Consider the following 72,089-nt stretch of genomic DNA (forward strand, 5'->3'; position numbering starts at 1 on the left):
TAACATCTTCAACAGGCTCCACTGTGGTTATAGATCTCCGGTTAGTAATATTTGTAGTAGCAGACCAGAAGCGTAGCTCAACTAATAACCTTTTGTTCTACTCTATGCTGGTGGCCCGACGAGAAATCCGCAAGCGATGGAAAGAGGCTTCTCCTCCGACGTTACATGACTGGTGTTCCTCCATGTTACAAATATCAAAGATAGATCTTTCCAGGGCTGGAAAACCAGATAAAAGGGCTTTTTGGTAGATACTCGATTGGTCTCAAACCTTTCCCCCCCCCCACCCCCCCCAGTTCCAATGATTACGAACCCATGATACACTTTTTCTGCTATAACATCTTCGTCCCTTTCCTAGGCGAATTGGTGATAAAAGCAATGGTGGTAACTGGCTAATGGTAAATATCTGTCTAAAACGATACAGGGTGCAAAGGTTGAATAGGAGAACGACATAGCTGAAGGGTTTTGGTGGATTCGTATATCGAATATACCCCTATCAGTCTTTGACTGAGACAGCATGGCAGACTCACAATAAGCCACTTTTCCCTGCCCATTGGTTTGACAGATTAGTACCATGGTGGAGATGAGGGACAAAAACAAACAAACAAACAAACAAAAACATGTTTTCATTTTAGAATACTCTTTATGTATATATTTTGTAGTTGATATTGGGGTAATCAATAGTTATGAAATGTATATGTTAATTTATAGGTAACAATATTTGTGTTTCCAATATTCTTGTTATAGATATATGTAAAAATCAATAGGCCCGGTTCACAGAACTAACTTAAGACAAAATCCTAAACTTACTACTTTTGGTATTCACAGAATGTACTTTCTACTTTTGGTATTCACTAAATAACTTTACGACTACCAATTTTACATCCGCACTCAGGACGGAGATTCTGGCCCGGAGACAAAGCTTCCGGCTTGAAGGCGGAGTTTCCAGCCCAGAGGTGGAGATTTCGGCCATAGCTAAATCTCCACCACCGGCCGGAGTCCCCACCTCCAAGCCAGAAGCACCGCCTCCGGTCTGGAATCTCCGACCCGTGTGCGGACGTAAAGTTAGTAGTCGTAAATCCATTCTGTGAATACAAAAAGTAGTAAGTGCATTCTGTGAATATCAAAAGTAGTAAGTGCATTCTGTGAATACCAAAAGTAGTAAATGCATTCTGTGAATACCAAAAGTAGTAAGTTTTGGATTTTGTCTTAAGTTAATTCTGTAAATCAGGCCCTATATATAGGTTAATGATATTTGTGTGCTCAATATTAGTGATTTTTATACTTATTTGCCTCTCGGAAATCAGATGTTAGGGAAATGGCCCAGCCTCCTCCAGGCTCCGACGGGTGTGGATGGGCCCGCCCTTGGCCCGGGCTTGGCACGCACTGCTATAAATGCAGGATGACTTCGCCTCTCCCCAAACAGCTGTAGCTTGTTTGGGGCCTTTGGTGCACCCTGGGACCGGGAGTCTCACCACAGTTTAGTGCGCAAAGCAGCAGGATGAACAGCCCCAACGATGTCAGCGTACCTACTCACAATCCTTTTTCCCCAATCACTTCACAGGGCCCCGGGTCCAAGAGCAGCAGGCCCAGCCGTGTGGCAAAGTTCCCTCCTCTACTGCACCCGGTAGTTACTGCTGTCGGGAGAAGGGGGGGCCAACCTTACCGACCAGGATCACTCCATTGTCTTCCCCTCAATGTTGGCAGGTGTTCACAAGGGCACATACCTTCTTTCGCCCACAAGTACTCCAGTGCTCCACCTCCGCAGATCACCGCTGACTCAAGGCCCAGACTTTCCAGGCCCCAGTGCGTTAATCCTCGGGCCTCAGGGGATGCCAAGGCCAACTTGAGCTCAGCCCCAATCCCCCGCAGAGGCTACAGCACTCCCGGTGGACGGGTGTAGCCTCTGCCCACACGCTTCACAAGGTCGGGTCCAAAGCAGCGTGGAAGTCGCCCGTGGCCCAAGTTCGGCAGCAAAGCAAATGGAAAGTGAACCTCCTTTGTGGCACTTTATTTAATTACAGCTAATCACTTGGTGTAAAGTGGAATTGTCTTTGATCCGCATGTAGAGAGGTAATCCGTGTGGCAGATCATTTATAATTCTAACTACAGTCCTGGAATATTTAGCAGAAAGTAAAAAAAACAATATTTTAAAATATGATTATTTCATAATTCCTGCCAGAGCTGTCCTCGGGGCACCAGTGAGGACATAAAGCTAGATATAGGTGGCCTAGGAGGCCCCCATATCCAGTGAATGAAGGGGTGACATTGAGGCCACCCCTTTTCCACACTGTACCATGTAGTTATGTATACAGAGTCAATATTGTTCTTTTCAATATTTCGTTTCCGATATTTGTAGTTCTCAGTATTTGTTGAATCAATATTATGGACCTGATTTAGATCTTGGCGGGCGGGTTTCTCAGTACGCAACAGTGACAGATATCCTGTTCGCCAAAAAATATATCCTATGGCATTTATATTACGGCCAACAGGATATATGTCAACGCGTGATGGAGTAACCCAGCCACCAAGATCTAAATAAGGCTGCATATCACTGATCTATAGTCAAACGGTTAGGATGTCCTCTTTTTGTAAAAAAAAATTGCCTTGTGGAGTACACTAGGGCCAAATGTGGTGCCCTACTTTATTCAACATGTATATTTCACCCCTAGCAAGATTATTCAGTATTCCAGATTGTCCCCTATGTCATATTCAGATGATACCCAAATTTTTGTTTCAGTGGTTGATGAGGCTGAGGCAGCTGCTAACTTCCATGATTGTATGGTGGTAGTAACTCAGTGGATGTGCACTGATGCACTGAAACTAAATGAGGCAAGACAGAACTTTTGTGTTTCATCCTCAAACATCACCTAATTGGTGGCCAGCAGATTTAGGAACCCACCCTCCAGTTACAACACTTATAGGGTAGCAGCTGTGCTTCATAAATACACCTCATCGTCATTATTTCCTATAGTTAATGTTAAAATCAGTGCTCAAATTATAAAAAAAAAGAGTGCTGCTGCCCAAAGCTCTGCTCATAAGTCAGTATCCGGTGTATTAAACATTGGCGTGCCAAATACTAAGGGCCTTATTATGAGTTTCGGTGTCCGACTGCCCGAAGACATTGGCCTGCCAGCAGACTGCGGTGCCAGCAGTCTTCCAACCGCCTTAATACAGGTTGACCACTGTATCTGCGATGTGGATGTGGTGAGCCGTCGTGGTGGTGATTACTTTTCCATATGTATCGATGCAGGTGTGGTATTTCAACTGTATATGTGTTGAATGGTACAGAGCAGGAATATCGTCGTAAAAATATCGACTAACCTAAATATCGCTGCAAAAATATCTACAGGAAGAAATATCGATGACAAAAATATCGTCTGACCAGAATATCGACAGACAGGTAAGTAATATCGTTAACATTAATATAGTTGTAATAAATATCGTTTACAAAAACATAGTTTACAATAATATCGTTTTTTAAATAATTATAAGTAATGTAGTGTTTTTAATGAATATTTGTAGTCAAAGTAGTATTTTTAGTAGTATATTAATATTTAATAATGTATTTTCAGTTGAATTTAGTATTAATAGTTCCGTAGCGGGTTGTGGGTTTATAGGGGAGTAGGGTGGGAAGTAATTTAAATATAATGAAATAATACATTAATTAATGTTTTAAATGAATATAAATAGTGTAATAAATAATAGTTGATTAATTTCAATTAGTTAATTGAATAATAATTATATAATTAATTATGTTAATTTTTAAATTAATTTTAGGTGTGTGTACAGGATTTTTTTAGTGAAAAAGATTTTGGGTAAAGGGGTATTTTTAGGGTTCAGGGTCAGTTTTCAGTTTTTGGGTAAAGTGGTATTTTTAGGGTTCCGGTCAGTTTTCAGTTTTTGGGTATAGGGGTATTTTTAGGGTTCAGGGTCAGTTTTCAGTTTTTGGGTAAAGGGGTATTTTTAGGGTTCAGGGTCAGTTTTCAGTTTTTGGGTAAAGGGGTATTTTTAGGGTTCAGGGTCAGTTTTCAGTTTTTGGGTAAAGGGGTATTTAAATATAATGAAATAATAGATTAATTAATGTTTTAAATGAATATAAATAGTGTAATAAATAATAGTTAATTAATTTCAATTATTTAATTGAATAATAATTATGTAATTAATTATGTTAATTTTTTAATTAATTTTAGGTGTGTGTACAGGATTTCTTTAGTGAAAATGTTTTTGGGTAAAGGGGTATTTTTAGGGTTCAGGGTCAGTTTTGGGTTTTTGGGTAAAGGGGTATTTTAATTATATGTATGTATTATTGTTGTTATATAAAGTAATGTGTAAAATTAATTTATATGTCCACATTTATTAAGTTTATAATTAAAAAGTGTAGTAAATTTTTTTGAAATAGTTAAAAAATAAAAGTAATGTAATGTATTTTGTTAATAGTACTTATATTTATTTATTATTTAATGTAATTTTAATTATTTTAAAAAGTCGATATTTTTTACATCTATATTAATTACAACGATATTTTGGAGTCGATATTTATGTACTTACCTGTTTAAGTATAGGGTGTCGATATTTTTGTAAACGATATTTTTACAACGATATTTATGTCAGCTATATTTTTGTAATCGATATTTTAACACCCTACCGTGTTGAATACACACATATGCATGATACATGTGAAAAAATACCACCTATCCATTGCCAGTCCTGGCAATGGGTATATGGTACACAAAATAATTACCTGTAGATCGCAGCAGACAGGGTCCTATTCCTTAGGGTAAAGTTGCTGCTGTGAAGGGGGACCTATAGAAAGTTATCCATGTCGACTGCTGATATAAAGAACAGGAAAAGGGTGTGTATGCCCCCAAATCCTTTGTTTCTGCTGACCTTTAGACAGCGGTACAAAAGGGGGTGGTGATGGACGGAGCATCTGACCCAATCAAACACTCACACCCAGTCAACAGATCTGGGTTTAATCCATTACCGTTCTTTAGCCTACTCTGCCACTCCAGTTCAGACACGACCATATGCAAATCAGTCTGACCCTGTGCCTCATGGGAACAGTCCAGCCCGAACTGCCAAGCCATGCCTTCCCTGGACCGGATACACGCTTCCGAGGACCGGTTTCTGGCATTGCAGCCGTCTTCAGCCCGGCTTGCACTGTAAAGTTCATGTTGTGTAGGAACTGTTGTGCATGCACACAGTGGGGCACTGAGGTTTCATGGCAGCTGCGGCGGCCTGCGGTGTGCTGTGTCGGTCTGACCACTCGACTCTTGATAGGGCAATCAGGAGACCACCACTGATGCACCCCTGTGAGTCTGACGGTCCGCATCTGGGCCGAAGACATTTTTCTGGAGCTTCCCTCAATGCTGAGCAAGACACTTCGTCAGGCCAGATTCAGTGCTGGTTCATCGGCTTGACTTTCTGCAAAGCCCCGGTCGAATCCTGGAAGTCTGGAGCTCCGGAGCTTTCAGCTGGACAAACTTGAAATCCAGTCACGTTGAAGGTAATCAGTTTGAATATTATATCAGGATGGTTACCTCATGGAGCTGTTTCCAAAAGTTGCTCTAAACATCTCCAAACTTCTGGAACTTCTTCTTGATGTTCCTCTTGAGGGTTCAAAGTGTACAAAACACACATCCAAGGGAATTGAAACCCCTAGATGGTCCATGGGATGTCTGGACTACAATTCCCACAGTGCATCTAGACAAATCCTTATACATCCACTGGACACACTCGATGGTGACTCTTGGTTGAGATGATGATGCAGGTGGGCTCTGTTAACCTGTAGCTAGCAGGTAGCCCCCATCTTAGAATTTCAGAATGAGGCAAAGTCCTTCGGTGCTGAGTACCACAGTGTGCAGCTTTTGTAATCATGGTGAGTGCAGTCCTCTTGATGCAGGCCAGGGAGTCAGCAGGGCAGTCCTTCTTTTTGTCTCTTCATACTGCGGATCTAAGGAGCTATGCAGCTCTCCCATATTTATTCACAGTTTTTGGGCATCAAGCAGGTTGGCACCCCTGACCAATGAAATGCAGGATGCCACCCAGGTGTGGCATATTCTTGGTCCAGAAATACCCTCTCTCAAAATCACACATGGAGGAGATCTGTCCAGAGGAGCTGCATCTGTCTAACCTAACATACTGGTGAGGCTAATGTTCCTAAACACTCCCTTTCCAACCCTGTCCTAAATCTTACTACAGAGGCTCCTGTGTGGCTGGAAAAGCAGGCTGTGGGGGTGGGTCTGTGCTGCTCTAAAGTGACATTCTCCCCTTGAAGACCAGTTTGGCTACACCTCACACTATTCCTGACATCTGCTCTGTAACTTGTACTTCCCTGCCCAGAGGAAACCTATTGTGACCTCTGATAGGACACTTCACCCCTCATCATGTAGAACTGGCACAGCCTGGGAGCAGGCTAGCCAATCAGGGGAGAGGGGGCCTAACTTAGGTTTGGCCATGGGATCTGCCTCCCATGCCGAACTTCTTCCTTCAACCACAATTCTACCCCTGTGGAATATAACCATCCCGGATTGTGCTTTGATTTCAGGTTTCATCCCTATCATGCTCAAAATTGGAGATAAACCGGACGCTTTGTTGCATGTCACTCTATACGCCCAAAGAGTTTTCCCAATCTGGATGATTCAATCCTCATTGTTCCTCATAACTATCTAAAAGGTGCCTTTCAGTACACGGTTGAATCTCTCAATCTCTCAATCATACTGTTACTAATTGGATTATATAACGATGTGGTTCTATGCTTAGTTTCAGGTGTTTCAAATGACATTTTGGCCTTATGAGATAGAAACTAAACACCATTGTCACTCGCAATTGATCCCGGAATACCATCAAATGTGACCATGTTGTCCAAAACCTCTAAAAAGCTAATCTGTATTGGATTTCTCAACCACTTTGAAACCTGCCAATCTTGAAATCAAATCCATCAAAACAATTAGATACTTTTGTGGAACACCTACTGGCCCCCTCTTATCAATCGCAACTGCCTCACACAGATTCTTCAGAAAGAAACGTTCATTCTGGGAGGACGTGCAGTATGTAAAGATTTACCTGCGGTGGAGCAACCGGGGAAATCTCTTACAATCCTTTCCTCAGCTGAATGCACCCAAGGTCACCAAAACAATTTTGATTAAAACAGACTTTGTCTAACCATACCTGAATGCCCTTCATGGCATAACTCCACAATAATGTTGCATAATCAACTATCACAAAACGTGTTTAATCAGCTAGCTAACTTCTTCCGTAGAAAAATTGTGGACATCTATGATGGATTTGTAGTATCTAAAACCAATAAAACCCACCTATGTCAAACTTTAGGTAGAGAGCCGGAGCTAACTTCTTTAAAGATTATGGGGCTTGAGGACCTAGAGTCAAATTTACTCTCAGTATTTTCACCCCTTTCCCCTGAGAGGGGGGAATAACATTGTCTTAACACTAAATCTGGCTTACCCATGGAATCTTGTTCGCCAGCAATCCTACATTTGGTAGCTGGCACTGTGGCTCATCCTCTCACCAATTTGATGAACAAAGCTATGCTCTGGGTGCTATCCCCCCCCCGATGGAAGGAGGCAGTTATCAGGCCCTTCTAAAAAAACAATCTGGATAGCAAGGAGCTAAAAAAACTACTGGCCAATTTTGCCACTCCCATGTCCAACTAAGATCTTCTAGAAACATCTGAATGACCATTTTATGGAATTTGCAGTACAGCAGGGATGACTGGATAACTCCCAGTTCAGTTTTAGAAAACATCATGGAACCGAAAATGCGTTAATCTCCGCCATGAAGTGTATTAGGCGGTTAGTGGATGAAGGACAAGCTGTGACATTGGTGCTCTTAGACTATATGCAGCCAGTGATACCATATCCCCCTCACTGCTGATTGTTTGCCTTCGATATTTGGGTATCATACAACAAGCCCTAGCTCTTCGGTTCTTTTTTCTCAAGGGGTGCTGCTACAGCAGTTCTATTCAGGGCACTTCATTAAATTAAATGATTCTCCCTAACGGACACAAAAGATGTGTTCTTAGGTAGCTTCAATATCCACTGGAACAACCCAGAAGACAACACAACTCAGAACCTCTCCAACCTTCTTGAAATAAACAACCTTTAACAGGTCTGCAATGAACCAACACACATTAAAGGAGCCATTCTGGATGCGATCATCACCAATAATGAGCTGGTCTCTCTGAGATTGATTTCTCCCATTGACTGGTCGGACCATCACCTTGTTTAATATTGATTCACACGTCAGATACCAACAAGCACAAACTGAAAAACCTAAGCACTGGACCAGAATCATCAAAGAAGTCCCGATCACTGAACTTGAATCCAGGATTCATGACCAACTACAGCCTCATCCTCCCACTCACATGGCCGAAGACCTCACAGTACACTTTAATACAACAATGAAGGAGGTGTTAGATTAAGTGGCACCACTCAAACTAAAACAATCGAGAGCTATCAAATCAAAATCTTGGTTCAAAGCTAATCTTAATAACGAAAGACGACAACGCAGACATGCGGAAAGGACATATAGACAAAACCCCTCAACAATGCACCTCGCTCTACTTAGAACCGCACGGATGTCATATAAAAAACAAATTTTAGGGGAAAAGGCCTCTTGCTTGCAACCAACTAGATCATGTTAAAAATAGCCCCAGGGAGCTCTTCAACATTGTTAAAAGGCAAAGCAACTGCACATCCCTACATGAAATAATGGCCACCAGCTTCTTCACAGATAAAGTCAGAAACATGTATCAATCCTTCATCCAAGTCTCAAATCCACCTACCTTCTTAGCCTGCCCCACTATGCTCACCTATGACCACATAGAACTAAATTATAACAAGAATAACCAGGTCTGCACCCAACTGAAAAACTATGCCAATTGGTGAGAATTCAAAATCTTGTCTGATATTGCGAAATTAAAGCCTGCTTCCCACTCTACTGACCCCCTCCTATCCACATTAGTAGAAAATCCTAACCACATAATTGCCCTTTCTGGACAAAAATCATCAACTCCTCTCTTGCCTCAGGATGTGTACCAGATTCCCTCCAATTAGGACAAATCACACCCATACTCAAAAAAACTGGGGCAGACCCTAACGATCTAAGCAACCTCAGACCTATCTCCAATCTCCCGTTCCTAGATAAAACCTTGTGCGCTATCCAACAACATTCACAAACATTTGATGATTTCAACCTACTCAATACCTTTCAATCTGGATTCAGAAAAAAATGAAGCACTGAAACTGCCATGCTCAATATTTCAGATGATATCAATAGAGCCTTAGATGAAGGTGAAGCATGTCTTCTCATCCTTATTGACCTATCATCGGCTTTCTACACAATAAATCATGCAGCTTTACTTGAGACTCTGAAGATACGTTCTGGCATTAATGGAATAGTACTAAAATGGTATTTGCTTCTTACCTTCAACACCAATCACCGCAACTTAAAATCAACTCCTGTCTCTCTAAGCCCAAGGCTCGATTATAACCCTGTTCCTCTTCAATCTCTTCATGGAATCCTTACAATCATTCTGAAGCAAGCAGGAGTCAAATATCAGTATCACCTATATGCAAATGACACACAACTCTACTACAAAATCACATCACCAGTGACATCCGACACCTCAAGGCCACACTAACCAAGATACAAACTTGGGTTAATTCGAACCACTTAAAGTTGAAACTGAACAAAACCGAATTAATACTGTTCTCTCTGAAATGTAACCACCTATCAATCCCAGATTGGCTCAAGAACTTGGATGCCCTAAATTGCTCCCTAGTCCTGTCTCACTCAGTAAATCCCTAGGCATTACCCGGGACAAGAACTTGTCAATGAAGGATCACAACAAAAACTCTGCTAAAAGTGTGCTTTACTTGCTAAAACACCTCAAGGAAATTTAACCTTTCATCCCCCATGATGATATCAGTACAATAGTTCAATCCCTAGTCCTCTCTAAACTGGACTATGGGAATGCCATCCTTGCGAGGACGCCAGAAAATCACCTAGCCCCACTTAGGTCAGTCCTAAACATGGCAGCCTGGCTCATAACAGGTGTTAAACGGTTTGAGCACATCACACCAGCCATCAAATCTCTTAATTGGCTTACCATTAACGGTAGATGTATTTACAAGTCTGCCTCAATCACACCCAAAATCCTTCACACACATTCCCCCAACTACCTAAACAGCAAACTTGTGAAAGCAGGAAGATTCAGAACTCTGAGAAGCTCCAACTCACTTCTTCTCTTTCCTCTGAAATTGAAAGGAAAACCACTCAATCTCAATCTTTTTCTGGAAATGTACCCAGGGTGTGGAACACACTCCCTAGAGACCTCAGATGGAACCTCTCCTTCTCCTGCTTTAAAAGGGACCTGAAACTCCTTTTCCTCAACCAATACTTTACCGCCCAAGCCAACTGATCTAGGCTGCAATAGCTAACTCTCCTCATATCTAGACCACCAATGATAGGTGGTTATTTGGTTTCAGCTACCTAAGTTATCAATACCCCTCTAATTTATGACATCTTAAAATGTTATACTTCTCACTTTATGCATCCTTATTTCATGCTAAACAATACTATTTTCTTTCTTGTATGTAAAGCGCTCTGATACCCACGGGTCTAGCTAGCGCTATATAAAACCTATAAAAGAAAATTATATAACCTTTATGTGTCTCCACTTGCTGCCATAACATGGGTCTCTGAAATGTATGCAATATCCTGTGCTGATGACACACAGATCATTGTGTTGATTCCAAAGAATTCAACCACCACTGCAGACAACTTCTCTCAATGCATGTCAGCAGCAGCTGACTGGATGGGACGGAACTTTCTGAAATTAAATGGTGATAAAACTGAGGTGCTTCTCTTCAGGTTGCATTGCTCATGCTGGAATAGCTACTGGTGGCCAAACACCTCAGGCACCTGTACTGTCCTAGTTGAGAAAGCAAACAATCTTTGGGTAATCTTAGATACTGAACTCACACTCAATGACCAGGCTAATCGCACTTTAGCGACCAACTTTTGGATTCTAAGGAAGTTTAGGAAAATCTTTCCCTTTATCTCTTTATCAGTGCAAAAGCAGGTTGCACTAGCTCTGGTCATGTACAGACTAGACTATTATAACTCCCTCTATCTCAGCAGAAACTGCAGGTAGCACAGAATGTGCTCACCAGAGTGATCTTTGATATTCCCAGGTGCCAATCTGCCACTGCGCTGAGGGTGCCTTGCAGTGGCTCCCCATTAGAAAGCTCATCATTTTTAAAGCCATTTGTATGGTGCAGAAGACCCTTTTCCTCCCCAGCCCAGCAAGGATTAAAGATATGTTTCACGGGCACACTCCAGGAAGAAACCACCGCACTATGCTCACTGTGGCTAAGACTCGAAAGTAAAGATGGGGAGATGGGGCCTTTTCATGTGCTGCAGGAAAAATTTGGAGCTCTCTCCTGCAACCCCTGATAGCAATCAAAGAGATGTTGCCTTTCTGAAAGGCACTTAATACCTGGGTCTACACATTATAAGCAGCCTGCTCCTATTTTATGATGGGTCTATAGACATGATCTAGTTTTGGACCGTATAAAATTAAAATCAAACCAAAATCACCTCTATTTAGTGTTCCATCATCCAACCTCAACTTTGACCTTTCCTCCCAAAAAGGTCTAACAAGGGTATTTGAAGCTTCTTTGTTAGGCCAGCCATTTGTACAACATTACCTCTTTTAGTACCTTGTCATTCATGTGTTATGTCTTTCACTCATTCTTGTTTATAGCAGAAGAACCATTACTATATATCAATGCCACTTGAAATCCATCCCATGTTTCATTCTCACACCTTTCTAACATAACAGGCCTTAATGAAAGAAAATCGGCAAGTTTTTCTCAGAAGTGTAGACAATTTTGTATACAAAATGTGGCATGAGCATTATGGGGCATATTACCAACAACTAGCGATAATTATCACTATGTTGGTTTAGCGGCAATACTTTTAGCGCCGAGCTGCAGCGATTTTTATCGCTTAGGAGCCTTGCTATTATCAAGGTTTATCTCCTAAGCGATAAAAATCGGTTGAAATGCATGAATATCGCCGTAAAGTCAGCGATATTCATGCATTACCGAGCTAATGCTCTTAGCCATGTTATCCACCTACCATTGGATAACATGGCTAAGAACTGCTCAGGGGCAGGTGTTAGCTTTTGGAGATATTCGCGCTAGGCACGAATATCTCCAAAAGTTGGTAATAGGAGATAGCGATGTTACCGACTGTTTCCAGTCCCTAACATCTTGACACGCCCACTTTGCATGTCATTAGTGATAAATATCACTGACATGCAAAGTGGGGCCCAAGATGGTCGCTATCTCCTACTAGCTGTCGCTAACTGGTGTTAGCGACAGCTAGGTAATAGGGAGATAATTTTATCTCTGCTTTCTTGGCTTTTAAAGAGATAAACGCCCTTGATAATATGCCCCCAAATTCCTGGTTAGTTTTGTTAATTCGTTGATGGACCCTTCTGTAGTTAAGATTTTGACTAAAGGTTTATGATCACAACAATTTGTACATGACTTTCCCCATATAAAGGATTTGAAATATTCTAAAACCCATGTGCAAGATAATGCCTCCCTCTCAATAGTTCAGTACTCTCCCTTTATTGTCCCTCTCTAATAAGACGGCCCCCAACCATGTGTTACTCGCATCTGTAGTAATAATACTGCAGAAGGTTAAAAACTCCTTAGGGCACTGGCATTGGCAATCTCTGAGGTAATAACTCTAAAATCTTCATCACAATTAGGGGACCAATGAAAAGTATTGTTTTTTTCAGTAATTGGTAAATATTATATGGGGCATATTACCAACAACTAGCGATAATTATCGCTATGTTGGCTTAGCAGCAATATTTTTATCGCCGAGCTGCAGCGATTTTTATCGCTTAGGAACCAGGGGGCATATTATTAAGGGGGTTTATCTCCGCTTTTTTGGCTTTAAAAGCCAAGAAAGCGGAGATAAAATGATCTCCCTATTACCTAGCTGTCGCTAACACCAGTTAGCGACAGCTAGTAGGAGATAGCGACCATCTTGGGCCCCACTTTGCATGTCAGTGATATTTATCACTAATGACATGCAAAGTGGGCGTGCAAAGATGTTAGCGACTGGAAACAGTCGCTAACATCGCTATCTCCTATTACCAACTTTTGGAGATATTCGCGCTAAGCGCGAATATCTCCAAAAGCTAACACCTGCCCTGAGCAGTTCTTAGCCATGTTATCCAATGGGAGGTGGATAACATGGCTAAGAGCATTAGCTTGGTAATGCATGAATATTGCTGACTTTTCAGCGATATTCATGCATTGCGGCCGATTTTTATCGCATTTGCGATAAACCTTGGTAATACCAAGGTTTATCTGCGATAAAAATCGCCGCAGCTCTGCGGTAAATTTTTGTCTCTAACCAAGCAATAGCGATAATTATCGCTATTGCTTGGTAATATGACCCCTTGCTATTATCAAGGTTTATCTCCCAAGCGATAAAAATCGGCCGAAATGCATGAATATCGCTGAAAAGTCAGCGATATTCATGCATTACCGAGCTAATGCTCTTAGCCATGTTATCCACCTACCATTGGATAACATGGCTAAGAACTGCTCAGGGGCAGGTGTTAGCTTTTGGAGATATTCGCGCTTAGCGCGAATATCTCCAAAAGTTGGTAATAAGAGATAGCGATGTTAGCGACTGTTTCCAGTCGCTAACATCTTGGCACGCCCACTTTGCATGTCATTAGTGATAAATTTCACTGACATGCAAAGTGGGGCCCAAGATGGTCGCTATCTCCTACTAGCTGTCGCTAACTGGTGTTAGCGACAGCTAGGTAATAGGGAGATAATTTTATCTCCGCTTTCTTGGCTTTTAAAGCCAAAAAAGCGGAGATAAACCCCCTTGATAATATGCCCCTATGTTCTTTCTGAAAAGTTGGGGCTATACGTAGCACAAAACTCGGCCATACCTAGAAATGAACAAACATCGGGGCATATTATCAAGAGGGTTTATCTCTGCTTTTTTGGCTTTAAAAGCCAAGAAAGCGGAGATAAAATGATCTCCCTATTACCTAGCTGCCGCTAACACCAGTTAGCGATAGCTAGTAGGAGATAGCGACCATCTTGGGCCCCACTTTGCATGTCAGTGATATTTATCACTAATGAGATGCAAAGTGGGCGTGCCAAGATGTTAGCGACTGAAAACAGTCGCTAACATCGCTATCTCCTATTACCAACTTTTGGAGATATTCGCGCTAAGTGGGAATATCTCCAAAAGCTAACACCTGCCCTGAGCAGTTCTTAGCAAAGTTATCCAATGGGAGGTGGATAACATGGCTAAGAGCATTAGCTCGCTAATGCATGAATATCGCTGACTTTTCAGCAATATTCATGCTTTGCGACGATTTTTACCGCATTTGCGTTAAACCTTGGTAATACCAAGGTTTATTTGCGGTAAAAAGCGCCGCAGCGCTGCGGTAAATTTTTGTCTCTAACCAAGCAATAGCGATAATTATTGCTATTGCTTGGTAATATGCCCCTACATCCTTTTACAAAGATGTCATCCTGGAAAAACGTAGCTCCAGATTCCATGCTGAATAATTGGAATATAGGACACTGAATAACAGCAGCTGCTGATGCCAGACAAAATGGAATACACTTAAACTGGAAGCAGTCAAAAGGAGTGATGCATGGCGTTAAGTTCAGTGATTTAGGTGATAAAGTAATCTGGTGGTATGCAGAGGAAATATCTACTTTGGAAAAACATTTAGGGGCAGATTTACAATAAGTGGCGCATCCCTGCATATCAGCAGGGATGCATCACTTATTGTGCGCCATGCCTCCGCCACCATTGATGCTCCGCATTTACAATGCGGCGCACCAATGGGCAAAAACGGCACAGATGCGTCACGCATCTGTGCCGTAAAAGCGGAGCATTGCTGGAGTTGCATCGCAGCGTGACGCAGCTCCAGCAAGGCTTTGGAGGGCCCTATCTTGTTAATGCTGCGTCAATCCTTACGCCTGCTTCAAGCAGGCGTAGGGTTTTGACGCAGCATGGGCCCCAAAGTGACTGAGTGAAATCTTGTAGATTTCACTTAGCCACTTTTAGGAGGCGTTCCTGTGCCGGACCTCCCCCCCTGCCCAGGAACGCGTCCTTCTGGCGCAGGGCTTTACAACGTGACGCATCTCCCAGATGCGTCATGTTGTAAGTACCCCGCACTATGGCGCTTCTTTTGCGCCGCCGCTGCATCCTAAAAGTGATGCAACAGCGGCGTAAAAGGGGCGCAAGGGGCTTGTAAATCTGCCCCTTAGCATCTTTCAGACAAGTGACCATTTCATTTATCTTGGTAAAGGAACCCTGTCTATACAAATATTGTTATTTCAATGGTGTAAATCCACACATAATCTTATTTTTTCTATTTCTTCGTCTGGCCATCACCAAGGGTAAAAAATCCAATTTTGCTCAATGATTTGCAAAGCTACCAACTTGTCAAGCTTCTTTGACACCTCCCTCCTACTAACAAAGGTATGATGCCAACTTTGTGCACCTTGGGTCCTGCATCCTACCTAAGGATTCTTTTGTGTTGAAATCCCATGAGGGTACCCAAATTCTTACCAAAAACCGTAGGCATTGTTTCAGCATCCTGTTACCTACTGTAGTGCCGTGGCCCACCACTAAAAGTTGCTACTTATTATTGGGATCTATAATATGTAACAGTTCGTGGTTGAACCATCCCAATACTGGCTAGATCGTCTTACTTTGAACCTGGGGAACCAGGTTCAAGTCTGGTGGGAGGCTCAACATCCTGTGATTCTGGGAAACTCACATAATTTCCCTGTGCCTAAAAATGAATGTGCAATGCAACTGATGCTCGTGTAAAGCACTCTGATACCTGAAGGTTCTAGCTCACGCTACAGAATACCTGCAAAAAAGAGAAAAAGAAACGTAACCAAACGTGTCAATGTTTTCCCCACTGTACCCTTCCGGATTTATGTCCGGTTTTAACAATTATTCGCCCACTTTCTGTTCCAATAATGATTTCCACAATTCTTTATTAATGATGGTGTATGGCAAACCAGAGTCCGCAAATATGTTCACATCAACCTCACCAATATTCATCCAGCATCAGGTTTGTTCCTACGCATGGTATTAATAATGTTTAACACATGGTTGTTCTGAACATTCATTACTACAGTGTAGTCTGAAGTATTACCATCCACTTCATAATCGACCTCAAACCTTCCACCATCCACACCACCTTCCCTTCTACTTTACACCTTTGTATTTTTTCTTACATACTTTTAAGAAGTGCCCTAAGATCGCACATATGCAGCATTTTTGCTTGGCCACAGGGAAATGTTTGCTTTAAGCCAACTGATCCTTGCTATCAGAACTGTAACATCTAGCTTGTCCCTTCCCTTTTGTTTTATCTTTGCCGATTTTAGGAGATCCTCTTCTATTCATGCTGATATTTACCTCTACTAAGATTATATAACACATTTGCAATAACTAAAATGGTCACCCCATCAATGAATGAGGTTACCATTTCCCTCCCACACAAACAGGCCAAAGATCTGGAGAAATGTGCATCATATAGGCCCATAGCACTTCTCAATATAGACTTCAAAATCTTTACTAAAATCTTGGCACGCGTCTGAAGGCAGTTATGCCCTTCCTCATAGAATTCTAATCTGCCAGGCTCCATTTGACACTGATAATGCATACTAGTTTTAGAAGGGTAATCTACATGGTCAAAAAAGGCAAGAAGAAATCAACTCCAGCGTTTTCATCTTTTAGATGCAGAAAATACTGTAGACCGTTTGGATTGGGGCTTTTTAACAGGAGTACTAGAAAAAAACATAGCTTTGGCTCACAATTCCGATCTATGACCCAGGTGAGATATCAAAATCCAACTTCACATATCTGGCTGAATAGACTGAGCACACGCCAATGCTAGCACCTATCCCCCTTCTCTTTGCTCTCAGTATAGAACGCTTTGCGACTCCTATTTGGGGAGATACAGAGGTAACAGGCCTCCACTTTGTAATGAACAAACATAAGCTCATACTATTTGCAGATGACATTCTACTGACTCTTACAGAGCTTTAGAAGTCCCTCCTGAAGTTAAGAACTCATTAAGAGACTTTTAAAAGGGTGTCAGGATTTTAAATAAATATCACTTAAGCTGAAATTCTTAAAGTTACACAGTAATCACTAGTGAGCGACTGTGAGACTGCCAGGTTCAGGTGGGCTGATAAACATATCACTCATTTGGAAGTCTAAATGACTTTTCCTATCCCTACTTACTCAACCTATTCTCTCTGCTAACAGAGATTCAAAGAGACCATGGGCGGTGGGCAACTCTTCCGGTCTCTTGGTTAGGCTGGATGAATGCAATAAAAATGAATATTCTACCAAGACTCCTGTATATGTTCTAAGCCCTAATAAAATCTAGACTCTTTTTGTCCACACTAAATAATCCTTCTTAAAATATACTTGGGGAAGGAGGAGGGCTTGAGTTGCCTACAGGAGTCTATGTGTACGGTCAGAAAGTGCTGGTGTAGCCTTATCAGATATCCACACCTAAGAAGCTTCTCAGTTGTGTTTAATTTTTAAATGAAGTGAACATGAATCAAACTCTGGCTATATATCGACAGAGCAATAGCGGGTGTTTCTCTATGGGATTATATTTGGACACCCAACAGAGACAGACTTCCAGACGTATATGTAAGCACTCCTAACAGCACAACGCTTCAAACCTGTGATGAGATTGATAATAATCACGAATTGACTACATGTGCACCCCCACATACTAATTAATTTCAACCTATCCTTCACACCAGCACTGACCCCAGGGCCCTTTGATGCTTGGCATGAAGGCAATTATCTCAGGGTAAGACACATACTCTATAGGATGCATCAAAACCTGTCCTCAGTGTGAAACAATAATCTTAATTGAGTTAACAAGAGAGATTGCACTATTCCCAACTATGCCATGGGGTATCGCACCCATACATTAAAGACACTATAACGCGAGCACCCGCACCAATGGAAACACCTTAATAAAAATGTCACAGGTTCAAGAAGAGTAATTGCATCCTTTAATCAGCTGATTCTTGCTGCAACATTGGCACTCATACACCGTTACAAGACTAATTGCTACAAGCTCATAGGTCACTCGAAGGGCAGTGGCCTATGCAAAGAAGCTCATTAAATTGCTCTATTGACACCTACACTTGGCCAAATTTCATATATACCCAGTACAAAGCTGTCATGTTGGCAAGAATGTGGTAATGTGGGAGACTTGCCCCACACATAGTGGATATGCCCAAGTATACAACCCACCTGAAGGGAAGTACTGAACTGCCTTAACACTGTGTGGGGCTGCCCAATTCCGAAGGGCATGCCATTCATAATATTTGAAGTTGCCCCACAAGAGCTACAATATCAATCCAATGGGGATATAATTTTCCTTATGAGCTGTTTATGTACAGTGAAAACCACTGTAGCGGTCTCATTGAAAAAGAAAGATCACCTGAATGTTAACCAAATGAATGTCCACCTCTGGCACCTTTTCGCCATGGAGAACATTTTCTGAATTCATCTGATGATGGCAAAGAATGTGAGTCCACATGGGAACCCCTGTGGAACTTCCTTTTGTAAGAAGCTCCTTCAAAGGCTTATCCATCTACAATGAAATCACTTAGGGGCTGCTTACGACTTTGGCGGTATGGGAGTGGGGCGGCATGCCAATGCCCTGCTCCCACACCGCCAACGTTGACCGCCAACAGTCGCTAGATTAGGAGCGTACTCCTGGTCTGTTGGGCAGTTCTTTGGCATTACCACGGCGGTGCCTTTAACAAAGGTAGCGAAATGCGAATGCCAAGGCAAGTTGATGCATGACATGGACTATTTAGTGTATTCCCTTCAGGAACAGGGCATACATGCATATGGAGACTTACCATGTCCCCCTGCATGCATCCAGGGTACAGGGGCAACAGAGGGCTTTGTTTTCCCACCACCAGTCTTTTCATGGTGGACTCACTGCCATGAAAAAGCTGGCAGTGGGGTAGCTCTGAATGTAATGTAATGTAAGGGGGTTTTTATATAGCGTAAACTATCCCTCCAGGGAGCATCTTGGCGCTTCGAGATGACTATGCAGGGATGGGGTAGCACTAGATCAGCTGTACATCAGGTCGAGCAATTTACTTCATACTAAACTTTTGCATAGTGTATCAGGTAGGCTATATATCCAGGTTTTTAGGGCTTTCTGAAAACTACTTCGGATGTGATTTGCCGAAGAGGCAGGGGCAATTTGTTCCAGGCCTTTGAGCCCAGGACCGCCAATGCCTCTCCTCCCTTTGTCTTTAATCTAAAGGTGGGGATGGTAAGGAGGTTAGCTTCTGAGGATCTCAGATGTCGTGAGGGTTTGTATCGCTCAAACATGGCCTGGATGTAACTGGGCCCTCTCCCGTGATAGGCCCTGAATATGTTTGGCAGCGCCACAGCGGCATCACCATGCTTATTGCTGCCCCAAACTGAAGGTGTACCACCAGGGAACGCGGGTCCTTGGTGTTTGTGGTGGTCTAAAATGCTCCGACCACCGTACTTGTAATACTGTGCCTGGACCACTGGTGCAGCGATCCTCGACCGCCACCGAACCTCCACCACAGTAAGCATGAGCGAATTTTGCGGATCTCGCGTTCGCGAATTTTGCGGATTTGCGGATTCGCAATCCGCAAAATCCGCGAATTCCCGCGAATTTGCGGATTTTTTTTTTTTTTGTGTTCGCCCGTGTTTCTGCCAGTTCGCGAGGGTTTTTACAATTTCGCAATTTGCGAACTTACCTGTCGGGTCGCAAGTTTTGCGAACTTGTTGTTTCTACGTGTCCAACCTGTTTGGGACACTCTTCTTCATCACTGCCACTCTCTGTCACCACTGCCACTCTCTGACTACTCATGCCACCCTCTGGCCCACCCATGCCACCCTCTGTTTCATCACCACACCCTCTGGTTGTCCAGTGTACATTATTTTCGGCAAAGCAAAGCACACCTTCCCTGCCTCAAGTGACCTGAATTAATTTGGGGCTGATTAATGTGTCACAGAATATTTTTTTAGCTGGCACCTGCTTCCTTAGTGCGCCCTGATTAGTGATCTTTTGCACTTGCTAAGTGCTTTCATTGTTGCAAAATTAGTTACAACACCTGCCCTGCCCCAACTGACAATAATGAATTAGGGGCTGATTAATGGATTTTAACTTCCAGCCTGGCTCCTGCTGTTAAAGATTAGACTGCAAAACGTCAACATTATCGGCGCCATCTTGCCCCTTTCCAAGCCCATTCGTGCGCATAAGCGGCAGCCATTTTGAGCACCATGGCCTCCCTGCCCCTCGCTGATAGCCAGCGCGTCTCTCTCTCTCTCTTAACCTCGCAAGCATTCCCCCGCACGCTGACAACCCCCGCTCTCTCATGCCTTGGGTCATAAACCCCTCTTCAGCGCAGCTTCACCACGGAATCCCATCCTGTTCCCAGCGCGACACCTCCCCTCATTCCTTTCATGGCCTCAAACCCTTTTGATACAAACCCCCTTTTCCTGTGTCCCCGTTTGTCTTCCTTGTTCCCAGGCCGCCACCTGGCTCTGCGGATACTGTTTATTACCCCGTACAGTAGGAAGCTTCCCCTCCCCATCAAAAGACCCCCGAACCGATCAAAGCCCCCACCCCATGAGATCCGATCAACCCCATGCATTCCGTGAATCGGCGGAATGCCCTGCTGTGCGACAACCATCACCTGTTGTGACCGGGGTGGGGAATCCAACTGTAAATGTATGTGGGAACGGGTCTGAAGGGGAGATTCCGAGGATGTTCTTTCAAGTACTAAAGTATTGCGAGAATGTGTTATGTGCAATAAAGATCATAAACCCTAGTATAAGAGGCCAGGCCTCAGAGATGTGGTTAGAGCACCTCGTGACGATACTTGCTGTCTGAATTGATGTGTTCTCCTCCGGAGAGAATAAAATCCTCGTTTCCTGCCTTCCAGTCTCCAGCGCCTGCTTCTTCATTGATTAATATTGGTGGGTCATAGAGGCGATACCGCCGGGCAACATAAAAGGGTCTTTGGTTACCGGTTGTCTTTGGAACCCTTTTTAACAATTGGCGTCCCAAACGTGGGGCCCATCAGCGACTCGTGGATCCAGTGGGAGAGGTCCCGACGACAGAGTGAACGACTGCAACGATCGGAAGGTACCCTGTCCGATAGACCCTCGTCTGACAGCCGATCATCCGAACTTCACTGGTTCCGAACAGACCTCTCTCGAGTGATCTGCGGTCCTGACTGGGAACCATCAGGAGTGCCACGAGAAGTACGAAGAGAAGAGGACGATCGGGCGCTGGATTCGGAAGACGAGAAACTGTCCATGCGGTCCGGGTAAGGTCGTGTAAACACGACGAATTGCGAAAGTGATAGATAATTGAAAGTAATTGATAATTGTTGAGAAAATACTAGTATTACTCTTTGTTAATTTATTGGAGATTCACTGTCTACAAACGGAGAAACAACAGGCTCTCCCTTTATAAACAGCGAAGGATAGGTACGCACCCGTCGGATCTATCTTTCTCCCCCACTGAACAATTGCCCCTTCCCCCCATTGATTAACTGTTATAGATTGTTTTCTGGAGATTCTCTGTCTGCAAACAGGGAAAAATAGGTCCCCTCTTTACAGATAGTGAAAGGGTAGGTGACGCGAACCTTTGCGAGCCTACTTATTCTCCCCACTGACCATATTGATTTTTTATTTTTGACCTAACATTGATCGCTCAGAATTGGTTCATGAGGTATTCACTACGTGCAAACAACGTAGAATAGAAATATTCTGTCTAGTCTTTGCGCGCAGTGATAAGATAGGTAGTGCTGACTATTATCCCATTGTGATCCGTCATGCCTGTCTTCTCCCCACTGGTCAGTAGCCTGTTTAACCCGGACCGCTTATTAGAGATGAACCATCCGGCTCCGCTGGAAGGCACCCCTAATAAGGACATGTTCACAAAGCATGGATTAGTCGCTATAGCCTATAGCCAGCTGTGGCATAAATATACGAAAAAGGATCGAGAAAGTCAGTGGCCACTGATAGGATCCTTCGAAAATGATAGAATAATCGCACTAGAAACAGCCCTTGGTAAAAACAAGACGACGTCCACTATGCTTGACAGCTTCGGCATGTGGCGAAAAGAAGCCGAACAACGCAAAAGGAGAACTGAGAGTGCTGCCTGACACTTCCAGGGGTCCCGGACACACCATTCAGCCTGGGGATTTCGTCCTGATCCGGAATTTCCAGCGTGCCAAGAGTCTGGAACCCCGGTGGACGGGCCCCTGGCAAGTCCTCATCACCACCCGAACAGCACTACGGGTGGAGGGAAAACGCAACTGGCTGCATGCACACCACTGTAAGAAGATCTCCTCGACCCTGACCTCGACCGAAAACATCGACAACCAAGAAGAGCTCCTGAACAAGGACCGACCATCACTAACCTGCTATCCTGATACCGACACACTTGAACTTTCAAAATTCTCTGATCCCACAGTGCCATCGAAAGAAGGGTATTTCCTGCGTCGAAAGGAGGGAGTCTCGGCTAAGTAGACCACGGACTGAGTTAAATCTCAGAACGGTGACCTAAACACTACCAAGGGTTACCCGGAGAGAAGCGAAACAAAGTCTGTGGTTCTGCCCGCTACCGAGCCCCTTGAAGATGATGGAAGCGCCAGATAAGAAGATGATGGAAGCGCCAAATAAGAAGATGATGAAGGAAACAGGAAATACCCACCGCAGAAACCCAAAAGCAGACAGACTCCATAGCCCAAAGACTATTGCGCTCTTCATCACAATCCTCTTCTGCTTTCTCCTCATGACCACACTCTGGATTGTGGAAGAAAATGCACCTGCTCACGAAACATTCCTGACCACTGTCCAGCCTACCACCATGAAGGAACATTATCTGATCTCGCTCTCTCCCCAACTCAGAGAGAGGCGAAAGGAATTTTGGAATAACTCCTTCGTACAACTACTTCACCAGCACAACCTTGCCACCAATGCCACCAACTGTTGGATCTGTGGGTTGCTACCCCACGCCACTGGACACTCGATACCATTCATCCCTTCACCTTTCTCAGTTCACGGTTCCTGTCTTGCCTGGCTGATGCTTCTGCAAGAAAGCTTTAAAGACAATGCCACCTCCAGCAAAACCGTAACGCATTTCTACCACGGGGTCTGGCGGAACAGAACAAAGACACACTTCTGCCCGCAGACCAACAACAACACAGTCCACTTGGACATCCCTGCTAAAGAACAAGTTGAAATGCAAGTGTTCAATAATCCAACCAGAACCACCTTCTCCTACCTGCGAAAACGAACGGCTGCCACTCTGACTGTGGCCCTGTCAGTCATCAACGTCACCGGCCACATGTGCATGGAAGGGCTTGGGACTCAGCTGGTAGGCCACAGTGCCTGCCGGTTTTCCAGAACTCTGGACTCCATCGACCCACCTTCCTTTGTGGCATCTCCAAACACGTATTTCGTCTGCGGCACGAAGGCTTACACCTGGCTCCCCAAAGGCTGGGGGGGCACTTGTTTCATTTCTTTCATCCTTCCTCCGACTTACGTGGCACCAGCAAATCATCACAGACAAAAACGAGCCAAGGACATCGAACAAGCCGATTCAACAGGAGCGCAATTCATCGATGCTATGAAAGGACTAGTCCCCCTCTGGGGCCCGATGGCAAACAGCCGTGCCATCCGACATCTGACTCAAGCAGTTGAGACAACAATGAACATCACGGCTGGTATCCTTGCTAACAACACCGCTGAACTTCAAGCGGTCCGCTTGGTGGCCCTCCAGAACCGCCTTGTCCTGGATGTGGTTCTTGCGGATCGTGGTGGAGCATGCCGCATCATTGGGTCCAGCTGCTGTACGTACATACCGGACAATTCACCCTCAGTGTACAAGGCCATCGAACATCTTCATAGACTCTCTTCAGAAGTCCACCAAGAACAAGAAGAATGGTCGCTGGGTGGGTGGTTCTGGAGCACCGTTAAAAACTGGGGCTGGAGACTATTCACCATTATCCTGATTCCTGTGGTTGTACTATGCGGTTTATGTTTAGGAATTCAATGTCTACCACCCCTGTGTACATTATGTATAAATTGTATTTGCCCTAAGACTGTGGACTTTGAAAACGAACGTATGAGAGCAATATATGATGCCGAGGTTAGGAATTTGATGAAGATTGACATTGAGTAAGCAAGTTGGCTAAGATATGTTGAAAAGGGAGGACTGTTAAAGATTAGACTGCAAAACGTCAACATTATCGGCGCCATCTTGCCCCTTTCCAAGCCCATTCGTGCGCATAAGCGGCAGCCATTTTGAGCACCATGGCCTCCCTGCCCCTCGCTGATAGCCAGCGCGTCTCTCTCTCTCTCTTAACCTCGCAAGCATTCCCCCGCACGCTGACAACCCCCGCTCTCTCATGCCTTGGGTCATAAACCCCTCTTCAGCGCAGCTTCACCACGGAATCCCATCCTGTTCCCAGCGCGACACCTCCCCTCATTCCTTTCATGGCCTCAAACCCTTTTGATACAAACCCCCTTTTCCTGTGTCCCCGTTTGTCTTCCTTGTTCCCAGGCCGCCACCTGGCTCTGCGGATACTGTTTATTACCCCGTACAGTAGGAAGCTTCCCCTCCCCATCAAAAGACCCCCGAACCGATCAAAGCCCCCACCCCATGAGATCCGATCAACCCCATGCATTCCGTGAATCGGCGGAATGCCCTGCTGTGCGACAACCATCACCTGTTGTGACCGGGGTGGGGAATCCAACTGTAAATGTATGTGGGAACGGGTCTGAAGGGGAGATTCCGAGGATGTTCTTTCAAGTACTAAAGTATTGCGAGAATGTGTTATGTGCAATAAAGATCATAAACCCTAGTATAAGAGGCCAGGCCTCAGAGATGTGGTTAGAGCACCTCGTGACGATACTTGCTGTCTGAATTGATGTGTTCTCCTCCGGAGAGAATAAAATCCTCGTTTCCTGCCTTCCAGTCTCCAGCGCCTGCTTCTTCATTGATTAATATTGGTGGGTCATAGAGGCGATACCGCCGGGCAACATAAAAGGGTCTTTGGTTACCGGTTGTCTTTGGAACCCTTTTTAACACTGCTTGTCTCCCTTAGCTGTAATTCATGACCTTTGTGGCATATGTGTAACTATTCTGAGGTTCAGAGCAGGGTCACATAATAGTTTCAACTGGCAACTGAACTCTGGAGGGGCCCCTCAGGAAGCACTACAGGAAATGGCTACTAATGATGTGCCTGAACTTTTGAACCTGGTAAGTAGTTACTTTCAGTTTTGCTTAGATCGTATTTCTGCAATTTCGCACTTATTCGCGGGGCGCGAACTCACGCGAACAGTGCGAGCAGTGCGAGCAAAATCCGCTGCTCGCGGATTTGCGGATTTTGCAGGAAATTCGCAAATCTCGCGGATTGCGGATTTCCCGAAAATCCGCAAAATCCGCGAGCGGAACGGATTTTCCGCCCATGCCTACACCACAGGTCCATGGTCCATCGGCCCTTAATCTCTTCTGACTATAGAAAAGTGATACATAAGGAATGTACTATATTTTCATGTCATATATATATATATATATATAAAGTGTAATGAGCAATGCTGATACATCCTAGAACATTGACATAATACATACCTGTAGTCCAATGTACATGTGATACAACTCAATTCATACCTTGTAAGACTGCATCTTCACAATATATGGGTGGTTTTTCCGGGGCGGGAGGGAAAAGTTAGAGGTTCTCCTTTCTGTGTTTATTTTAATTTAAATTGTAGTACAGCTATTGTGAATCATTATGATAATGGAATTTTTGCCCCTTGCGCTGTACAATTACTAACTGTTGCAAAAAATTATAATATTTTGTTAAAAAAAATATGGGGCATATTATCAAGACTCAGCAATAATTATCGCTGAACGCGCTTAGTGCGTTTTTTACTATCGCCGGCTATCGCTGGATTATATCACCATGACTGTGCTGTATTAACAATGCTTAGCGCATTGGCTATGTAAAATCCAGTGATAGCAGGGAAATGGGCCGACATCGCTGACAAAACAAGCGAAACTCAATGTGAAACGGCAATAAGCTTGCTAATATGAGCATGTGGCCTTTTTAACCCTATGATCCATCTACCATTTTAGGTATGCCTTAGTCAGGTTTCAATCAGGCGTACAATTCCTGCGATGATTGGGGTTTAGCGCGACTTTTGGTATGCTTTATGTAAGGAACGCCTACCTTGCATGCCATTCGCTATAAATATCGCTGACCTGCAAGGCGATAGAAAGAGTGACAGCTAACTCCTGAAAGCTTGTGCTAACCCATGTTAGAGCAGGCTCGATATTAGGGCAATAAAAATATCGCCGCTTTTTTGGGAAAAGTGGCGATATGGCCCTTGATAATATGCCCCATGTTTTGTGTCAATGCCATTAAACACATTAATCTTTATTTGACGTTGGTTATGTTTTTTGATTCTTCCTGTGAAGTAAGATAAAAATAAGTATCACTTAATATTTTATCTGCCCTGTCATTTATGTATCTGGTAATACGTATACTCACCTTAAAAATCGTAAAAGTGAAAAAAACAGCGGGGCACTGTGAAGGCTGCACCTCAAACTCCAGTCACAACAAGGAACTAAGGAAAATCGACAACCTGCTGTCTTTTAGAAAAGAGCTCAAAACATGGCTGTTTTGTCAATAAAGTCCATCTGGTTCCTCGTTCTGTGTTGGGTCTGATAGCGCTGGGACACTCTGCCTGAGTAGCTGAGCGCTCTACAAGACCCAGGATAACATAACATAACATAACAAGTTAAGTGTCCTGTGCACAATTCTTCTGGCACCTTCCGCTGTTTTGTGCCACTGTTCAACAGATCAGTATCTTATCGAATATAGGAAGGTGCACGAGGAAAGAGTCCAATTCCAGTATGGATTTTAAAATATCTCCTTTATTGTAATTCCTCAGTATAAAGGTTAAAATCTAGCCATTGCATTTCGTTCCATACACTCCTGGAACTTCAACAGGGCTGATATCAATCACATAAAAACCACATAAAACATTTAACACAACATTTAACGTACTTACAAAATACAAACATGCTAATAATAATTAGTACACCTAATGGAATATGAGTAATCAATGGCATCCCAACCCAAATTCCATAAACAGAGTTTTTATTATGGAACTAGAACTCATTCCATAGGCAGGCACAAAAACATCTCAAATTCAACATAACAAAATATAAACCACACAAGGCAAAACATATTCAAACCCTACATTTCAAAAATCTCCCCACTCTTATCCCTTATAAGCATAATACCCCACTGCTATAAACCATTGTAAATCAATTATTGCTATACATATACACCTAAAAAAACACATTTAAACCATTTCATAATTAATACATTATCAGCCTGATTCATCAACGACCCGTTTTACGAGTCTATAATAGCGATTCATAAGGAATCGCTATTACAGGCTCGCAAAACGGGATTCATGTAGGAATCGCAAAAAAAATGCGATTCCTACATATTCCTTATTTGCGATTAGCAAATTGCTAATCGCAAATAAGGAATAACTCCCCATTCATTCCTATGGGCCAAAAGGCCCATAGGAATGAATGGGGAGTATTCCTTATTTGCGATTAGCAATTTGCTAATCGCAAATAAGATAGCGATCTAAAGGGTGCCAGGGGTGTCCAAAGGACACCCTGCAGCACCGCTTAAATGCAAATTGAAACAGGTGTTGCGCACACACATGTCCAAAGGACATGTGTGTGTGCAACATGCAACTTAGAAAAATGCTTTTAAAAGCATTTTTCTAAGTTTTCGCTATTTACCACGAGGTTTGACCTCGCGGTATATAGCTGGCCGAAATTGCGAATTCGCTATTTAAAAATGGATGATGAATTGCATTTAAGGAATCTCAAATAGAGATTCCTTAAATGTAATTCCTCGCTAAATAGCGAAATCGCTATTACCAATTTTTGCATTTGGGATGATGAATCCCAAATGCAAAAATCGCACTCGCAAAGGACCAGATTCTCAGAATCTGGCCCTTTGCGAGCGCTATTCAGCTTGATGAATCAGGCTGTATGTTACTAAAAACACAAATATTTTTTTTATAAACATATAGGATCAAACATAATACAATAATTTCATAGAAAATAACACTTGCAAACAGTATTACATACAACAATATTTTTATTAACGATATTAAAAACAACAAAAATGATATTTTTACCGTTGATATTCCTGTTGACGATATGTTTGACATCCAGATAGTCTCTACACGATCTTTGTGTATCACAATATTTTTTATATGATATTTTGTCCAAACACCCTCCCTCTCTACGTCTGTGTGAACCTCACCTTTCTTTCTCCAGCTCACCTTGGACTTTATACTTCACCCCTTTTCTCTTCACATCTACAGATTGCTCTATAAATTTCTCATTGCCTAACCACTGTTCCTAGACTCTACCTATCTCTCTATACCATAACAGCTCACTCATCTCTTTCTAACTTACCTCTTTCTCTACCTCACCCAGTGGTTTACCCCACCCATCTCTGTCTTTCTACATTTCCCCCATGTTTGTAGCTCATTTTTACTTACTTGGTAGGAAGGCACATCTATTGCTCTAATCCCTTTTTCTAAACCTGCTTTTCTACCTTACTTTCTACTTACATCACCTTTCTCTCTTTACCTTACGTCTCTTCCATTCTTAACCTGTCTTTCTACCTAACCCCTATCTCTCCTGTCCTTTCACTGCAATCTGTCACTATCAAATTCAGTTCACCTATCTGTTCTACTCCTCCTTTCCACCCGTCACATTCTCTTGATGAGCAGAATCAGAGGGCACTGTTGACCCTTAGAAATATACTTACAGAAAGACAATAGGAGGGACAAGGCAAAGAAACAGATTTTGTGGGGAAATGATCATAGTTTGTCAGACTTGAGGCATGGGTGAAGGGCAAGCATATTCTAATGGAGTTCCAATATGGTTTTCAAGAGGGAAAGGGCACAATAGACCAGTGCCTGAACCTCTCACTGATTATGGAAAATATGCCAGAGCCAAGGGTGGGAAAATCTATCTCACATGTAAGGATTTATCCACAGCTTTTGACTGCGTGTCCCCCCCCTAGACTCTGGCATATAATGAAGGAGATTAGAATTGATCAGGCTATAGTTTACTTTATTCGACAACTGTACTCTGATGCCTCCTCGTCTGTACGTTATGGGAGGAATGGGGAGTGCACCCGACCATTTAAGATCTCAAGAGTGGTAAGGCAAGGCTGCATCCTCGCACCGTTTCTTTCTTCCATCTACACTAATAGTGTAGGAAAACATCTTAACGGCACAGCCTTGGATGTCCATGTGTCCTCTAATTATCAGCGGTTATCAATCCTGGCATATGCCGATAGCGCCGTCTTGATGTCCCGAACTGGGTTGGGGCTTCAGCGCCTCATATCAGCCTTCGCGGCCTTTATGAGTTCATTGGATCTAAAGGTCAACCAGTCGAAATCCTTTGTAATTATTGCAGGAGCAGGGAAACGCAATAAAACACCATCTTTGATCATGGATTCTGGAAAAATTGAAGTGATGGAGTCGTTTCCCTACTTAGGTATACTTTTTTATAAAAATCGAACATGGTCTAAACTGGTTGAGGAAAGAGCAATGGCCATGGAGAGGAGCTTAGTGGCACTAAAATTATTCTCTAAATGGTTGGGAGAAAAACCCTTAATCCCCATGAAAAAGATTTACCACTCTAAAACAAAGGCTACAGCTTCTTATGGGGCAGGCGTATGGGGGATGGCACCTAGTGACCGCTTCAATCTATAGAGAACACATTTCTAAATCTTTCAACTCTCTTCCTGAGTCCTATTCACATAGAATTTGCCCTACATTACATTGTGGATACTATTAAATTGGCCCCACCCCTGGCGTGGCTTTCTATTTGGCTTAGGGACACAGTCCCCGTTACCCAAAATATAATAAGTAAGATTCTAAAATCAGAAAACTACAGCAGGATTAAGTAGCTAAAGTACGTAGAGATGGAACTGACGGCTATTGGTTTAAATCTTCTTTTTAAGGACCTATCCACCTGCGAGACCATATCAAAGCGGAAAATGGCAAACACATTTATGTTGAGGGACAAAATATCAGAGAAGGGAAAGGAATTTTCAAAGTCAGTCGGCCCTCATGTATGAATTAACTCCACCTTTAGAAGAGGTAGGATACTTTTACCTGGCTGAAGTCACAATACCGCATCATAAAATATTTTACTAAGATTCTGCCTAAATTTGATCCTGCTGATGATAGGATACCCATGGGAGAAATGTAACCATTCGGAACTCTCCTTGTGTCCGTGCGATATGCAATCACCACAAAATGATCTTCACCTTCTATTCTTTTGTGGTTTTTATCGACAGGAAAGACACAATTTCATTGTCCCGATCTGTAAACGTTATAATCTTAAATTTTGTCGCGTAGCACTGCATTGCTTTAAATCCCTTCCGAATCCTTTTGTATGCTTCTCAGTCGCATCATTTCTATGGGCATGTATGAAAAGAAGGAAACAAGCGGGCCCATAAACAGTAGTGGGATTGTCTTTTAAATTTTTAACCTCTTTAATATTTGGGGGCAGATTTATGTTAACTGGCGCATCCCCAGGGATGCGCCAGTTAACATGCGCCACAGTGCGCCACAGCTCCGCCAGCCATGGTGCGCCGCATTTATAATGCGGCGCACCATGGTGCAAAAACGGCACAGATGCGTGACGCATCTGTGCCGGAAATGTGGCGCATTGCTGGAGTTGCGTCGCAAGCGCGACGCAGCTCCAGCAAGGCTCGGGGGTGCCCCATTTTAACAATGCTGCGTCAAGACCTACGCCTGCTTCAAGCAGGCGCAGGCTTTTGACGCAGCATTGGCTTAAAAGTGACTGAGTGAGATTCCATTTCATCTGTATGTACATTGTCTACTTAACAAAAATGTAAAACATCTAGGGGCAGATTTATGAGGCCCTTGCGCCACGTTTATGCCGCTGTTGCGTCACGCAAGGCGGCGTAAACGTGGCGCATCCCTACGAACGATTTACAACGTGACGCATCTGCCTAGATGCGTCACGTTGTAAAGCCCTGCGCCGCTTGTGGGCGTTCCGGCGCAGGGTGGGCGTTCTGGGGCAGGTGCGCCTCGCAAAAGTGGCTGAGTGAAATCTATGAGATTTCACTCAGTCACTTTTAAGCCAATGCTGCGTCAAAAGCCTGCGCCTGCTTGAAGCAGGCGTAGGTCTTGACGCAGCATTGTGTAGATGGGTCACCCCCGAGCCTTGCTGGAGCTGCGTCGCGCTTGCGACGCAACTCCAGCAATGCGCCACATTTCCGGCACAGATGCGTCACGCATCTGTGCCGTTTTTGCACCATGGTGCGCCGCATTATAAATGCGGCGCACCATGGCTGGCGGAGCTGTGGCGCACTGTGGCGCATGTTAACTGGCGCATCCCTGGGGATGCGCCAGTTAACATAAATCTGCCCCCAAGTTTTATATATTTGAGGCAAGACAAAAAGAAATCCAAGAACAAAAAGAAATTGCTTCATCAATGCACGTTCAAGCTATCTCTTGATACCATCTGCTGGCAGACAAAGGACAGCTTGAGTTTCAGCTGTGTGCCACCTAAAAGATTAACGTGCAATTCAATACTGTTTGTCGTCAGGAGTGCTTGAATTAGATGAAATGTGTAATAAATTAAGTTTCCCAACATGGGTCCTAAAATATTTCTTACCTGAGGCACCAAAATATTTGTTGCTCGAGGCCCTAAAAGATGTAATGATGGGGCTTCAAAAGTCCTTAAGGTCGCACACGAAGGTTCATGTTTAGAGCATATCCAAACAGTACACACCTCACCGAATACAGGGGCATATTAACAACTGCCAGCCAGCGAACGTTATCGCTGGCCGTGCTTAGCAATAGATTTGTTATCGCAGGATATCGCAGGAAATTATTGCCATGCTAGCGCTGTATCAACAACGCATAGCGCAATGGCGATAATTATTCCGGCGATAGCGGTGTTTTCCATGGAACATTGCTGGTTTTCCAGCGATTTTGCATGGAAAATGGCGGTAACCTTGCTGATAGGACCCTGTGGTCGTATCAGCATAATCCACCCCCTATGTTGTGAATAGGTAAGTCAGGATTTTAGCAGACGTTAGTTTTTGGCAAAAACCACAGTTTTCGCCAAAAACGAACGTCTGCTAAAATCCTCAACCCTTGTTAATATGCCCCACAATTTATTAAGCTTAACTTAAACACCCTTTCAACCATTCACCTCAAAATAGCGCCGTAAGACCTCGTAAGGGTATAAAACGCTATAGAAAAACAATACAAAAAAACTATTATTTTACCTTCATGCCAATGAGTCTTTTCTACCTATGCAGCCACTGTACATAAACCATTCACTGCTTAATACAATTAGTAAAGACAGTTTTTTTTTTATTAGGCCCATCGAACTATGGAGCATATTACCAAGCAATAGCAATAATTATCGCTATTGCTTGGTTAGCGTGAAAAAATTATTGCCGCGCTGCAGCGATTTTTATCGCAGATAAACCTTGGTATTACCAAGGTTTATCGCAAATGCGATAAAAATCGGCCGCAATGCATGAATATCGCTGAAAAGTCAGCGATATTCAAACATTAGCGAGCTAATGCTCTTAGCCATGTAATGCACCTCCCATTGTATAACATGGCTAAGAACTGGTCAGGGCAGGCGTTAGCTTTTGGAGATATTCGTGCTTAGCGCGAATATCTCAAAGTTGGTAATAGGAGATAGTGATGTTAGCGACTGTTTCCAGTCGCTAACATCTTGGCACGCCCACTTTGCATGTCATTAGTGATAAATATCACTGACATGCAAAGTGGGGCCCAAGATGGTCGCTATCTCCTACTAGCTGTCGCTAACTGGTGTTAGCGACAGCTAGGTAATAGGGAGATAATTTTATCTCCGCTTTCTTGGCTTTTAAAGCCAAAAAAGCGGAGATAAACCCCCTTGATAATATGCCCCTATATTAATTACGCAAAAAAATACTTCCTGCAATTAGTTCATTCAATAAATGAACAATAACATGTTGTCCTTCTTTACCTAATGTAGCACCTTAAAAGGCTAGTGCATGTACCGAGGCACTAAAATCTTCGGGCATATTACCAACGAGTAGCGATATTTATCGCTAACTAGGCTTTGCAACGATTTTTTTATCGCTAAGCATCGACGGAAATTATCGCTGAGAATACTTGCTATTAGCAACGTTTATCTCAGAAGTGATAAAAATCCTCACGCTAACTGCCAAATGAGAGATTATCACTGGAAAACCAACGATAATCTCTCGAAGTTTGGCGTTAGCTTGATGATAGGGGCTCACAAACTTAGCCATGATATCCACCTTCCATAGGATATCATGGCTAAGTCAGGAAAATACCAGGTGTAAAAAAAGCAGCGCGGTTAGCGCTGTTTTTTTATCACTAACAGGGTTAGCGATATCCTTGATAATAAGAGAAATGTCGCTTAACAACTTTTCTCCTATTATTTTTTTTTGGAACGCCCCCTTTGCATCTCATTAGAGATGCAAGGAGAAGTGTAGAGAAAAAGGGACCTAACATGCAAATTTGCGTGTTAGCACCCTGTTGCTGATAGGGAGATAATTTTATCTCCGCTTTCTTGGCTTTTAAAGCCAATAAAGCAGAGATAAATCCCTTGATAATATGCCCCTTGCTTTTCGGAAGCCCCCTTGGAAGGAGGTTTAATTCTGAAGCTCGGTGTAGGAGAGTAGGGTCTGCAATCCTATGATCACCCAGATTTTTTGCTTTTGTTTCACTGGTTTACGACTTTCTCTGGCTGTGGGCCTGCCAATCAGACCCACAGCCTGGCTGTTCTCTTTCTAAATTCCGAGATGTACCCTAGGTGCATTTACCAATTGGTACTGGGCCGCCTTATCAGACCCTGTAACTCAGGGCATAGGTGTACCCAGGGCCGCCAGGGGCTGCAGCATGTATTATGCCACCCCTGGCTGGCCTCCTAAATTTGACACAACTGGCTGCATGACAGCTGGGGCGAAGTCGTGTAATCACCCTTTGCTTTAGGTATAGTAGTTCTATATCTAACCATACAATGGACACCCGAGTTCCTATCAGTCACTCCTATGGCAGGCCTTGACAATCCTGAAGGCAGAGTGCGTGGGCTCGTGTGAGCTAGGTTCAGGCCCGAGCCGAGCCCGGTTGCAGCTTGCGGAATCAAGACCCAATGGCTGTTCCATGATAACGCGTACCACATCGGTAACTTCGGTGTCGCGTTATCAAGACATGTCGAGTAAGGTGTCATACAAATCGGGGTGCTGCCCCCTCACCAACTCTGGCGATGAGGTTAGCATTCCGCCCTTCTAGAGGGACACGACATGTACGTAACTGTGAACCCCGGTTAAAGTTAACGAAAGCCTCAGCTCCACAAAATGGATGCTGCCACCACAGACACGAGTCTGACCTCCTGCTGCTGGGAGTCCTTCCAGCGAGGAGCACTTGGACAAAGGGTTTCCTGTCGAGGGCGGTGTTCGCACCGTCCCAGACAGGGTTTGTGTATTCTGGGTAGGTAGGGCTTTTGCGAGAAGGTGACTGCGGAGTGGCACCCCGGTGCTCACTACGCATCTGCCGGTTAGAACCAGTTCCAGGGGCGACAGCCCTGGCCTGGGGAAAGTCCGGCAGGGGAGAGGGGTGTAACTACCCCCCTTCCTGGTCCCACCTTTAGGGCAGGACCTAGTCATGTACCCACCCCTTCCTTTAGGATAAAGGCCGGAGCGGGGACCCTTCCAAATTAGATCATCTTTGATTCAAGAACTACTTTCTACGAAAGGACATTCAAGACTCTTCTCAAGATTTCTCCCTTGTGACTAAGGAGTAGTCACCCTGCATCAGCGGGCACCACCTAAGAACTCTGCGGTTTGCTGTAAGTCCTTCCTCAAGGAATCCGACGGCCCAGCTCGACGAGAACTGGCTTCCCTGGCACCTCTGACCTCTACCCACGTCATCAGCTCAGCTGTGATCTGTGGGTGCGACGAGACCTCGAGGGACCGGCCATCATCAGAACCTGCACGCTCTTAAAACCAGCACGACCATCGAGGTAACTCTCTGGTGAGTGCTCTGGGGTCCGAGAAGCCCCGACCCTGAGCCGCTCCAGCACCGAAGTGCAGTCTCCCAGCATCTCCACGATCTGCGTGGGGCCCTTCTGCTCGCTGCTCAGCACGTTGTCTGGTCACTAGCCGCTGGCTTGTGCCCTTCTGTGACGACATCCGAGAATCATCACTGCTGGTCTGGTTGCTCCAGACTGGCCCTTGCTTCCATCTTTGCGAGAAGCACCCCGGACCCTCCTGGTCCACTCAAGACGCCATCTTAGGCCCACCACGTGGCCCTGAGATCTGCCAAGGCTTGTTGCCCCATCCTGGGCCCAGCGACGCCGACAGCATCATCCTTCGTGGGACAGCTCGCACCTCCACCGTGGTCGCCGACAACGCCTCCTGGTCCGTGAGACTGCAGAGCCTAGCGCCGCCCACTCACCTGGTCGAGGTGACGGCCAACCGGTGCCCTCCTGGTACCCTCTGACTACTGGCTAGTAGTACGAACTTGGTCCCCTCTGCTTTCAGGTTTTCATCAATCTCCGATCCAGGCTTGGATCTCTACGAACTATTCAGCACTGGTCGCCGGCCAGCAACTCCTTTCTTCCGGCTCCTGGCTCGTCAGCGAAGACCCCGACGCCTGTAAGACTTGTGCAGCCGCAGCCCTCGTGGCTAGGTAACTCGGCATTTCGGTGCCTGCATAGCCTCCTTACTCTAGGGTCCCGAGTCCCTCGCTTCCGACTTGCCTTATCGGGTCCGCCCGAGACCTTAACCTTTCCGTGTCCTCGGACACTTGTTTTAATTGTGCACTTGAAGTATTTGCTAAAGAGATTTGGTTTGTGCTTAGTACCCTGTCCTCATAAAGAGTACAGGGCTGTTGTGATTCTTAATAAATATACTGTTTATTTTCATAACACTTGTGTGGTGTCCTTTCACTGGGTGTTCAAGGGGTACATGTGTGGTAAACAGCTGGCTTAACGCGCCCTCTCGAGTCTTTAGCCTTAGACTGCTCGTATCCACGCTACTAGGATAGCTGGTCTATAGGTTGACTTACAACCAAACACCATAAGGGTCGTTGGAACGATACATAGCGGTCGCTAGAATAGCGAACGTTGCATATCGGGCCAACCTCTCACATTGGTGAGCAGCGGTTGGGATTTGAGCTTGCTGTTGTTTTACCACACGTATCCTAAGAATATCTTGTTGAAAGATCGCACAAGTACTGTTAGTACATATAACTAAAAGCTTAGAATACTCTGAGTTCTACTGAACCAGCTGTTGTAGCTCCGCAAGGCTTAGCACACCTTGGCTACAACTCTTAGCAAGGGAACAGTAGGGAAACACATAGTGTAGGTAGGTGCATCACTTACACCACACTAGAAACAGTATGTCGGACAAAGGAGGAAACTCTGGGTCTCCCCTTGTGTCAGTTGACCCTCCACAGGTCATCCCTTCAGGATATACTGTGCTGAGCTTCAAGGAGTTAAGACAGCTGTGTCACTCCAGGAAGATCAAGCAGGGGTCTAACCCCACAACGTCCTTTCTGATTGGTCTCTTGGAGACTTATGATGCCAGAAGGGCTGAGAAACTTCTTAGCTCTTCTAATCCAGAAGGAGACATGCCTCCCCTCGAGGGAACCAGAGACGATCCTGACCTCATCCACCTCGCAACTGAGAACGAAGATGGGGAGGAGGATGAGGATGAGGATCTCTCTGGGGATGAGGCAGATAAGGGACAGGTAGAAGTCGTCAGACTAACACGGTCCAACTTAAGCAAACATGATAGTGGTACTGGGGGACCCCCGGCGCTACTGTCAGGTCCGCTTAACATTGGGAATGGACGAGCCAGATCTCTGTCAAGAGGCTCTGGCAGATCCCTTCAAACCAATGGCTCTCACAACTCTTCTCAAAGAGGGATGACGTCCCCTCAGAGGAGAGTGTACGAAGCTAAGGAAAGGGCAGCTAATCTGAGGATCGAAAGGGAAGAACTTGCCCTGGCCAAAGAAAGGCTTGCCTTTGCTAGAGAGCAACAGTTAAGTGGGGCAGTCCCCACTGGTGGCAGCAATGTACCTAGTAATAGGGAAAAGAGTTTCGATACGAAACACCTTGGGAAGATAGTGCCCCCCTTTAAACAAGGGGACGACATCCACAAATGGATTACTGCTTTGGAGAGGGCCTGCACTGTGCAGGGTGTTCCCCAGAGTCAGTGGGCAGCTATCTTGTGGCTCTCCTTGGAAGGAAAAGGAAGAGACAAGCTCCTCACCACAAGGGTGGAGGATGCTAACAATTACCAAATCTTGAAAAATACACTCGTTGAAGGGTTCGGCCTAACCACTGAGCAGTACAGGGTGCTGTTCAGGGATACCCAGAAAACGCAGGCTCAAGATTGGTCTGACTTTGTCGATTGTGCCACTAAGGCTTTTGAGGGCTGGTTGCTGGGCAGTAAGGTTACTGATTACAAAGGATTGTATAATTTGATGATGAGAGAACAAATTTTAAACAATTGTCAGAACCAGTTGTTGCATCAGCATCTTGTCGACTCGGATCTGACCTCTCCCCAAGAATTGGGAAAGAAGGCAGACAGATGGGTTTGTACGAGAGTTAAGCAGAACCAGGGCCAGAATCAAGGTGGTCAGAAGAAAGCAGACCAGAAGGGTAAAGATTCTAAGGGGGAACAAAATGACCAGAAGTCTTAGACAGGTCCCCAACAACCCAAAGAGGGTGGGGGTCAGGCTCCCCAAAAGAAGAAAGAAGGCCAATCCAAAAGATGGTGCCAGTACTGTAAAAGTAAATCTCACTGGTTTAGTGAGTGCACCAAGAAAGGAGGAGGGCAGACTCCTGCCACTGCAGCCCCTAAGGCACCTGTGCCCCCTAGTACAGTCAGCAGTGGTAGTGCGCCTCCCAAGGGTTTAGTAGGGTTAACCCTGGGTTCTGAGGGGCGTGACAACTTAGTTGGCACACTCACTCAGGCTGTCCTTGTCAGTACAGGGGACGTGGACGTGTCCCCTGACGTAAGCCCCAATTCTTTGGGCAAATACCGACAGACGCCTTTCATAAATGGAAAGATGGCTCAGGCCTATAGGGACACTTGTGCCAGCGTCACCATGGTGACGCCTAACTTTGTGGACCCTGGACAGATCATGCCAGGTACAGAGTTCCTGGTGACCAATGCAAGCAATGTCACTACCAATCACAGTATGGCAATTGTAGCTTTCTCCTGGGGAGGGGTAACTGGCCAAAAGAAGGTTGTAGTTAGTCCAGACCTCCCAGTGGATTGTTTGTTGGGCAATGATTTGGAGTCATCACAATGGTCAGAAGTGGAGCACCGGACTCACATGGAAATGTTAGGTTTGCCAGCACATGTGTTCGCTGTGACTAGGTCACAGGTCAGGAAATGCCCCACTGAACAGGTGCTGGATCCTGGAACAACGGACCAGACACCTCCCAAGAAAAAGAGCGGTAGGGTTAAGGCTGCGCCTTCCCCCTTGCCCCAGGTCGTGGATCAAGTCTCAGAGGAGGCTGACCTACAGGAATTGAGGGAAACTGAGCCTAGGGAGTTCGAACTTGATCAAGTTGAATTCTTGGGTTCAGGGGGACCCTCAAGGGAGGACCTGGGGAAGGACCAGTTAGACTGCCCTTCTCTTGAACCCCTCAGACAGCAGGCTGCTGCTGAGGCTGCTGGGAACGCCACAGGTACCCACAAGGTATACTGGGAAGATGGACTCCTGTACACTGAGTCAAGAGACCCCAAGCCTGGCATGACCAGGAGGCTGGTCGTACCCTTGTCTCAGCGTGGTTTCCTACTTACCTTGGCCCACGAGATTCCCTTAGCAGGTCACTTAGGCCAGACGAAAACGTGGGACAGGCTTGTCTCACACTTTCACTGGCCTCACATGAACGAGGATACCAAGGAGTTTTGCCGCTCCTGTGTCACTTGCCAAGCCAGTGGTAAGTCAGGTGGCACGACAAAGGCCCCCCTTATACCAATGCCTGTGGTGGGGGTGCCCTTTGAACGGGTGGGGATCGACATCGTCGGTCCCATGGAACCACCTACAGCATCAGGGCACAAGTTTATACTGGTGGTAGTGGATCATGCCACCAGGTATCCTGAAGCTATTCCCCTTAGGACCACTACAGCACCTGTTGTGGCAAGAGCCCTAGTTGGAGTATTCTCCAGAGTGGGCTTCCCTAAGGAGGTCGTCTCCGACAGAGGTGCAAACTTTATGTCGAGCTACTTAACTGCTATGTGGAAGGAATGTGGTGTCAACTACAAGTTCACTACACCCTATCACCCACAATGCAATGGGCTTGTTGAGAGATTCAACAGGACCCTAAAAGGGATGATTCATGGACTACCGGAAAAGCTTCGGCGTAGATGGGACGTCCTGATCCCCTGCCTCTTGTTCGCCTACAGAGAAGTCCCACAGAAGGGGGTTGGCTACAGCCCTTTTGAACTTCTGTACGGGCATCCTGTAAGAGGACCCCTGTGTTTGGTGAAGGAAGGATGGGAGAGACCTCTCAAAAAGCCTGCAGCCAACATAGTGGACTATGTGCTTGGCCTCCGCTCGCGGATGGCTGAATACATGGAAAAGGCATCTGAAAACCTTAAGGCCAGCCAAGAACTCCAAAAAGCTTGGCATGACCAAAAGGCTGTCTTGACTGTTTACCAGCCCGGACAGAAGGTGTGGGTGTTGGAGCCAGTGGCCCCAGCAGCACTCAAGGACAAATGGTCCGGGCCCTACACCATCCTGGAGAAAAAGGGAGAGGTCACCTACCTGGTCGACCTGGGAACTCCCCGGAGCCCCCACAGGGTGCTTCATGTCAACAGGCTAAAAGCATATGTCGACAGGAAGGACATGAGCTTGCTCATGGCCCTAGATGAGGGACAGGAAGAGGAGAGTGACCCTCTCCCCGACCTGCTCACTCAGAATCCTGACGATGGCTCGGTAGATGGTGTTGTCTTTTGTGGCAGCCTCTCCGAACATCAACAGAGCGACTGTAAACAGGTTCTTCAGTCGTTCAGACGTATGTTTTCTCTAACACCCAGTCAGACCGATTGGTGCACCCATGAGGTTGACACTGGTGACAGCTTGCCCGTCAAGAGTAAAATCTACAGGCAGCCTGATCACGTTAGAGACTGCATCAAGAGTGAAGTGCAGAAAATGTTGGAGCTGGGAGTCATTGAACCCTCGGATAGCCCTTGGGCTAGTCCCGTAGTTCTAGTGCCGAAACCTCACACCCAGGGTGGTAAGAGAGAGATGAGGTTTTGCGTAGACTACAGGGGTCTCAATGCAGTCACTAAGACTGACGCCCACCCAATACCAAGGGCAGACGAACTTATCGATAGATTGGCTTCAGCCAACTACTTAAGTACGTTTGACCTGACAGCTGGGTATTGGCAAATCAGGTTAGCTGAGGACGCCAAGCCTAAAACCGCATTTTCAACCCCTGGTGGGCATTATCAGTTCGTGGTGATGCCCTTTGGTCTGAAAAATGCACCTGCCACCTTCCAAAGGTTGGTGAATCAAGTCCTTACTGGGCTGGATGACTTCTGTGCGGCGTATCTTGACGATATTGCTGTCTTTAGCTCCACCTGGGAGGATCACCTGGTCCACCTGCGGAAGACGTTAGAGGCGCTGCAAGCAGCAGGTCTCACTATCAAGGCCACCAAGTGCCAGATAGGGCAGACACAGGTTGTATACCTGGGCCACCTTGTAGGTGGAGGCCAGGTTCAGCCACTGGAGAGCAAGATACAGTCAATCAGGGACTGGGCTCCTCCAACCACCCAGACTCAGGTTCGAGCTTTCTTGGGCCTGACTGGTTACTATAGGAAGTTTGTCAGGAACTATGGTTCAATTGTGACACCATTAAACGAACTGACAAGTAAGAAAATGCCAAAGAAGGTTCAGTGGACAGCGAGCTGTCAAAAAGCATTCGATGACCTAAAGCAGGCCATGTGCACGGCGCCTATCCTCAAGAGTCCGGACTACTCCAAACCATTCATTGTCCAAACGGATGCTTCTGAGTTGGGTGTGGGAGCTGTTCTTTCTCAACTGAATTTCGATGGTCAAGACCAGCCCATTGCTTTTATAAGCAGAAGGCTGACCCCTAGAGAGAAGAATTGGTCAGCTATCGAGAGGGAGGCCTTTGCTGTGGTTTGGGCCCTGAAGAAGCTGAGGCCATACTTGTTTGGCACTCACTTCAAGATTCAGACCGACCATAAGCCCCTCTTGTGGCTAAATCAGATGAAGGGTGAAAACCCCAAACTGCTTAGGTGGTCCATTTCCCTACAGGGGATGGACTTTACAGTGGAACATAGACCTGGTACTGATCATGGCAATGCCGATGGGCTCTCCAGATATTTCCACTTAGAACAAGAAGACTCACCTGGTCAAGGTTAGCTTATTGTTCCGACGTTTGGGGGGGGGTCATGTAGGAGAGTAGGGTCTGCAATCCTATGATCACCCAGATTTTTTGCTTTTGTTTCACTGGTTTACGACTTTCTCTGGCTGTGGGCCTGCCAATCAGACCCACACCCTGGCTGTTCTCTTTCTAAATTCCGAGATGTACCCTAGGTGCATTTACCAATTGGTACTGGGCCGCCTTATCAGACCCTGTAACTCAGGGCATAGGTGTACCCAGGGCCGCCAGGGGCTGCAGCATGTATTATGCCACCCCTGGCTGGCCTCCTAAATTTGACACAACTGGCTGCATGACAGCTGGGGCGAAGTCGTGTAATCACCCTTTGCTTTAGGTATAGTAGTTCTATATCTAACCATACAATGGACACCCGAGTTCCTATCAGTCACTCCTATGGCAGGCCTTGACAATCCTGAAGGCAGAGTGCGTGGGCTCGTGTGAGCTAGGTTCAGGCCCGAGCCGAGCCCGGTTGCAGCTTGCGGAATCAAGACCCAATGGCTGTTCCATGATAACGCGTACCACATCGGTAACTTCGGTGTCGCGTTATCAAGACATGTCGAGTAAGGTGTCATACGAATCGGGGTGCTGCCCCCTCACCAACTCTGGCGATGAGGTTAGCATTCCACCCTTCTAGAGGGACACGACATGTACGTAACTGTGAACCCCGGTTAAAGTTAACGAAAGCCTCAGCTCCACAAAATGGATGCTGCCACCACAGACACGAGTCTGACCTCCTGCTGCTGGGAGTCCTTCCAGCGAGGAGCACTTGGACAAAGGGTTTCCTGTCGAGGGCGGTGTTCGCACCGTCCCAGACAGGGTTTGTGTATTCTGGGTAGGTAGGGCTTTTGCGAGAAGGTGACTGCGGAGTGGCACCTCGGTGCTCACTACGCATCTGCCGGTTAGAACCAGTTCCAGGGGCGACAGCCCTGGCCTGGTGAAAGTCCGGCAGGGGAGAGGGGTGTAACTACCCCCCTTCCTGGTCCCACCTTTAGGGCAGGACCTAGTCATGTACCCACCCCTTCCTTTAGGATAAAGGCCGGAGCGGGGACCCTTCCAAATTAGATCATCTTTGATTCAAGAACTACTTTCTACGAAAGGACATTCAAGACTCTTCTCAAGATTTCTCCCTTGTGACTAAGGAGTAGTCACCCTGCATCAGCGGGCACCACCTAAGAACTCTGCGGTTTGCTGTAAGTCCTTCCTCAAGGAATCCGACGGCCCAGCTCGACGAGAACCGGCTTCCCTGGCACCTCTGACCTCTACCCACGTCATCAGCTCAGCTGTGATCTGTGGGTGCGACGAGACCTCGAGGGACCGGCCATCATCAGAACCTGCACGCTCTTAAAACCAGCACGACCATCGAGGTAACTCTCTGGTGAGTGCTCTGGGGTCCGAGAAGCCCCGACCCTGAGCCGCTCCAGCACCGAAGTGCAGTCTCCCAGCATCTCCACGATCTGCGTGGGGCCCTTCTGCTCGCTGCTCAGCACGTTGTCTGGTCACTAGCCGCTGGCTTGTGCCCTTCTGTGACGACATCCGAGAATCATCACTGCTGGTCTGGTTGCTCCAGACTGGCCCTTGCTTCCATCTTTGCAAGAAGCACCCCGGACCCTCCTGGTCCACTCAAGACGCCATCTTAGGCCCACCACGTGGCCCTGAGATCTGCCAAGGCTTGTTGCCCCATCCTGGGCCCAGCGACGCCGACAGCATCATCCTTCGTGGGACAGCTCGCACCTCCACCGTGGTCGCCGACAACGCCTCCTGGTCCGTGAGACTGCAGAGCCTAGCGTCGCCCACTCACCTGGTCGAGGTGACGGCCAACCGGTGCCCTCCTGGTACCCTCTGACTACTGGCTAGTAGTACGAACTTGGTCCCCTCTGCTTTCAGGTTTTCATCAATCTCCGATCCAGGCTTGGATCTCTACGAACTATTCAGCACTGGTCGCCGGCCAGCAACTCCTTTCTTCCGGCTCCTGGCTCGTCAGCGAAGACCCCGACGCCTGTAAGACTTGTGCAGCCGCAGCCCTCGTGGCTAGGTAACTCGGCATTTCGGTGCCTGCATAGCCTCCTTACTCTAGGGTCCCGAGTCCCTCGCTTCCGACTTGCCTTATCGGGTCCGCCCGAGACCTTAACCTTTCCGTGTCCTCGGACACTTGTTTTAATTGTGCACTTGAAGTATTTGCTAAAGAGATTTGGTTTGTGCTTAGTACCCTGTCCTCATAAAGAGTACAGGGCTCTTGTGATTCTTAATAAATATACTGTTTATTTTCATAACACTTGTGTGGTGTCCTTTCACTGGGTGTTCAAGGGGTACATGTGTGGTAAACAGCTGGCTTAACGCGCCCTCTCGAGTCTTTAGCCTTAGACTGCTCGTATCCACGCTACTAGGATAGCTGGTCTATAGGTTGACTTACAACCAAACACCATAAGGGTCGTTGGAACGATACATAGCGGTCGCTAGAATAGCGAACGTTGCATATCGGGCCAACCTCTCACACTCGGCTCGGTGCCTCAGTGCCCAGACAGTGCCAGGCATGTAAAGTGTTTCCGATCTGAGGTCAGTGCGATAATCAGCCGACTTGGGTGCTGCTGCCTACAGCATGCGAAATGATCGCGATGAAAGACGTAAAAAGAAACCCCAATGTCAGTTGTTTTCACTACCTCCCTGGAATTTGTTGCTCATGTTCCTGTTTTTAACAAGTGAAGGGGCATATTACCAAGCAATAGCGATAATTATCGCTATTGCTTGGTTAGGGACAAAATTTTACCGCTGAGCTGCGGCGATTTTTACCGCAAATAAACCTTGGTATTACCAAGGTTTATCGCAAATGCGATAAAAATCGCCGCAAATGAATGAATATCGCTGAAAAGTCAGCGATATTCATGCATTACCGAGCTAATGCTCTTAGCCATGTTATCCACCTCCCATTGGATAACATGGCTAAGAACTGCTCAGGGCAGGTGTTAGCTTTTGGAGATATTCGCGCTTAGCGCGAATATCTCCAAAAGTTGGTAATAGGAGATAGCGATCTTAGCGACTGTTTTCAGTTGCTAACATCTTGGCACGCCGACTTTGCATATCATTATTGATAAATATCACTGACATGCAAAGTGGGGCCCAAGATGGTCGCTATCTCCTACTAGCTGTAGCTAACTGGTGTTAGCGACAGCTAGGTAATAGGGAGATAATTTTATCTCCGCTTTCTTGGCTTTTAAAGCCAAAAAAGCGGAGATAAACCTCCTTGATAATATGCCCCCAAGTCCTCCGACCGGGATCTACCCGCATGCATTCAAGGCCTTCAAAGGGCTTTTGTTGTAAATTGCGTGGGGGCTGCATTGTGCTCCTTTTTGCATGAAGGATGTAAAATACATCAAAACGATTTTTATGATTTAATGCACTTGTGTCCCCAGGCTGTGGTTAGAAATATATCTGGGATTACTGAAAAAATGTCTTTCACTCGTATGATTTATCCGAACTTAATGAAGTGCAGAATTTCAATAGAAAAGCATCCGCTCTATGCCCAGAAGTAAGGGAAGTCCCCAAGGGTGGCAGAGAACTCTGCTGCTAATTGCTTTCAGCATTCACATTCCGCACACACTGCTCCCAGAGCAGCGTTTGACTCACCTCAGTTGTTCTGTCATTACCATGTTCGGTGGATTCTGTATCTCTCAAATAAAGTCTGACAAGTTTTAACAAAGTTCAATTCATCTCTCTATTGACATTGGCCTGAGGTGTTATTGCCTCCTTGCCTTTTAAAGTCCAGTAAAATATTAAATAGTGAGATTTGAAACGGAGCAAACTAATGTGGGATGCACAGAATCAAAACAAGTCCATCTAAATATGAAATGGAGAACTGGAAAACGAAAAAATATTGGGCAGATTTATGAGGCCGTTGCGCCTCTTTGCGCCGCAATTACGTCACTTTATTTGACGCAACTGAGGCGCAAACAATGCGCCGTATTTACAACGTGGCGCATCTAGGAGATGGGTCACGTTGTAAAGCACTGCGCCATAAGGAGGCGTTCCTGCGCAGGGGGGGGGGGCGTTCCTGCGCAGGAACGCCTCCTGAAAGTGGCTGAGTGAAATCTATGAGATTTAACTCAGTCACTTTCAGGGAAATGCTGCGTCAAAACCCTGGTCTTGACGCAGCATTGTTCAGATGGTGTACCCCCGAGCCTTGCTCGAGCTGCGTCGCGCTTGCGACGCAACTCCAGCAATGCGCCACATTTCCAGCACAGATGCGTCACGCATCTGTGCCGTTTTTGCACCATGGTGCGCCGCATTATAAATGCAGCACACCATGGGTGGTGGAGCTGTGGCGCACGGTGCCGCACGTTAACTGGCGCATCCCTGGGGATGCGCCAGTTAACATAAATCTGCCCCATTGTTCTGAGACTGCAAAAAACTGTCAAGCAACCATTTTTTTTAAAATAACGTTGGTGCTAAATATTAAGGTATAGGGATTGTAATTAATTAATTGGAATGTATAAAGGATTTAAAACATCTTGAAATCAGTTATTGCCAATTATTCAATGACATTTCAGTATGTATTAATGAGGCATGATATGATGCAATGAGAACATAAAAAACTCTCGTTAGCCATGAGGATGTCAATTTTCCATGAGCAATATCAACATTGATTCCAATCATAACCACTTCTCTTCCTTAGGTTCATTCAGTCAATTGAAAGTTGTTTTTATTGTGGATGTAGTAAATTATTGTTTTTTTACTGCAACATAGGCTGCAGAATTAAAAACTTGTTTTAACTTCTTTAATTTTTAGTAAAGACAGAACAAAGAAGTAAAATGGAATACGTGAAAATCGAATCAGCAGTACGGTAACATTACTGTAAACTGTACGCTTCAAACAATGGCTGGGCAGGGCACGTGGACCACCTGTGTTTAAATTGGCAGTCTCTGCTTCATTAGTCTTCCTGTTTGCGTGCAAAGATTACATTGAAAGTTGCCTGGTATGGGACATCTGTTATGCCACAGAAAACAGCCACCAAATAACGGAGCTCTCGGTCCGTACAGTGGTTTAGGCTCCGCATACGTGCCGGACAGCCTATCCACCTTGCTAAAATATTACTAAGCCAGTCATTGTAGGCAGTAAGGAAAAGCGGAGCACAATTTTATCTATTAACAAGGGGCCTCATTTATGGGGTTTTTGCTGTAGAGCAGCGCGGCAGGCCTTCCTGCAGCGCTGCCCTATAGCAAAAGAAAAGGTCAGGAGGGGCTGTATTTATAAGTTCTCTTCCAGGGGATACTCATCAATAGTCATAAGCACTGAATAGTCCCGCCCATGTGCGGGGACCCCGGAGCATTATCAAAACGATATATGCATATACACCTATATGTATGTATGATATGCATATATCTATGATATACACACATGTATATTGATATGCAGCCCACCATGCAGCCAACCAATTTAGGTTCAAATATGCTAATATTGCATTGCATTTTTTAATTGAAATACATCATACAAAATAACATTTCCATGATATAGAGAAATCTATTCCCAACTTGTTTGAACACAGCCTTTATTTTCAAAGAAAAATGTAATGCAAAAGAAGGCAAATTAGCCTAGAAGGCTGCATATGCAACACTTATTAGAGAAATCTCGTGCTGGGCCTTTAACACCTCCAAGACCTCCCGGTTCCCATCATGCTGACAGGTGACAGTTAGGTCAATTCTTTTTTCTGGCTCCTGTGAGGATCCTGGAGCATTGAGCTCGTCAATTAGTGTTTTTTTGTCACTAATTGGTGAGATTTTTTGTCTTCACTCGAAAAAGACAAGGGGGGGGAACGAAGACATGGGTCGAAATTGTCATCAAGGGAAAGATCAACGTCAAAAATACCCCAGCTTTCCTTCACGTTGTAGTCTCCTTTGCTGCGGTCAGTATCGAAGACTCTTTCACCATTGAAGCGGATGACTCCAGGTACGGCAAAGTCTAAATCAAGACATGTGTCAGATTCCCACCGGCCAACGTCAACACCCCCTCACAGATCGATCAAGTGCGGCTTGCCTACGATGCTGGAGGGCAGATGCTTGACATCGAAGACACATTGGCAACAGGTGTGGTTGCCGTCGAGGGCCTCGGTGCCAGAGTCGAGAACACCACTGACGTCGAGAACACCTCAGACATCGATGCCAAATCCGATGTTAGTAGGCCTGAGTCACAGTCGATGGCAGGACGAACATCGTCGCCGATGGCAGGGCAAACATCGCTATCGAGGAGGTCGACGTCGCGAAGGTCGCTGGCGAGGAGGTCGCCGCAGAGAATGGCTCAGGCAAGAAGGTCACCTTTGACTTTGAAAAGAAGTTCATCTTCTAGGTCAAGAAGGTCATTGGCAATTAGGTCCGAGTAATTAGAAAGGCTGGATGGAGGCGCGGCGAAAGCCGCTGCTCCTCCGCGCATGCGCGGTAACCCCATGCCGACTCGGCTTAGTGCTTTGTAGTGGGGTCCCGCGCCGTTGGAATTAGTGTGCCTAGGATATCTTTCAATTGAATTCTTAAGATTATGTATTTCCCGCTGTATGTGCGTCATATGAACAGTGTCTTTTGACTGATCATGCGCGGTACTTCATGTTTGGTGACTCCCTTTATGTGCTCGCGTTTGCCACTGAAACTTTTACTAAATACAGCGCACACCGCTAGACATGAGTAAACACTTGACCGTTTTATTAAATTTATTATCCGGTCTCCATTCCTGTTAATATGACACGGCGCGGGACCCCACTACAAAGCACTAAGCCGAGTCGGCATGGGGTTACCGCGCATGCGCGGAGGAGCAGCGGCTTTCGCCGCGCCTCCATCCAGCCTTTCTAATTACTCGGACTACACGTCCGACATCCCTCATTATCCAATCGAAGGTGATTATAAAAGGCTAAAGGTCGATCTTGCACACACCTCCACTTCTGCTCGGCGCAATACCGGAGGTACCGACGGTTAGGTGAGTAACCTGAAGGCATAGCTCCTTAACTCCTGGGTAATCAGTGTTTTTGCACTAGTCCAAATTGGCAAATCCTAGGCTGAGGAGCCAAGAGCAGATTGAGCCTTCCAGGCATCACTATTTTTTCAGATTTTAGCATATAGGTGTTCCATATAGCTATCCTTGTGGCATATTCCACTTATGTTTATAGACTGAGTCTAGGCTACAGATTCATTTGAGGTATAGAGAACCCCATCAATGACACTTACTAATGAGTACTCTGGGCTCTTGTAAAGTACCAACAATGCAGCAAAAGTGTTTTTTGAAACTGTTAACGGTAGTCCTTAATGTGGGTGAGCCTGTGGTTTGGCAGCGGGTTACTAACACACGTTTGTTGGGGTAATGTGTAGACTAATTAGGTTGGGCACTGTAGAGCTGTGCACTTACAGTGTCCTTTTTCTACACGACAGAGCGGGGCCTCATACTCCCGAGCGGTTGCCGGGTGAGGTGAGGTCGTCACCCACACAAAGCTGGGTGAGTATCACTGTGAGATAATGTCTCCAGTCGATCAAGCTAATATGCTTTAGTAATTATGCTGAATGCAAATCATTCATGCATATGTGTCTGTCTAAACAGTCTTTGTGAACCACTATGGCTGCATGCTTTATTGAATGTTACTGTGAAACATTTTTGTTTTTTAGGAAGAAGACATTCTTCATTCCCTCCAGTGGGCATCAAATTGTGATAGACTCCTGGTAGATATGTAACTTTTTTAAGTACAAATATTGGTTTTGTCACCTCACACGTCACTTCTAGTTGCAGTAGTTTTTCACATCTAAGGTCCTGAAGAAAGCCGGGGCAATGTCCTAATGGCTGAAACATGTCGACCGTTCTGCATAGCGCCTATGGGTAGTCTTACTACCCGGCGTTTTTTACTCTAGACACAGACTTTTTCTCTGAATGTTTCTTGGTATCTATGTAGTCTATTTTATTTTCACTCTTCACACGAACACTGCACTTTCATCTTTCTTCTTAGCACAGACAATATGGCTAAGATTACTGACATTCACTCCCTCCCCGTCAATACATGGTCGGTTGGGTTGTGTTTGATCAGCAACTCCCACATGACGTTAACTCCACCAAATTGGTGGGCTGATGGGATTTGTCCTAGCTTATGACTCTGTCAGCATTCGCTCACGCATGCACCTCAATGGTTCACTTTCTCTTGCTTTAGCGACACACCTCAGACCTGATCTGCAGACTCGTTTTTGTGCCTTTCTGCCCCCCGTTAGACTCGTTTTTTGTGCCCTTCTGCCCTCTGTTAGACTCGTTTTTCCCTTGTTTTTCTGCCCTTCTGTCCTCTGTTAGACTGTTTTTTTGTGCCCTTCTGCCCTCTGATAGACTCGTTTTTCCCTTGTTTTTCTGCCCTTCTGCCCTTTGTTAGACTGCTTTTTGTGCCTTTCTGCTCTCTGCATAACCACATCATCACTCAGCGCTACCCCAGCATCACTCAGCACCACCACATTATCACTCAGCACCACCACATTATCACTCAGCACCACCACAGCACCACTCAGCACCACCACAGCATCACTCAGCGTCACCACAGCATCACTCAGCACCACCACAGCACCACTCAGCACCACCACATTATCACTCAACACCACCACAGCACCACTCAGCACCACCACAGCATCACTCAGCACCACCACAGCATCACTCAGCACCACCACATCACCACTCAGCGCCACCACAGCATCACTCAGCACCACCACAGCATCACTCAGCACCACCATATTATCACTCAACACCACCACAGCACCACTCAGCACCACCACAGCATCACTCAGCACCACCACAGCATCACTCAGCACCACCACAGCATCACTCAGCACCACCACAGCACCACTCAGCACCACCTCAGCACCACTCAGCGCCACCACAACATCACTCAGCGCCACCACAGCATCACTCAGTGCCACCACATTATCACTCAGCACCACCACAGCATCACTCAGCACCACCACAGCACCACTCAGCACCACCACATTATCACTCAACACCACCACAGCACCACTCAGCACCACCACATTATCACTCAGCACCACCACAGCACCACTCAGCACCACCACAGCATCACTCAGCGCCACCACAGCATCACTCAGCACCACCACAGCATCACTCAGCACCACCACATTATCACTCAACACCACCACAGCACCACTCAGCACCACCACAGCATCACTCAGCACCACCACAGCACCACTCAGCTCCACCACAGCATCACTCAGCACCACCACAGCACCACTCAGCACCACCTCAGCACCACTCAGCGCCACCACAACATCAATCAGCGCCACCACAACATCACTCAGCGCCACCACAGCATCACTCAGCGCCACCACATTATCACTCAGCACCACCACAGCACCACTTAGCACCAGCACAGCATCACTCAGCACCACCACAGAATCACTCAGCACCACCACAGCACCAATCAGCACTACAACAGCACCACTCAGCGCCACCACAACATCACTCCGCGCCACCACAGCATCACTCAGCGCCACCACATTATCATTCAGCACCACCACAGCACCACTCAGCACCACCACAGCATCACTCAGCACCACCACAGCATCACTCAGCACCACCACAGCATCACTCAGCACCACCATAGCACCACTCAGCCCACCCCAGCATCACTGAGCACCATCCCAGTATCACTCACCACCACCACAGCACCACTCAGCATCACCACAGCACCACTCAGCACCACCACAGCACCACTCATCGCCACCCCAGCATCAATCTGCGCAACCATTCAACAACAACTGTTTCAAATATGTTCTCTCAATGTTTCAAGCTTTATTACAAATGTCACAAAAAGATGTTAATATTTCACTTCTTTTCTTGGATTTTCGTCACAATAAAATACGCTGAACATAATCTTCACAAAAGTTATTTACAAATGTTTAAGCTATTGCCATTATAAATTAAAATCAGTTTTATTTAAGTATTAATTATTTAAAAAAATTAAAAGCCATTGTAATTTGTAATATCAATACATCTAAGTCACGTAAATACAAACATGTTGCATTTCAAATGCTATAGGTGTCACATTTGCGAAAGTTATAACTATTTGCATTGTAAATGACAAAGCTATTAATTTAGCTATTTTCAAAACCAACACATAAATAAAAAAAATTGTCATTTACCAGACCAATAGCTCAAACTTTCCTAATGCGAGACCTATTGCATTGCAAATGCTTGTTTTTATATCTGTCAGTGCTTCCTGTTGAGGTTTAATTTTCGTGACAGGCGCCTCATTGCCTACTTACAGGGTCAGAGAATAGTTGCAAGTAGGCAACGAGGAGCCAGGAAGCACTTACAGGCTTACAGCAGCAGGTGCCCAAGTTGAAGTTAATTTCTTTGTAACCCTTTTGTAAAAGGTTACAAAAAATTAGCTTCAACTTTTGCACCTGCTGCTGTAACCCTGTAAGTGCTTGGCTGAAAATTCGTCCCCGCTGATTCGCGGAGTTTACCGCAATTTTGCGAGATTCGCGGATCGCGAAATCGCGGAAAATCCGCAAATTCCGCGAGCGGAACAAATTTTCAGCCCATGCTTACTTTAATGCAAAAACGAAAATCCACAGGGCTAAACAAGGTTTGCAAGTTACACAACAACCACACCAAACACACAGAGCCAACAAAGGCATTCATTTAACACACACCAAAAAAGTTAAATACCCCCAAAAATACACATTTTGCAATTCAATCTAATGCCATCCATGCCCTAAATGATGTTTGCATGCAACAGTCATCACAGAAACAGTTCTTTCATTTCATGCACCCATGAGTAGCTCCGGGTCTACTGGATGAAAGGCCTATTGGCCTCCAAAGACTCCAAAGGCAACACTGTAGAAATTTAGTAAGACACTGGCGCAAAAACGACAATACCCAGGACAAACAGAAATACAAGGACGCATTAACCAAATACAAACAGCTCATCATCACAGAGAAAAGTAACTTTTATCTAACACAGATAGAATCGGGTAAAAATTCTTCCAAACAGCTGTTCCAGGAAGTAAACAAACTATCCAATCTTCCCATGTGCCCAAACACAGACACCTCTCAAGCCCTCTGCAACTCCCTTGCCAACTTCTTCGCAGACAAGGTTACTACCATCTACTCCACTTTCTCCTCTCAGACTAACCCCGACCCCACAAATCGCCACACTCCTATGAACACCACTTCCACCACTTTTTTTAAATTCAATCATGTCTCCCCAGAGCAGATTTCAGAATTAATCTCCTCCATAAGATCAGGATCTCCTCTTGACCCTTGCCCACCTTCCATCCTAAAACTCATCCCGGAATCAATAACTCCCTCTCTCACCAATATCTGTAACCCAATGTTCCTCACAGGCTCCTATCCCTCAGTCTGGAAAAAGGCCATTATCAAACCCCTCCTGAAAAAACTCAACCTCGACCCCTCAGCTTCAAAAAACTACAGACCTATTGCCTGTCTTCCTTTTCATCAAAAAAGTTTGAAAAACGAATGAATAGGCAATTATCAGAGTTCATCGATCACAATCACCTCCTGGATGACACTCAATTTGGGTCCAGGAAGGGCCACGGAACCGAAACGGCCCTTATAAAAGCAACTGACGAGATCAGGATGATCTTTGATCAAGGCGGCGTGGCAGTCCTGATACTATTGGAACTGTCTGCCGCCTTTGATACGGTCGATCACGCCACTCTCATCGACCGTGTCTCCTCCATAGGCATCAACCACACTGCCAGGGCCCTTCTAGCCTCATTCCTTGCCAACCGCACCCAATCAGTAAAACTAGGCGACTTCTACTCCCCAGTATTCGCTCTCCCATGTGGCGTGCCCCAATGATCCTTGCTAAGTCCGACCTCATTTAACATGTATGTGTCAGACTTGGCCAGGGTCATCAAAACACATGGGATGAGGCTAATCTCATATGCCGACGACACTCAACTGGTGCTAGCAGTTCACAATGATGGTGGAACAGTTGCGTCCAGATTCCAGGAGGGAATGCTAGCCATCAGCTCCTGGATGACGAGAAACTGCTTAAAACTTAATTCCGTGGCCTAATGAGCTGGGTCCTCCACCAGAACCCGTCACCAAGGTCAGGAACTTGGGGGTCCTGTTCGACGATAAGCTCTTGTTCATCCACCACGCTAACGGTCGTCTCCTCTTCCTTCTACACCCTAAAAAAGATTAAAAAAAACTCTTGCCATATCTCCCCCCTCGGCTGGCAAAACTTTGATATCCACACTAATCCTCTCAAAAATAGACTACTGTAATGCACTCCTGCTGAATGCCCAATAGAAAGTCCTAAACAAGCTACAATTGGTTCAAAACTCGGTAGCCAGAATTCTATCTGGCACCCCCAAGTTCAAATCCATTTCACCAACCATACTCCAACTTCACTGGTTGCCTATCAGAAGCCGCAACAAATTCAAAGCACTATGCATCACGTACAAGGCAATCAACAACACTGGACCACAGTTTCTAAAACATTCACTATGCCTATACGACCCTAACATACCACTGCGCACCTCCACAGCGCATCTACTTCCCATCCCACGCACCAAGAAATCATCATGGGGAGACCGACGTTTCATAGTTGTTACGGCCAGACTTTGGAACTCCACATTAAAACCAGTCCTACACTCATGACATTCAGGAAACAATTAAAAACCTGGCTCTTCAAACAGTAGTCCCCACACTCAGCATCTATATTTCTGATTTACTCCACAAGCGCCGAGACACCCCAGGGTATTTGCGCGCTATATAAGTTGCATAAATAGAAATATTGGCAGACTAGGCCACAAGCTTGCTTGCAGGCCTATGACAAAAAAACACTGGCCGCTAGCCACATGGCCAGGCCACCCACAGCAACAAGAAAGGGAAGGCAGACAATGCAGGCCTCTGGCAAAACTTATCTACAAAACATTTAAATATTACAGGTCCACGAAAGTTGTATCCACGGTATATTGGACTATTTTCTATAGTTAAACTCATAACTCCTGTTACTGTACAATTACAATTTCCCCTGAATATGCTTTACATCCCACCTTTCATGTCTCTCTGATTAAACCATACCATCCAGAAACTAGACAAGACCCCCAGCTTTCACCTATTCATATCAATGGGCATTTCGAATATGAAGTAAAACGTATTTTGGTTGCCAAAAGAATTCATGGAAAACTTCACTATTTGATAGCATGAAAAGGCTATTCAGCAGAAGAAGATTCTTGGGAACCAGCTTCGTTTGTTCATGCTCCTAAATTGATAAAACAATTCCATTTAAGATTCCCACAAAAACCCCGCCCAGTAGGGCGTCCTTTGAGAGGGGCGAATGTTAGGGTTTGCACCTTTCAAGTGGCGCAACCTCATTGTATACTTTAATTATCCCTTTTAATAGGAGCACATATGCACTAATATTTTGTGTCTTGAACAATATGTGTCTTCAAGATAAATGAATATTTTTTTATTCTACAGGGAGAACACTCACTAGGTTTAAGCATTATCAACTATCGGGCTGGTGGGCAACTAGGGCATGGGAGCCTAGTTCATTAAATTCAAAGTTTGATTCAGTAAATAGAAAGGGCTCATGGAAGAAAGAACTATCTTTCTGGTATTGGGCTATGATGGAGGCAGAAGGAGTGGCAGAACTTGAACTTGAAAAGATCTGGTGTGACTATGTTGATTTGGAACACAATAATCTCCTAGATCTGTGGGTGGATTCCTTTACAATGTTGCATACAGTGGTTAAGTCAGCTCCACTTAAAAGGAATCACCTATTCACTCTATATAGGGTATACATCTCGCCGAAGAAATTAGTAAGAATTACTAACATAGAACATCATTGCCCGCGATGCCGACTCCCTTCTGCAGATGATTTACACATGTTTGTAGATTGCCCAATGCTTATAAATTATTGGTCTAGAATAAGTGAGTTTATCACTGCAGTATTGAATATACAATTTGTGACTACTCCGAGGATAATTCTGTTTGGACTGGTTAAGGAATACCGTCTTAATGACATGATGACTAAATTCATCTTTTATGTAATGCTACTGGCCAGGCGAGAAATATGCAGGGCTTGGAAGAATGAGAAAGCACCTACTTTCCCAGACTCTTTGCAACAGGTCATCTTTGTAAGTGAGTCTGATATGGCCTGCGACAGCTCGAGTGGCGATAAGATCTGGGCGGCCCTGATGGCATGGCGGAACAGATGAACGTATTCCGATGATTTCACCTGGGCACTGTTGGGGCTCAATCTCCAATATAGCTAAGGGCATCACAGTGTGGTATAGTTGGAGTGGATCGAGCAAACAGTGAATGCTAGAGGGGTTATGCCTTTCTCTGTCTCCTTGGGCTGTAAACATCGGAATCGGAAAAGTATGATTTAGGAGAGAGGGGGAGTTTCCCCATCTAGAACGCCCTTTTATTTATTGGTATATGAGAAATACAAAAAATATATAAAAAAAAAAAAATATATATATATATATATATGTATTATTTTATTCTCTTTATTGTGTGGGCAAGTTATATTTTGTTTGGACACTAGGCGGAGCACTAGGTTTAAAGTAAAAACTTGTAAACACGTTCCCAAACCGGCAAAACAGAAGCACTTTGACTTAATTATCATAGAGGCACATGCCTCACGTTTTTGCTGGTGCATCTGCTACAGAACCCCACCCGTGCCCAAAGGTATTAAAACCCTTCTGCCTAAATAGACCCGCTCACGCTTGTATTTTGGCAGCTTCTCCTACCTGATTGTTCCAGGACGACATGTAAAAGTTTGGATTCCTCTCTATCCTTCCTTCAGTTCCAGCTCAGATCCAGGTTGCTGTGGCAACGTTCTCAACGCTCCGCTTGCCCTTTTCAGCAATTCCGGTACCTTCGAGGACAGCATTCCGACCTGCAACAAAAAAGAAGAGAAAAGCTAATTCAAGTAAGGCAAACTGTGTTGAAATACTTAAAAGGAAAACATGCGCATCTGATTCAGGTATTTGGCAAGACGATTTATCTAAAAGAGAAAGCTACTTATCTGAAATCCTTGAATGTTGATAGAGATAGGGGTCCCGCAGCAGAGGCAGCTCTTTACTGCCAGCTTGTTCTTCCCGCGTACGGAACCTCTCTCACAGGCCAGCCAGTCAGCCAGCCAATTGGAGCGCCAGGGGGCACTTCAAAATCCAGCGCGGGCTCCCACAGCATGGGTCCTGCAGCAGAGGCAGCTCTTTACTGCCAGCTTGCTCTTCCCGCGGCCGGAGCCTCTCACACACCAGCTAGCCAATTGGAGTGCCGGGAGGCACTTCAAAAGCCGGTGGGTGCGTGCCCAGGCTGCGCCCTGGCCACGCCCGGGCCAAGGGCTGGCCCGTCTGCACCCATCCGCGACAGGAGGAGGCAGGGCAGGGCCACCTCCCTTTCTTTCGTGGAGGGACAGATAAGCTATGGTAAGAGAATATTACAACGTTATATTAACCTATTATCTAACATATTACAAATATGGGTAAAAGGAAGTTATTGCAAGAAGGGGGGAAGAAGCCCATGAAGACCATAATGAATGCCCCAATAACGAAATATTTAAAAAATGCAGTGGGCCCTTTTAGTAACGAAATTATCCACATAGAGGAGCAATTGGCAGCAACAAAGACAGCCCTTGATGCGGCTGTAGAGGAGTCAATACCAGAAGGAGAAATGGAACCTTTAGTATCTGAAAACACTGTGAGAAATAGGGATAAGGAGCCAGATACACTTGTAGTAAATGCACTCATAAGTCTGGATAATCATAAACTTCTTAATCCATGTGTCCTAACTTCATCCTTGGAAATCTCAGAATTAACAGATGATACCTTCCTGATATCTCCACCAGCGAAACAGATCAAACAGCAAGGACAATTTGTAGATAACCCAGTGGAAAAGCAGAAGAATGCACCTAAGGCCAAATTATCAGTCAAGCAAAAAAAGGGAGGATGTAATCCTGGGCAGATCAGAAAGGAACCTGATTTTACAAAACTATAAGCCCCAGATTTTGAAATCCTTTGTAAAAAATAACATGGTAAAATGGACTGCATCGAAAGATGACTAACGCAGGAGATTAAGCAGATACATAAGGATGTGGCACATCTAACGGACATGGTTACCGAAATACTATCCCTCAAAACAATAGGTAAAACATCTAATACAGGAAAAAATCAAATGGGAATTGTAAAAGAAAAACCAAGTCTTGTTAATAGAGTTAGCTCTGCAACACAAAGAGAGACGTAGATTACTATTACACCTACTTCAAAGGACACCAATCTATTAACAAAAGATACAAGACGACCCAATATAGATAAAGATGATAACTATCTTGTTATATCAGTACCTAAAAATGTCCTAATATACTTGAAGAATAGCCTTATATACCCCGACCAGTAACATCAAGGGGACATTAAATCTCCCACCTGAAGCAACACTGTATGTTATAGTTTTAAATAATGTGCCTAAACTATTGGTAGACCAGAAGGAAACATATGACACCATGAAGAATCAAGTTGTTCATTGGTTTTCCACAAATACTAATTTTAGGGCGCATATCTTGTATCAGGATATAATCATGTTAAGGAGAATTGACTGGTTGGCTAAATCTAGGAAATCATGCCAGAGAGATCGTATAGTGGTACATTTTCGAAGCAAAATTTAGTGGGTGACTAGTTGAAAATCATTACGTATTGTGAAAAAGGAGATTGTCTGGATGATACTAATTCTTTAATGGCTGTTCCTTTAGGCTTTTTTATAGGCCTAATTATGATAGCAGTATTGCAAATGCTAGATTTATTTCGCCTTTGTACATGCCACTGCATAATAGATATGCACCACTGCGGAGATGTAGCTAAATAGATTGACATACAGTTGCCGACCAACTATATGGGAATAAGGATCAAGTAACTGCTTATGGTTTGTTAGATGTTGGTATTACAGAGTACACCAAGGAAAATGGTCTGGAAGAGCCTTTTTACAGTACCATGGGAGATGTCACTTTTTGTAATTCAAATGCCTATATGGAAAACCTAAGGGTACCATCCCATATAGAGACTTCAGACATACCCGTGTATGATCAAAGTAATAGTACACCCATTAGTAATTTATCGAGAGTTGACCCCAGAATATATCCTAGAGAGTTTTTGATAATCATGACGTGGAACATTGCAGGTATTAAAAATAAGATTCTTGATGTTCATTGGCTACAAATGCTGGATGGTTTTGGGGTGGTATTGTTCCAAAAAACATGGTATACTGAACCCTTTTGTATAAATTGCTATCACACAATTTGCACTAATGCCATTCCCTCCAGCATGGGAAGGGCGAAGGGTGGTCTTGCCACACTAATTGCAGTTACTTCGCCTTTGACTCAAAAGAAAACCTTTATCACATCACAATATTATCAGTTTTTACACTTTTGTTCAAATGGAAATTAGGCTATTTTTGTAATACATTTTTTATAACAATCTATTCGACAACACAAAGAGTAAGGTAATCAGCCAAGTAAAAAAGGATTTGGACCATTTTTTAAAGGGAGTTGCAGGGGATTATGTTTTAGTTTGGGCGGGGGATTTTAATAGTGCCAAATGCGATTATGAAGTTGGTGAACCCTGCGGATATTGTGACCATTTTGGTGACAAGATTACACATTTTTTGCATGATATGTATGGGGAAGCTATCAATAAGGTGGTGCATAAATATGATCTAATTGTTTTAGAACCCAATACACCAGAAGGGGATGCAAACATGCAAACTTTTGTAGGAACAAGGTCATCATCAAATATAGACCACCTTATAATATCAGCAAATGGTAGTAACTTGGTTAAAAAAGTTTTGATAAACATTAACCTGTTTAGTGATCATCACCCCTTAAGTGTGATATTGAAAATAAACTTGTCATTAAAATTACGGGGTAGGACAGCAGATGCTGGCATTAATAGCCAAGGAAACAATGGTGTCTCCATAAAATGGACAGGTGTTAATCCAGTATATTTATGAAAAACCTTAGAGGGAAAACACAAAAAGATTTAGAAACTTGCTTGGATAGCTCTTCTACTGAAATAGCCACTATAATTGCCTTTTCTAATAATACCAAGGTAATTACAGGTAATTTAACAACTCAAAGAAGGAAGATATTTGGTGATTTTACCCCAAGATGGTTTAGCCATGAGTGTACGAGGCTGAATGGGAAGATGCAATTGGCTCTTAAACAAAAACCTAGAGACCCTCATAGGATTAGCACCGCAAGGAAAGTTTATAAAAAACCTTGTAAAAAAGAAAAAGGGAGATCCGTGATGGGGCATGGGAGCAATTAAATCAGGAAGTAGAGCTGGAAGATTCAGCCCTTTTCAGGAAGACATTTAATCATCAGTATTTTAAAGAAAATAACGAAGTAAAGATTGACACTGTAGTTCCACCGGAGGATTGGGTGTTACATTTTGAGAATATCTTTAACCCAGAATGTCTAAAAATAACTAATCTTAAAAGAGAAAAGCTTATAATAGTAGAACCAGTCAAAATACTACCAATAACTACAGAAGAAATCAAATTAGCTCTCCAGAAAAGTGCTAATGGAAAAGTTGTGGGACCAGAAGGGGTGCCCTGAGATGTTTTTAAGTATAATATGGATTTTTTGATAACTATTTTATTGAATGTTTTTAACGCTGCATTAAGAGGTGCATTACCAGCCACTTGGGTTGAAAGTATTATCGTACCCATTTTTTAAAAGGGGGACAGAGGCAAGGCAAATTGCTACCACCCAATATCCCTTCTTGATTCCTCATCTACGTTGATGGGCCAAATTATGTTGGAAAGGTTTGAAGACTGGGCTAGTGATAATAAAATCATAACAAAAGCACAGTATGGTTTTTAGAAGGGGGATTGGGACAGTAGAGCAATGCTTACATTTAGAATTCTTAATAGGGAAGTATACACTGGCCAAGGAGGGGGAACTTCATTTATGTTTTGTAGACCTCACTAGAGCCTTTGATTTAATTAACCATCAAAAACATTGGCAAATACTAAAGGGGCTAGGTGCTCCCATTGAAATAATTTAATTTTTATCACAAATGTATGCCTTTTTAACTACTAGGGTATGGTATGGTAAATTGGAGGAATGTACGCCCGATATTTTGGTAAAGCGTGGTAATTGAGAGGGATGTGTTTTAGCTCCCCTTTTATTTTCATTATATATCAACAACGTGGACTCGTTTTTACAAAAAATTGTTGCAGATGCAGACTATGCTGTCTTAATGTCTAGGACTACAAATGGCCTGCAATGCTTAATAGAACATTTTGCCCTATACATGTATGATATAGACCTGCAGTTAAAGGAAACTTTTGTAATGACATGTGGGGTCAGGAGGCCAAAGCATGGACAGTGGGGTTCCTATTATTAGAGTGCCAACTTTTTCTTATTTAGGGATGCTATTCTGCAAGAATAGCACACGAATTAAGCACAACGAATCATGCAAAATGAAATTCTTAAGAACCACCAAGGGAATTTTTAGATTCACAGCAAATATAGAAAACAAACCCATGCGAGAAATTTTAACATTGTATAGAAGTAAGTATGTCTCAGAAGTTTGTTATGGAGCAGCTATATGGGGGGGAGCAAACACGGCTGCATTACGAATTAATGAAAATACATTTTTAAAAAGACTGTTGGCAGTTCCTAGTGCCACTGCAAATATCATTGTACACAAAGAACTATTTGTACCATATTTAAGTGTCACTATAAATATGGCAGGCCTTATACTTTGGCAAGTTGTTATGGGTAAAGGAAGAAACAACGTTCACAAAAGATTTAATAATGGACTGCCTAGCTCTTGACCATAGTATGAAAATACCATGGCTGGAGTATATTTTTAATCTTTTAATACAATGTAAAGTAAATATTGATAAAAAATAACCCTATTACCATACAAGAATATAGTAAAAGTGACTTGAAACTAAGATATATAACTGCAATGGAACAGGTAAGGGAAAGGGCTGCCAGTCAAAAACAGAGTATGGTTGGCTATTGTGAACATCCGCTCATGAGGATTTGATACTGGTAAGGAATACCCAGCATAGATTCTACCTGACTTGGTTAAAGATGGGTAACTTACATTATTTCATTGTATTTCCAAGAACTGAAAAATTGTGTCTTTTATTACCACCTTGTCCATGTGATGGTAAAACTTTACAATCTACTCTGCATTTTATACATTTTTGTCCGTTTTATATGGGTATTCGGAAATCAGTTTTAAAGCCCCTCTTTTTAACAAATAGATTTTTTAATTATAAAAATGTGTTTAATTTTGTTTGTAGTCTTGATAACATGAAAACAATAAGCTCTGTCATTCGTTTTGTACAACTTTCAATTAGGAAAAGAAAAGATTATGCACATTTGGACGTATTGTCATACGAAAGACAGGATGACTAATTATAACTTCGTTAAAAAAGTGTGCATGTTTTTATATATCTATATGCACTTATAAGCACTAGCACTTTATTGAATACCTTGTGGCAGCTTGTACCTCTGTACTTATGGTACTTTAATGCATTGGCACTTTATTATATTCAAGTTGATACTATTCCCATGAAAAGCTCAATATGTAAATTGTAATTGAATTTTGATTATTGATTATGATGTATCATACGAAGGTGTTCTTTTATTATTTGTATATTAGTATGCTTTTATGGTGTTTGTTTTTATTTGCACCTAATAAAACTATATTGAATTGCATTGATAGAGACAACAGATATTGATACTCAAATTTCTCTCTGCAAAGACAAGAACACGAGCTGCAATATAAAAAGAGAAAAGAGACTCTTGTAAAGAACTGAACAGTCTTAGAATTTTTATTTTAGTCAAGGGCATATAATTCATGGTTACATTTATAGAAGGCATATACCAGTTTATAGTAAGTCTAACATAACATGTGATGCATCAGAGTTTTATTTTCTGGAAAGAACCCACAGAATGTTAATGATTGCTATTATTTTGTAGTGAATAACAGGCATCGGTCCTCTGCTAAAGAAACTAATACAATTTGCAACAAAAGACCTGTTAAAAGATATTTACTTGAGAGTGTTTAAACAGTGTGAAGAAGAACATAACAAGAATAAGAATCTAGGGCGATATTATCAAGAAAGGGTGATACATTATCGCCGATTTTATCGGCAGGAAACTGCCGCTAAAGCACCGATAATGGGCCCTCGTGAATTCTCATAGAAGCCCAGGTTCTGGTGTTAACCTGGGCTTCTATGGGAATTCACAAGGGCATATTATCAAGCCCATTATCGTGCTTTAGCGGCAGTTTCCTGTCGATAAAAGCGGCGATAATGTATCGCCCTTTCTTGATAATGTGGCCCTAATTCCTGTACACTAATATTATTCTTTTGTCATTTGTGTATGCAGATGGCCTTCGTAGAAGAATCACTCCTAACAGTGCTATATGAAAGCTTCAGATATAAGAACACAGCAAGCGAGTGTTTTGTTTATCTTTTTATTATATTGTCCTATTTTCCCCCTTCCCCTGGAGATCTTTTCACTCCAAATTGACATGTATATACAGTTTCAGCTTGTATAGATTTTAGGGGGCATTGAGAAGAGTCATCTTATCTCTCAAGCTGAACTGCCTGGAATTCAGGTGAGTGAAGACTGAACAGTGAAGTACTGTTTATTGGATGCAGTACCAGTAAAATGTATGAGGTGGTGACAGGGAAAGAAAGCTGAGGCAATTGAAGTCGAGATACGTTATTGAAATGAACACCAAAACCTCAGGATGTCTAAACATAGAAGAGCTGCACACGCATTTGTAATTAGCGTTAGTACATTGGATTCATGGGCAAGAAGGACCGCTTCTGAAACGGTTAAAATTAATTAGGTTTTAAAAAGGTAAGGACTTTTTATCATCACATTAGGAGAGATCAAACACATAGAGTCACAGTAACACACAACAGGGGTGAAACAGACTGGAATAGAGTGCATACAACCAGCAGCTGAGTGTGACTTTAATATAGTAAGTAGCTACAATACTAATGTTTGCCCACTTGGGTTTAATACCACTAATATAATAACTCTGTATGCACACAATTGAGGATTAATATACACAAGACATAAGAGAAGGAAATATGGTGCGATTGTGCCAGACATGATAATATATATTTTACATAGAGGGGATAGTATCATTACACTGAAAGGAGACAGGGACATTTATGAAAATTTGAGCAATTGATAAGAGCTAATGGAAGTTTCTAGATATATGTATTGATGATTTTAGAATTGTAAATAACCTTAAAAGTGTTGCTGAATTTTTAAGGATTTTGTTTACAATTTCTGACCACTTTTATTATTCTTATACATTTTATATATATATATATATATATATATATATATTACCTACTGGCGGTCGCCAGTAGGTATATATAGTTAGGATTTTTTCTCTATGGGATTTTTGAAAATTCTATGTCTAATAACTTTGGCGTTTGTGGACGGAATTGGCTGAAATTGTCAGGAAAATGGAACATTTTGTTTCTGAGCAGCCCCTGACAATTTGGGGGGGTTTCATCAAGGGGGGGCCGAGAAAAAAGGGGGGTCCCAAAACGCGTTTTTCCCATGTTAATTTCCATAGGGCGGTTGGCCTCACTTTTAGCTCGAACGGCTGAATGGATTTGCACGAAACTTGGCAAAATTGTAGGGACTGTTAGCCCGATGTGCCTTTGCTAGGTCTCAATATATGTGCTCCAGTGGATTTTGAGTAATTTAGGTTCAAAAAAAGATATATATCTGGGCGGAGCCTAACCACACATCTGATCTGATTGGCTGTCAGCACTTCATCCAAGAAGTGTTGGCAGCCATCTTGGGACCAATATACATGATAGCACTTCATTAAAAAGCATTGTAGTTAATAGAGGGTTTTAGGACTTTAGTTACATTATAAATCATTTGTTGATGGTACCATACTCGTTTTAGGAATTGTGGTGGGTTCTAAGGTGATTTTACCATGTGAAAAAACCTTCTGCTGTGATATCATGAATATTGTTTGAAAGAAAACTAATATCTCATGATTTTCCCACAGTGGTTTGGAAGGGGATCTATAAGCTAAACTGAAAGCATATTTTCTGTAAATTCACATTATCTTTCTCAGTCATGTGAAAATGAAGCCTGACATTCTCAGTAAAACATGTACATCCAACAAGGACAGAGACTGTCAGTTGATTCCTTTGTGTTCTACTGCAGCCTCCTAGAGTGTTCTAAAGAACAACTAGAGCGCTAACAGTCCTACTTATTACAAAGGTATGGCACACCTGAAGCCATCTTGATTGGAATAAAGTGGTAACTCTTAAAACATTTAATTTAAAAATAAACAACATGAGGGGGTATATTTTGCCATAGAAAGTATGATTAGTGCTGCAGAATGAAAAATTAGGGCACATTTTGAGTGACTTCTCAAATCCTTTTCTATTTCATTAAAACATTCTGACATGCAGTCTCCCAAAATGGCCACCAGAGACAAAAGAGCCCAAATGTAGCCCAAATATCACCCAGATGTAGCCCAAGTATAGCCCAATGACAGAATGTCCCAGAGTGTTCTAAAGAACAACTAGAGCGCTAACAGTCCTACTTATTACAAAGGTATGGCACACCTGAAGCCATCTTGATTGGAATAAAGTGGTAACTCTTAAAACATTTAGTTTAAAAAGAAACAACATGAGGGGGTATATTTTGCCATAGAAAGTATGATTAGTGCTGCAGAATGAAAAATTAGGGCACATTTTGAGTGACTTCTCAAATCCTTTTCTATTTCATTAAAACATTCTGACATGCAGTCTCCCAAAATGGCCACCAGAGACAAAAGAGCCCAAATGTAGCCCAAATATCACCCAGATGTAGCCCAAGTATAGCCCAATGACAGAATGTCCCAGAGTGTTCTAAAGAACAACTAGAGCGCTAACAGTCCTACTTATTACAAAGGTATAGCACACCTGGAGCCATCGTGATGGGAATAAAGTGGTAACTCTTAAAACATTTAATTTAAAAAGGAACAAAATGAGGGGGTATATTATGCAATAGAAGGTATTATTAGTGCTGCAGAAAGAAAAATTAGGGCACATTTTGAGTGACTTTTCAAATCCTCTTCTATTTCATTAAAAAATTCTGACATGCAGTCTCCCAAAATGGCCACCAGCGACAAAAGAGCCAAATGTAGCCCAAATATCACCCAGATGTAGCCCAAGTATAGCCCAATGACAGAATGTCCCAGAGTGTTCTAAAGAACAACTAGAGCGCTAACAGTCCTACTTATTACAAAGGTATGGCACACCTGAAGCCATCTTGATTGGAATAAAGTGGTAACTCTTAAAACATTTAATTCAAAAAGGAAAAAAATGAGGGGGTATATTTTGCCATATGAATTATGATTAGTGCTGCAGAAAGAAAAATTAGGGCACATTTTGAGTGACTTCTCAAACCCTCTTCAATTTCATTAAAAAAATTCTGACATGCAGACTGAAACATGCACTTTGAATACCAGCAGCAGACGTCCCTGGTGAGCAGTAGCTTTACTACAGTGATCTAATGTGCAACTAGAGTGCTAACATTCAGAATTTATGGCAAATGTGTGACACATCTGAATGCCTTCTTGATGGAACCAAAGTAAACAAGCATTGAAAATGCAATAGATCTCGCCCTCGTTTAAGTTAAAGCCATTCTGTTTGTAATGAGGTGGCTTTTTAGCTTTGCTTTTATTAGTGTTTTTTCAACTTTCATGTAAATAACATGCATCTGTATGCATATAAGTATATGTATGATGCATGCATTTATGTTTGTATTTATATAGATATACAGATGATATATGTTTATATATGTATGTATATATATATATTCACTGAAAAAACCATAGGTTATAGACCATATATAGTTAGGAATTAGCATTTACAAAACCTTGAAAATTCACTGAAAAAACCATAGGTTATAGACCATATATAGTTAGGAATTAGCATTTACAAAACCTTGAAAATTTACTGAAAAAACCATAGGTTATAGACCATATATAGTTAGGAATTCGCATTTACAAAACCTTATTTTACTCACACAAAACCATTGAAATTCCATATATAGTTAGTTGCACTAACTATATATCGCGCACCCGCAATCCACTGCTGATGATGTCACATATTACATCATTCATGACATGGTCAGTGACATCACTGATGACATCACTGATGACATCTCAAATGACATCACTGATGACAACATCCAGTGACTGTATGTTTCTGTAAAGTTAAAATATGTCTTACATATTGAAGAATGAGTGGATGTATAAGTGTCTGGATGAAGGATTTAGTAGGTGCATGACTGACTGTATGAGTGAGTGATTAAATGTGTCTCACTGAGTGCATGGGTTAGTGACTAAACTGTCTTAATTTGTGCATCATTATGTCTGTTGTTCTGTAAACTGTTGCATGTGTTGATAAGTAGCTATATGAGTAACTATATGGGTTATTGATTGGTTGCCCAAGTATTTGTATGGGAGACTGAGTGTGTGTGTGGGTGGCTGGGAGGTGTATGACTCTGTGCATAGATGTGTGAGCAGTTGATTCACTAGATGTATGGTTTCAAAAGTGCATGTGGAAACAGCTGTATGGGCGGTTGACTGTGTGCATGAGTGTATTGGTGAGTGAATGGATATCTCAGTGCTACATGTCAAAGTAAGTACATATGTAAAACACAGTACCTGTGAGAGTTGACATATATAAATAACTGTGCATAAGAGCCAGTGAATGTGTGAGTGGCTGTATGGATCATTGTGAACTTGTATCAGGGATTGTATAAGAGAGTAAATATGTGTTAGTATATGTTTGAATAAGTAAAGTTTGTATAACTGTATAGTTGAGGAAATGGAGGTGTGATTGATTCTTTGCATGACTGACTAGGTGTGTGAGTAACTCCATGGATGAGTGACAGTCTGTGAGTGTCTGTTTACACTGATTGTATCTAAGGTTATATTAGAGTCTGAAGAGGTTCATCGTATTATCACATGAATGATATCATCAGTGATGTGATCAGTAATGTCAAATGAGATGTCATCAGTGATGTCATTTGAGATGTCATCAGTGATGTCATTTGAGATGTCATCAGTGATGTCACTGACCATGTCATGAATGATGTCATATGTGACATCATCAGCAGTGGATTGCGGGTGCGCGATATATAGTTAGTGCAACTAACTATATATGGAATTTCAATGGTTTTGTGTGAGTAAAATAAGGTTTTGTAAATGCGAATTCCTAACTATATATGGTCTATAACCTATGGTTTTTTCAGTAAATTTTCAAGGTTTTGTAAATGCTAATTCCTAACTATATATGGTCTATAACCTATGGTTTTTTCAGTGAATATATATATATATATATATATATATATATACATATATATATATACATATATATATATATATTCATATACTCTTAGACATGAATTTACCCATCTTTTAATGTTTAAATCAGAGCCTTTTTGCACAATATGTGATAAATGGAACATATGTCTGTCTCATTGAGGAAAATACATCACTGGTATACCAAATGGATTTAATTTCCCTTAACATTCATAATTGTATCATATAGCACAACACAGTTTAGCAATTCTGTTTATTACATTTAAAAAACTTTCCAAAGATACATAGCATATTATATGAATGTATGCAAAATGCAAAAAACTCAACAAGAAAACGAAAAGTAGTATGCATCAGCTCCCAGTCTGTCTACAGTTTTTATGGGAGTCATGCTATATGGGGCTTCAGGGGCCTTGGGGCTTCAAACAAAAAAACACCAAGCATATTCTGAGTTTCCCCACAGCCATCCTTTTCATGGCATGCTGACTGCCATGAAAAGGCTGGTGGTGGGGAAACAAACGGGGCCTACAGGGCCCCATGTTATCCCTGTACAGTGGGATGCATGCAGGGATTCACATGGTGCGCCCTCTGTGTGCATGCATGCCCAGTTCCTACACGCATTGGACTAAGGAGTCCATGCTATACAGGAACTTGCTTTAGTGTTCCAACTGCTGTGCCATTTTCAAAGGCACCTCTGTGAGAACGCCAAAGGATCACCCACTAGACCGGGAGAAAACTCCTGATCAAGCGGCGGGCTGCCCTGCTCCCACACCCCTAAAGTCATAATCAGCCACGTAGTGTTGTGGATCTTTAAATCCACGCCCGCAGGAGAGATTATGATATTTTTTCAAGCACTCCAAGCGGGAAATCTGTTCTTCAATTAGAGAGCTGGGCCCTCTTGTGGCAACTTTTTTATGGCAGCATATTGTAGCCTTGAATATGTTAAAAGAAAGACTACTATTGATTGTTTTTCATATTTTTTTATGACAATCGCTCTTATTAAACAGTGCAATCTGGAAATATTGAAATTTACCTTTGATTATAATTATAAATATTGGTAGTTTTTGACAAGTACAATAGCTCAGATTTATATATGTTGAAATGTTGACCCCTGATAAAGCCAATAGGCCCACTCTTTATATTTTAGTGTGCTGATCCGTTGACAAGTCAGTAGGTCTGCCTTACTTAAAATGCCACCCTTAACATTCTAACCCCACATAGTCAGCCGTGGGCACCTGCGGGTGTTTGGCGCACAGTGCCAACATCATGCTGTGCACACCAAAGGCCGTGTCAGCATGGGAGTGGGCGCCATCGGGGTTTTGGGCGCCAGTGTTACAATAAAAAAAGTACAAATTGACTGAAAAAACAAAGGTTAAGGTAATGTTATAGTTAGAAATGATCATAATATATTACTTCACATTAGAAAAAAACGTAGTAATTTCCTGAAAATAACAAAGGTTAGTTAGGTGTAAACGTCAGTTAAAACATAGCATTTTTAATTAAGAAAACCACTGAAATTAACAATGCAAAAAATTAATCAATCCAGCAACGCAGGCACCCTTGCGCCATGTTGCAAAGGTGCCTGCATTGACGGATGGCAGCTAACTGTGTGCCAGATCAGGTGAAAAGAACATGAATGCTGTGTAACTGATAGATATGGCACATTCCTGCCCTCTTCTTCTGCCGCAGTGCCACACAGCAGGTAAGCATGCGGAGCGGCCCTACAGCAAAAACCTAAAAAGGAGGCCTTTTGTCGACCTGAAGTCCTGATTCTGGCAGGCATTCCTGTAGCAACATCTGCCATGTACAAGTTTTCTCCGCAGAATGTGGAATACCAGTACACCTGGAATTCCTGTGTATTTTTTCCATGATTCTGAGTAGAAACCTCTGACATTTTCCACCTGCTCTAAACAGGCTATAAGATTCCTCAGAAGGTACGGTAAGGGTTGCTGATGCAGGAGAGGGTGGGGCTCAGGGAAGGCTTGTATCTTACGGCACCTATCTGCTCCAAGCATGCTGCTGCATGGTATGAGACTAATATTTCCGCAAACGGAGACTCGTGTAATTGTGCGTGGTACAATTTCACCTGGATTTTTTTACTCTGGGGGAAATTCTGCCACTCATAATAGGAAGAAGGTAGGCCATGATGTGTGTGTTCCTTCATGAACAATGGGTTGAAGAAGTAGGTAAAACTCCTTCTGAGTTGTACCGGATACCTTCCGAATTTGCGAAAGGGACCGTTGTGGGTCCTCATGAGATTCAGAAAGCAGTCGCGACTTTATTGTCATTTCGAAGCGACACTCCTTCTGAGCAACTGTTTGAACCCGATTCGTCAATAGGGAGAAAAGCGCGTCAATATCCGATGCGTGAGGTTCCTCCAGTTTGGAGACCTGCTGACGCAAATGTTGTTCCACCTATTGCCGCACACTTCCAGCGTGTTTGGGTACATGTTCCTTGGAAGCGTGTTGAAGTTTTAGCTATTAAGCAGTCTTTGCCTGATCCACGCAAAAATCCGGCAGGATATTATAAAGAGTTGACTCAGACTGTGGGTTTGTGTATCATGAACCTGGCAGATATAGACATGTTGTTTGGGAATGTTGTTCCACAACCTATTTGGGGTAAGATTCGTCACACAGATCATGCACATGAATTAGGTGACACATGGGCACACCTTAGAGATGCTGACAATAGACAAGTAGGGGGTGCTAAGCCCGAGGATTTGATTACTGAACTCCCTGGTAGAATTATTACCTATATGAAGACTTTGATGCCTGAAGTGCGTGTCAATTGGGACAAGTTGTCTGCGTGTAAGCAGAAGAAAGATGAAACGGTGCCTCACTTTTTCACGCGGTTTGAAGAGACCTTTGTCGATCATAGTGGTCAGGACATGGCTACTGAGGGTGGCCAGAGATTGTTCGTCGACAAATTTGTACATAATTTGCTTCCCGAGTTGTGCAATAAGTTGAAAGATTCTGAGAGTGCTTGGGCTGGTTCCACGTCAGCGCAGATTTTAGCTACAGCCCAGTACTATGAAAATAGGCATAAAGATGACGTAGAGAAAGCGGATAAGAAGACTAAGGAATTGAAGACTAAAGTTCTTCTACAACAAGCTTATCCACCCCGTACTAATAATCAACGCGATTATCAGCAGAATCAGCCATATTCGAGAAACTCGCAAAGGAACAAGTCTTCCTAACAAAGTTTTCCGTATGGGCCTAATCAGTGTGCGTATTGCAGAGAAGAGGGTCATTTTAAGAGTGGGTGTCCGGTTTTGTTACAGCGCACGAATGGTGCTTTTGGTGTGAGAGGTCGAGGTGCTCAACAAGCGCCTAGAGAACTCAATGAATAGTTTTGATCAACAGAATGGTTCGTCTGGTAGGACAGCTCAGTACTACACGGACAATGATTACGTTGAAAGTGAGGAAGTGGATGGTAATGATTGCTAGGACAGCCATGGACAAAGAGAGGGAGTTGTTTCAGTTCCAGTAGATCAGAGTGGACCTTATGTTGAAGTAATTGCATCAGGTGTGTCAGAGCCTTTTCTGTTAGATACTGGTGTTACGAAGAGTTCTATAATGCACTCTAAACTCCCTGGCGCACCTTTGTCTGGCTTGAAGAATGTTTCTGTAGGTTTTTCTGGCGCCCAGGTTACGAATCCGATTTCTACTCTTGCCTCTTTCTGTTGGACCTCGTAGATTTGTAGCACCCCTCATTTTGACTACAGGTTGTGGTGAGAACTTGTTGGGATTGGATTTGTTGAAAAGATTGTATGCAACGTTGTATTGTTCTCCGTCAGGAGTACATCTTACGTTGGGAAAGAGAGTGGTCTCTCCAATGTATATATCTAAAGATCAACTTCCACCTGAATTGTCGTCTCTCCCTGATTCTCTTTGGGCTATTGGTCCGAATGATGTGGGTCTCTTAGAGATTCCACCGTATGTTGTGACACTGAAGGCGAATGCTAAGTTACCGCGCATTCCACAGTACCGTAT

This window comes from Lissotriton vulgaris, chromosome 6 (genome assembly GCF_964263255.1).
Source record: "Lissotriton vulgaris chromosome 6, aLisVul1.2, whole genome shotgun sequence".
NCBI classification, from domain to species: domain Eukaryota; kingdom Metazoa; phylum Chordata; class Amphibia; order Caudata; family Salamandridae; genus Lissotriton; species Lissotriton vulgaris.